General features: G+C 42.4%; 1 protein-coding gene across 1 annotated transcript; it reads left to right on the top strand.

Moving 5' to 3' along the window:
• The first annotated feature begins 8780 nt into the window (after positions 1–8780).
• Positions 8781–54352, top strand: Rad23b (RAD23 homolog B, nucleotide excision repair protein). Its single transcript, XM_004656984.3, has 10 exons — positions 8781–9214; positions 25735–25816; positions 26906–26985; positions 28962–29230; positions 33627–33682; positions 38887–39014; positions 42282–42417; positions 44114–44241; positions 45841–46014; positions 52705–54352. Exons 1-10 carry the CDS (start codon positions 9149–9151, stop codon positions 52816–52818), a joined length of 1233 nt encoding a protein of 410 aa, XP_004657041.1. The 5' UTR covers positions 8781–9148; the 3' UTR covers positions 52819–54352.
• Positions 54353–72089: the final 17737 nt, after the last annotated feature.

Consider the following 72089-nt stretch of genomic DNA (forward strand, 5'->3'; position numbering starts at 1 on the left):
CAGAGACTTGTTGCTGGTTAGAATTAGTGGACTTGGAGATTTGTCACTGGCTAGAGTTGTTGGACTTGAAGTTACAGAGTTTGATGTTTACCCTGATTGTTTTAAATCTTGCATTTGCGTATTTCTTTGCTATGTCCAATGCCAATAAATAAATAAATAAATAACTCCACCTATATTAATTAATAGCTTTCCAAAAGATTGTAACAAATGTAAACTCACCACAAACTATGAAAACATCACCCCCATCCGCTTTTGATGTTGCTGTATGTGATTAAGTCTTAATTGTGTAATGTGAAGAGATGCACTGTCAACTTGTTTCAAAGTGCTTTTTTAGACCAGTGACTAAGTTATCTTTTCATTGTTCATGGAGCTCTTTCTGTTCCAGGCACATTTGTTGGTGCTTAAAGACTGTGAGCAGGCGGAGTGCAGATCCGTGTCTTCTGACGGGGTCGAGGACACTAGACAGCAAGTACAGACGGTGAAGTTCTGCTCATGTGAAGGGGACGCAGACCCGTGACTCCAGCTACTTAAGAGACTGAAGCAGGGGATCATCAGTTCAAGGCCCAGCTGGGATACAAGGAACTCAAAGACAGCTTAGAAAGGATGGGTGGAAAGGAGCCTTCGTGATTTTTATCGTGGTGTTACTTTAGTGCCGAGACCTCTCTCTCTCAGAGTACCCATAAGCCAAGAGAGCTAAGCCACTCTGTCTAGGAGAACCCTGATGGGGAAATGTTTAGGTTTAGATGTGCAGGTGAGGTATGGTATGGAATGAGAAGACACTGCCTACAGATCTTGAGAAGTTAGCAGGGCTAACCAAAGACCTACAGGAAACCTGGAGCCAGCGGAGAGCTTAATCGCCAGGTGGGAAGAGTTCTGAGTACCTGTGGGCCTGGGTTTCTGTTGAGGTTATCCCTTAAGCTTTTAATGAGGTTCTGTTAGCAGAGTGGTTACTTTACTCATTGATGTGACCAAATTGCTCAAGGAAGGAAGGGGTTAGTTCCAGGGGCTGTGCTCCTTCATGGCCTGTAAGGCAGAGCAGCAGGAACACGAAGCTGGCTGGTCACATTGCATCCAGTTAGGAGAAGAAGGGAGGAAAGGAAATACAGGTGTAGGAGAGAAACAAAGACAGAGATAGGGGGTGTGGATCTGGGTTATAAAGCATGAAGCCCTGTTCACAATGACCCATTTCCTCTAGCAAGGAGCCATCTTCCAAAGGTTCCACAGCCTTCCACAAACAGCACCACCTCCTGGGGACCAAGCAATCAGACACAGGAGCCCACAGCGGACATTTCATATTCAAACCACAATGAAAGGAAACACATGCAAAGGGAGGACATTTATTTACATGACATGTTAATTATTAGATTTTGTTGTGGCCAGAAAATGTGGAAAGTGGGTCTTTGAATCACAGGGATGAGGAATAAGCTGGTTATATTGCAAATGACTATATGGAGAGGGGAGGTTTTAAGTAGGCAAAGGTGCTGGGATACAACTAAGTTTCAAATAACTACATCAAGCCCAAAAATCAGTGAACAAGCAGCAATCATATTAAACAAATTTATGACAACATATGTTTCCTATGGAAGGGCTTAAGTAAAATACTGCTGTTTATCTGAAAAGCATCCAGAATCAGACTTTGTATATCATTGTATTTCCAACTGTATTAGCTTTATTATCACTATGACTAATATCATAGAAAAACAACTCAAGGAAAGGAATTAGCTTAGTGATTGTTTCAGAGGGTTTGAGTCCAGGGCCACTTGCTATATGTTTCTGAGCCTGGAGAGAGGCTGTAAAGCATGGTGGCAAAAGCATGTGGTAGAGACTGTTCACGTCGTGCTCATCAAGAAAGAAGCCTGACCTGGTGGTGCACACACCTTTGATCCCAGCACGCGGGAGGCAGAGGTGGATTTCATAATCAAACGTAACATCCTCTCCCTGGCTGCCAGAGGCTCACGGCCATTTCATAATGTAAAATACATTTAATACATCTCCAAGAATTTCTTAAAGTCTTAAGTCCAACGAGCCTATTGTCTCTATTGAGACTCAAGTTAATCTTTTAGCTATGAGTCCCTATACAATAAAAACTTATAGGCTAGAGAGATGGCTTAGCAATTAAGGCACTTGCCTGCAAAGCCCAAGGACCAAGGTTTGATTCCCCAGGACCCATGTAAGCCAGATGTACAAGGTGGCTTATGCATCTGGAGTTCATTTGCAGTGGCTGGAGACCCTGGTTCACCCAGTCTCTCTCTCTATCTGCCTCTCCCTCTCTCTCTTTCCAAGAAATAAATTTTAAAAATTAAAAAAAAATTAAAAGCAGAAAATAATACAAACTTCAGGTTATATGCTTCCAAGACACAAGTACTGAGGATGTAGCTCAGTTGGTAGAGAAACCTAGCCCTGGGTTTCAGTCTCTGCATCACATACACCTGGCTTGGTGGTACCTACCTATAATCGTAGCACTTGGGAAATGGAAGCAGGAGAAGCAGACTTTCAAGATAATCCTCAACTATGTAGCAAGTTCAGGGCCAACCCGGACTACATGAGACACTGCCTCAAATAAACAAACACATGATGGTACAAAAGGGACAATGGCAGTATAGAGAGGAGGATTGGGACAAAAGCAAGACTGGCATCCAGCAGGGCAATCATGACATTCGGTAGCTTTACCTCCCTGATGTGTGGAAACACGGTGTGAGCTCCAGCAGGCTGCGGCAGCCCTACTGTTTGGCCTTTTGCAGCCCAAATGGTCTCCGTCTCATGCTCTCATGGGTTAGATCCATTCATTGCCTAAGGTACCCTCATCAGACATTCCAGGTTCCTGGGTCATCGCTGAGCTTCAGCTTCACTGTCAGCTCCACATTTCATCCTCTCAGGGGCTTCCTTCAGAAATCCCCACCCAGGGCAGGAGAGATGGCTTAGCAGTTAAGTGCTTGCCTGTGAAGCCTAAGGACCCTGGTTCGAGGCTTGATTCCCCAGGACCCACATTAGCCAGATGTATAAGGGGGCACACACATCTGGAGTTCATTTGCAGTGGCTGGAGGCCCTAGCGCATGCCCATTCTCTCTCTATCTGCCTCTTTCTCTGTCTGTCGCTCTCAAATAAATAAATAAAAATAAAAATAAATTTTTAAAAAAAGAAATCCTGACCCAGCCATACATGGCCTAGCCTTCCAGGCCTTTCTGTGAAATTTAGGCAAATGCCTCTGTGGCCTTGTAATTCTTGCATTCTTCATGCTTGCTAAACCAGCCCCAGGTGGGTGATGCCAAGGTCTCATGGATTTTTTTTTTCTTTAGTTTGAGGTAAGGTCTCACTCTAGCTCAGGCTAACCTGGCACTCATTCTGCAGTCCCAGACTGACCTCAAACTCATGGTTATTGTCGTAGTTATGCCACCCTACTGCTGGGATTAAAGGTGTGCACTACCTCACCTGGCTTGATGCTAAGGTTTCTGCCTGCATGAGCAGTAGCCAGGCCACCCTGGATGGATGCTGTAGTGGCCCCTGAGTGCTGAGATGGTTGAACAAAGGTTTTGATAAGACATTTAAAAGACAACTCTGAGGCTCAACCACAAGTACTACAAAAGAAAAAGTATTGGGCTAGAGAGACGGCTTAGTGGTTAAGGTGATTGCCTGCAAAGCCCAAAGATTCAGGTTTGATTGCCCAGTACTCACATAAAACCAGAAGCACAAGGTAGCACATGCATCTGGTGATCTTTTTGCGGTGTCTAGAGGCCCTGGCATGCCCATTCCCTAACCCCCCCATCTCTCACTCTCTATCTGCCTCTTTCTCTTTCTCAAATAAATAACATATATATAAAAGTCTTTCTCCCCATTTTTCTTAGTATCTGTGCCCAAATCTCTGCTATTTTCTTTTGAATGTGCTTGTGTGTTGTTTGTGTCCATGTGTGTGGGGATGCATGTGTATGTGTACATATATATTTATGTGTGTATATGGAGGCCTGAGGTCAACACTGGGACTCTTCCTCAATCATTCTCTACCTTATTTATTGAGTTCCAGGTGAGCCTGGGCTAGAGTTACACCCCACCTAAAAAAAATAAATAAATAAAATAAAATAAAAGAGGACTTTTATGTTCTATGGAGCGTATGACTGTAGTCTTAGCACTGAGAAGGCTGAGGCATACGGATCATAAGTTCAAGACTGGCCAGGGTTTCACAGTCTCAAGGAAAAAAAAAAAAAAAAAGCAAGAACCACACACACAAACTCAAAGAGCAAAGAGAAGCTCAAGGTGAAAAGGGGTCATTTAACTATTTGGAAAAGATAATTTTTAAAAATATTTCAGCCAGGCATGGTGGCACATGCTTTTAATCCCTGTACTCGGGAGGCAGAGGTAGGAGGATCGTCATGAGTTTGAGGCCACCCTGAGACTACATAGTGAATTCCAGGTCAGCCAGCCTGAGCTACAGTGAGATTCTACTTTAAAACAAAAATATTTTATTTATTGCCAGGGGTAGTGGTGCACACCTTTAATCCCAGCACTTGAGAGGCAGAGGTAGGAGGATCACTGTGAGTTTGAGGTCATGCTGAGACTACATGGTGAATTCTAGGCTAGAATGAAACCCTACCTCAAAAAAAAAAAAAATCATTTATTTATGTATTTATTTGCAGAAAGAGAGAGAGATGGAGGGAGAGGGAGAAAGAAACAAACACCGGGGCTGGGTTGGAGAGATGAGTCAGTGGTTAAGGTGCTTGTCTTAAACACCAGGGTCCCTTGCTACTGCAAAGGAATTCCAGATGCATATATACATGGGCCACTTTGTGCACCGGGCTTCACGTCGGTTACTGGGGAATTAAACCCAGGCCAGCAGGCTTTGTAAGCAAGCGTCTTTAAGCACTGAGCCATCTTCCCAACCCTGGAAAGACATATTCAAGCTGAAAGAACTTCAAATATGAAGTCCCAGAGGATAGAACAAGCTTAGCCTGTTTGAAGGATGAAAGGATGGTAGAAGGTAAACAGTGAATAGGAAGAAAAGAGGAGAGGTGAATGCAGAGAATTTGGCAGGAGCCAGATCATATGAGCTCTCAGAAGCTAGGACAAGTTTGAATTTTATTCTAATATGTAATTAGGAATTATGTTTCCATCTTAAATCCCCTAAGGCATATCCTATTGGCTAAAGGGTTGGTTACCAGCCGGTGCAGCTAAGAGGAATGGGGGGCCTTTAACAAGTTAACACAGTGAAAGGAAGTCACTAAGGATATGTCCTTAAAAGGGACCATGAAGTCAGCAGTTTCATTATCATGACTTCCTGATATGACATCATGTATGGCTACATACCTCAAACAATGTGACCAAGCATTCATGGGCCAAAACCTCTGGTCACCAGAGACATTTTGTTATTGCAAAGGAAGTCTAACACAGACAGTAAATGTAAATTTCACACGATCTGATTTATGGTTTAAAAAGACAACTTTGAGCCAGGCATACTAATAATCCTAGTATCTTGAAGGCTGAGGCAAGAGGGTTTCAAGTTCCACTCCAGTTTGGGTGCATAGTGAAACCTTTTTTTTAAAAAAAAAAAAAAAAAAAAAAAAAAAGGAAATATATCCATATCAACACTTTGGCTGCTAGGGAGGCTGTTGAGGAGAAAGAATGAAACTGGAGGCTGGTGAAAGATGTGATTGTAGAAGCAGAAATGGTGAAAATGGCTGAATTAATTGGGGGTACGGATGGACAATAAAATGAATAGAACTTGATAATGGTTTTTAAAAATTATTTATTTGAGAGAGACAAAGGAAGGAAGGAAGATAGAAAGCAGCAGAGAGAGCAAATGGGCAAGCCAGGGCCTCTAACCACTGCAAATGAATTCCAGACACATATGCCACAATGCGTATCTGGCTTATGTGTGTCCTGGGGAATTGAACCTGGGTCCTTAGGCTTCATAGGCAAGCACCTTAACCACTAAGCCATCTTTCCAGCCCTTGATAATGGTTTTGAAATGCTTGGGTAGGGCAAGTTGAAGGAAAAAAAGGATTTAGGAATGAAGATGAGGCTTTTTGCTTTTTTTTTTCCCCCCCGAGGCAGGTGCTCACTGTAGTCCAGGCTGACCCGGAACTCAACCTGAAGCCCCAGGCTGGTCTTACTTTCACAGTGGGTCTCCTGCCTCAGCCTCCTGAGTGCTTGGATCAAAGATGTGGGCTACCACATCTGGCTAATACTAGGTTTTGGTCTGAGTACCTAGAGAGATGCAGATGCCAGGAACTAATATGGGGAAAATGAGGACTAATTTGCCGGGAGAAAGGAAGTCTAATGGCTCTCTTTGACAATGCTATTTTTCAAAAGATTGTTATATTGCAAGTGAAATGTATAGGCAGATAGCCAACTCTACAGCTAAGGAGAGAATGCCACTGAAGTATTTCAAAACAAGGACTGAAACGAGATCACCTGGTGACTAAGAATAGATGTACAGGAAAAGAGCTTGCAGATGATTAGATAGTTAATCACTGTGCAGGGAGATATATGCTGTGCAAGGGGAAATGCCACGTCAGTGGAGAGGGAGATTGGTCAGATAAAGGTTTAGGAAGGAATTATATCCAAGCTTCTAGACTCCATGGAAATCTACGTAGGGGCATTATAGCCTTGAGAATGGTCCAGAGAGGTGATTTCTTTTTTAAAATATATTTTATTCATTTAATTGTAAGCAGAGAGAGATAGAATGAATGCACAAGAGCCTAAAGCAGCTGCAAATAAACTTCAGATGCATGCACTTTGTGCATCTAGCTGTATGTATGTACTGAGGAATCAAACCTGGGTCATTAGGCTTTGCAGGCAAGCACCTTAGCAGCTGAGCCAGAGAGGTGATTTTCAATTGTTTACACTTTAGTTTAACTATAGCTGCCTTCTACATATCACCACTTTTTAAGTCTTACCTGTAACACAGGCATTATTAAAAGACAGCAGAGCCAGGCACTTAGGGACACTGGCTTTGTAGTTCTTCTTGAGGCCAAATACTGGACCTACCATGTGCTACCTAGGTTGTTGAAGACATGTTATCTGATAACTCTGTACTTCATTTGTCCATCAGTAAAAAGGACACAGTACTGGGCTGGAGAGATGGCTTAGCGGTTGAGGCGCTTGGCTGCAAAGCCAAAGGACCCAGGTTCGACTCCCCAGGATTCACCTAAGACAGATGCAGAAGGGAGTGCACACATCTGGAGTTCGTTTGCAGTGGCTGGAGGCCCTGGGGCACCCATTCTCTCTCTCTCAAATAAATAAATAAAAATATTAAAAATAATTTTTTAAATGACACATTACTAAAGCTAATAATCACATATGGACTGCTTTGTGTTCCTGGGAGTAAGATTCACATGCACCATTCTACTTTACTCTTCCCAACCCCCAGGAAGCTGAATAACATTACTCTCTCCACCTCAGGACTGTAGAATCAGAAGCGCGTTTATCCTGTGCCTACAATGTGTTAGCCATGCTTTGTAAGTGCTGGGGATATATTGTGAACAAAACAAAACTCATGCCTTGGTACAGCTTCGGGCTGGGATTTAGAGTAAGGGGAAAGATGACACACATGATAAACAGGCACACTGACAGTAATGAAAAGGTGACGTGATGGTTTGTATTGTCACTTGACTGGACCCAGAACCACCTGTGAAACATTATGTAGATTAGGTTAACCTCCGTGCATGTCTCTCAGAGGTTATCTTGATTAGGTTCATTAGGGTAGGGAAACCCAACTTCCATATATGGGTTGGGGGTCCTGGGCTGTATCAAAGATGAGAGCCTTGTTTCCTGCTCCAGCCACGTTTTCCCCACCATGATTGATTATACAACTGACATAAACCCTTCCTCTGTTAAACTGATTTTTTTCAGGTATTTTGCCCCAACGAAAAGAAGTTGACTAATTCAGGTGATAAATGCTGCAGGAAAAAAAAAAAAAAAACAACACAAAACAAATGGAAACTGGAGAAGTTGCAATTTTAAGTACAGTAGCTAGGATAGACTTCTTCACCAAGAAGGCGACATCTGAGTAAAGGAATAGGAGGGGAGCTGAGCAACAAGTGCAGTTAGACGTCGGGCCGAGGGAGGACAACCGCGTACATTCCACCAATAATCCCAGACCCGCGGAGAGCAGGATGATTCGGTGAAAGGCGGGGGTGCACGCATCCTGTTCTAGGAACTTCGCCCTTTCTTCCTGATGCCGTGAGTCAACACCGTAGGGCAGTCTGCCTATAACTTGTCCTCCGGCCCAAATCCACATTCCTGTTTAGGCCTAAGATCGCAAGGCTAGTGAGAAAATCTAAAACTGAAGCCCAGGCAGTCCAGCGCTGGTGTCTCGGTCCCAGGATCAAAGAAGCCTTCACCAATACAAAGACACGGCCTTGCGAGCGCCGACCGTGCAGGCTTAGGAGGATCGGTGCACTGACTCCGCCGCTTCTTCTGCCCACGAGGTACCGGCTCTGAGGCTCAGCATCCACTCAGCCCGGTCTCCACGTAGCTCTACACAGGTCACGAAATGCGCAACACCAGCAACCGGGAGGAGTGTGGACGTAGGTAAAGCTGCAGCACGCGGCGGACTCTGCAGGCAGCAGACGCGACCCCGCTCGCCTGCCCCCTGGGACTGCGCCTGCGCAGCCCGACGCGCCGCCATCTCCTCCCCGCCGCCCCGCCTCCAGTTCCGGGGCGGAGTTCTCCGGTCGCGCCTGCGCAGGGCTTCGCCGCACCGTGCGCCTGCGCCGTCCTCGTCAACCCGGCCTCATCCTCCAGGGTTTTTTTTTTTTTTCCTTTTCCCCCCCTCTGGTGGGGGAGGGGGCGCGTCTCGGCGAGTCACGGTGATGGCGGCCACCATCCTGTGCTGAGGCGGTGGATCCTCTGCGGGTCTCGGAGAGACCGTCCGCACCTCGCGCCCTCTGCGGCTGGCTCGTCGGGAAGCTCGGCGGGCCGAGCTCTGCGGGAAGGCCCGCGGCGCAGCCGTGGGGTGGGGGGGGGCAGCACCCCGGACCCGGTAGCGGAGGGAGCGGCTCGGTAGGGCGAATGTGACCAGCCCCCGCCCCCATCGCCTTCCTCGTGAGAGCGCGAGCCGCGCGGGCGACCCCGGGGCGGCCCGGCCACAGACCCCGCCCAGCAGGCCAGCACTCCCGGCCCCGGCGCAGGCCCGGCCCCGAGCTGCGGCGACACCATGCAGGTCACCCTGAAGACCCTTCAGCAGCAGACCTTCAAGATCGACATCGACCCGGAGGAGACGGTAGGCGCCGCGGGAGCGCGGGCCCGCCGGGCACGGGGCGCGAGGCCCGCACCGGGCTGCGCCTCCCGAGCCGAGCCGCCCGCCGAGGGCGCGGTTGGGCCTGGGGTGGGGGGGTGCGTGCGGCGGCTCCCGCACTCCGGCCGGGTCGCCCTGCGCTGGGCGGGGGGCGCTTTGTAAGCCGGCGCCCGAGGCAGATGGCGTGGAGGCGGCCTGGGCCCGGAGCGCGTGGTCGCCGGCGCACGGGGAGGGGGAGGGGAGCGGGGAGCCGGGCCTGCGGCCGTGCGCAGGTGGGGGAGGGACGTGCTGGCTTCGCCTCTAACCCCTACGGGGACCTGGTTAGGCGCAGAGGTTTCGAGGTTGGTAATCCGAGAAGAGCCTTAAAAAAAAAAAGTATCGGGTTCCGCTTGCCGACGCGATAGGTGACTGGTGAGAGGGAATTCTTTGTCCCCTTCCCCTTCGGAATCGATGACCCTTTTATTGGTGTGCATCTCCCGGTCGGCCTCGGGCCACCGAGCCCACACCCACACGGAGATTCCACCCGGATGCCTCTTTGGTGGCGAAGACTTTTTTTTTTTTTTTTTTTTTTGCATTAGAGCCTTTGCGATCCAGATTTAACGAGTCCACCGAAGTCTGGGACTCTGCACCCTCTTCCGACTCCCTGGATAAGTAGCATTTCAAGGTGGAAAAGACGGAATATAGAAACTTTGCAGCTAAAGCTTTTAACCCTTCAAAGACCACGTGATAAGTGGGATTGCAACCTTGGGCATTTCTGATCGCAAAAAAAAAAGGACTGTATGTTGAAGTTTATACTCCTTTCCACCAAGAATCTTAAAAATGCCTTGAGTGTAAAATTCGCTCTTGTGTTCTGGAATTACGATGGTGCTGCGTGAATATTGTCATAATATTGCTCTTTAGACCAGCAACTTCACTGCATCTTTAATTCAGTGGTTCTGTTTTGGGTGGAGTTCCGGAGCCTTGCTGTTAATTAAATAGATCTGTGCTCCATTTGCTGCTTCATAAAGTTTACTTGCTATGACTTGGGCAAATTACTGTTTCGTCTTCTAAAACAGGAGTAGTAGCTGCAGAGGTGTGAAGACTAAAGTAATGAGACCTACTAGTTAATTGATACCTTTGAGTGAACATGAGTGTTAGTCTTTTCCCCCATCTCATGTAATAATCCTAAAGTCTTCTACATGTTCAATTATTTAAGAAACCAAGAATTTACAACTTTTGAGAAATTGTGACACGAAATGACTTGATGTCTAGCTATTTAATTTATAGACTTATTATGTAAATAAATTCTTAAAGATACAGAATTATATATGAGAAACTTATAAGTACCCTCAACAATTGCTAGTGGGGCTGGAGAGATGGCTTAGTGGTTAAGGCACTTGCCTGCGAAGCCTAAGAAGCCAGGTTAGATTCCCCAGGACCCATATAAGCCAGATGCACAAGGGGGTGCAATGTGTCTGGAGTTTGTTTGCAGTGGTTAGGGGCCCTGGCATGCCCATTCTCTCCCTCCCCCCCTCCCCTCTCTCTCTCTCTGCTTGCAAATAAATAAAGTAAAATAAAATAAGAGAACTGCTAGTGGCTTGGGGATTGCTAATACTAATAGAGTGAAATTCTTACTGAATTTTCTTTACTGCGGTAAACTGAAGATGAAACTTAAAGTTCAAGGTTGGGGGAGTAGAGCACAGGCTTTGAGTTGCCCCAGCATCTAAAGAAGTTACAATGCAGTTGTCTTTTAAATTTTAAGCAAAACTTCATAACATGCCTCCCTGTCTTTGGTTCTTTGGGGTGATAAATGTCGGTGCCATGGTAACTTTTGGCTTATAATATTAATTTATTCTAGAATTACTGAAACAAAGAAGTTTGTGCTCCCTGTACTTTATTCATTTAGTGAATGTCTGGCTATATTGAAGTCATGCAGTGTCTCCACGCTCCTAAGATATTCATGCCCTAGTTTGTGCAGATCTCTAGTTAATCTACACACCTTATTTTAGAACCGAAAGTATGTGAAAATGAATTCTCTCAAAAAAATTTTTTTTTATTTCCAAGGAGAAAGAGAATGAGAATATGAATGGGTGTGCCAGGGCCTCAAGCCTCTGCAAAGGAGCTCCAGATGCCTGTACCACTTTGTGCATCTGGTAGATCTTAACTACATTTACTGTTTCTAGGGTATATAGTCAGTTATTATAGAGTGACATCTTTAGCTTACTGTTAGCAAAGTGTGAAAAAAGTTCTCCAAGACATGTTTTTTTTTTTTAAATTTTTATTTATTTGAGAGCGACAGACACAGAAAGACAGATAGAGGGGAGAGGGAATGGGCGCGCCAGGGCTTCCAGCCTCTGCAAACGAACTCCAGACGCGTGCGCCCCCTTGTGCATCTGGCTAACGTGGGACCTGGGGAACTGAGCCTCGAACCTGGGTCCTTAGGCTTCACAGGCAAGCGCTTAACCACTAAGCCATCTCTCCAACCCTCCAAGACATGTTTTAGTGCCAAACTCTCCTTCCTTCCCTCCTTTCCCTCCCTCCCTCCCTCTTCCCTTCTTCCCTCTTCCCTCCTTCCCTCTTCCCTTCTTCCCTCCTTCCTTCCTTCCCTGCCTGCCTGCCTGCCTGCTTGCCTTCCTTCCTTCCTTCCTTTTTGTTGTGTACTGGGTATCCAAATCAGGGCTTCATGCATAAGAGACTGAAAACTTACACTACTGCTCTACTCTAGCCCTTACTTTATTCTGTGGTGAGATTTAATTTAATATTGATTTTTATTTTATATTAATTTAACAGGTTATTCTCCTTCATCCTCTTGCCCCAGCTCCAGTTATCCTGGAGACCCTCCTCAGTGGGGTTATGGTATTTACTGTGGGGTCATGAAGGCCTTAGTCTTTTTTTTTTTTTGGATTTTCGAGGTAGGGTCTCACTCTAGCCCGGGATGACCTGGAATTCACTATGGAATCTCAGGGTGGCCTAAAACTCACAGCAATTCTCCTACCTCTGCCTCCCAAGGCCTTAGTCTCTATGGAGTAGCGAGAGACCATGCCTCAGGATAGTCCTACCCCACTCTGGTTCTTACAGTCTTTCTGCCCTCTCTTCCACAATGTTCCCTGAACCATACCAGGCCTGTTAGCAGTCTGATTTAGTGTTGAGTTCTTAGTAGCCTCTGGATTTCTGTTCTGTTAGGTGTCATTGATTGCTGTGTTTGTCACCATCAACCTGGGGCTGGTTGTCAGGTTAGCACTAAGAGAAGTGTTCATGTTATCATTTCCCCTGCAGTTTCTCCTGGGCGGTGGGAGAGGTGGCACATTTCATGGTGGGCAGGCAGTCTGCTAACTTCTCATCTTATTGATGGCTCTTGGTTCTCCATTTTCTCTGCCATCTGTAAAATAAAGCAGACTCCAAGCAAGAGTGAGAGCAGCTTGAAAAAGGAGGGGGGATGCAAATTTGAGCTTTTCATTCTGGGTGTGCAAGCTCACTTTTATCCAGAGAGCAGTGGGGGATTCTTTTTAGAGTCTATGAGTTTTATGACAATGGGATTCTTTTTTCTTTTTCAGATTTTTATTTATTTATTACAGACAGAGAGAAAGAGAGAGAATGGGTGCACCATGGCCTCTAGCCACTGCAAATGACTCCAGACACATGCTCCACCATGTGCATCTGGCTTATGTGGGGCCTGGAGAATCAAACCTGGGTCCTTAGACTTCACAGGCATGAGCCTTAACTGCTAAGCCATCTCTCCAGCCCAACCGTGGTGGTATTCTTACTTGGTTTCCGGTACATGCTATGATTTCTCTCCCACTGAATGGGCCTTGTGTCCAGTTAGAGAGTTTTAATTTTAATTTTATTTTTTTATTTCTTGGTTTTTTTCAGGTAGGGTTTTATTCTGGTCCAGGATGACCTGGAACTCATTATGTAGTCACAGGGTGACCTTGAACTCAAGGCAGTCCTACTGCTGCCTCCCGAGTGCTGGGATTAAAGGAGTGTGCCACCATACCTGGCTTATTTTTAATTTTTTAGTTACAGTTTTAAAAAACTTACTATTTGCAAGCAGGGAGGGAGAATAGGTGCTTCAGGGCCTCTTGCCTCTGCAAAGGAACTCCAGGTGCATGTGCTACTTTGTACATCTGGCTTCGTGTGGGTTAGGGATTAGAACCTGGGCTGCCAAGTGCCTTAGCACTAAGCCATCTCTCCAGTCCTTTATTTATTGCAGTAAGGTCTTTAGCCCAGAACTTTAAAAGTTTGTGTTTTTGTTTGTGCATTTGTATAGGGGCACATATGTGTATGTGTGTGAAAGTAAGATGTCAATATCCTTTGTTTCTCTGTTACTTTCCATCTTATTTTTGAGGATGGGTCTTGCCCTGAACCAACCAAAACCTCACCGAGTTGGCTACACAAGCCAGTCATTAAGTCCTAGGGATCCTCCTGCCTCTGCCTCCCCTTTGCTGGGATTACAGGTGTGTGCCACCATGCCCAAGTTTTATGTTGACGTTAAGGATCCAAAGTCCTCATGCTTGCTTGGCAATTACTTTACCTGCTCAGCCATCTGTTTCTCCAGCCTCTTAAAAAAAAAAAAAAAAAAAAAAAACAACTCTTCATTTGTAGAAGGCAGCATTGTAATTGATGCAAAAGACAGGTGAGACTTTTGGCCCCCAAAAAGCATAGTGTTGAAATGTGCTGTGTTATTAAAACCATGCATTTATTAGTTTTCTCTTTTTTTCTTCTTTTTTTTCGAGGTAGGGTCTCACTCTGGCTTAGGTCGACCTGAAATTCACTCTGTAGTCTCAGGGTGGGCTCGAACTCTCAGTGATCCTCCTACCTCTGCCTCCCAAGTGCTGGGATTAAAGGTGTGTGCCACCACGCCCATCTTCTTTTATGTTTTTAAAAGCATTTTATTTATTTGAGAGGCAGATAGAGAATGAGTGAGCTCACCAGGGCCTCTAGCCACTGCTGCATATGTGGAATCCTTTTGAAACAATTGATTTTTGGGATTCTTTGTTTTACTGATGGGTTATTTAATTACTATTACTGTTATTTAGATGGAATGTGCCTGCTCTTATGTGAGTTTAGGCTTTTGAGTGGAATTCAGAGGGACTACTTTGGGTCTTGGTTCCTGCCTTCCGCTCTGTTTTTGAGGCAGTCTCATTTACTCAGTCACAGGGTGATACTTTCCAGCTGTCTGCGAGAACACATGCTAGTGCCACAGTGAAGAGCTTTACGTGGGATCCAAACTCATGAACCCATACTCTTACAGCAAGTACCTTATATATGCAGTCATCTCTAAGTCCTTTTAATTTTTTTCTTTTTAATATATTTTATTTGCAAGCAGAGATAGATAGGAGACACAGAAAGAATGGTGCACCAGGGCCTCTAGCCACTGCAAACAAACTCCAGATGTCTGCACCATTTTGAGCATCTGACTTTACATGTGCACTGGGGAATAGAACCCTGGTCATTAGACTTTACGGGCAAGTGCCTTAACCATTAGGCCATCTCACCAGCCCCTTATTTGTGTTTTTTTTTTAAATAGAGTCCCTGTTGCCCAGGGTGGCCTTGAACTCATGACAATCCTATTCAGTGTGCACCATTACACCTAGCTTATTATTTCTCTCTCCTGGTCCTGTTTCCCCTCCCCCTCCCCCCAGGTAGGACGGCTGACCTGGAATTCACTGTGTGGTCTCAGGCTGGCCTTGAGCTTGCAGTGATCCTCCTACCTTTCAGTACTGGGACTAAAGATGTGCACCACCACACCTGGCTTTTTCAATTTAAAAATTGCAATATAGGGGGAGGGGAGGGCATGATCATGGCTTATTGTCTGTACTTATGGAAGTTGTCATTAAAAAAAGGTTAAAAAATTGCAATATGGGGGAGCTGGGAAAATGGCTTAGAAGTTAAGGCATTTGCCTGCGACGCTTAAGGACCCTGGGTCGATTCCCCAGGACCCACGTAAGCCAGATGCACAAGGGGGTACATGTGTCTGGAGTTCATTTGCAGTGGCTGGAGGCCCTATTGTGCCCATTCTCTCTCTCTGCCTCTTCCTCTCTCTCAAATAAGTAAATTAATTAAATATTTTTAAAAATTGCAGTATTTTGTTGAGTAATAAGTGTTGATGAGGGTTCCACACTGTATTTTCTTTTAAATTCTATATATTTTCTTCCTTTTGATTAGTTTAGTAATTCAGAGTTGTTACAGTAAATAAAATATGTTTATTATTTGAGGGTAGAGAATGAGTGTGTGTGGGTATGCCACTGCAAATGAATCCCAGATGCATGGACTACTTTGTGCATCTGGCTTTTTGGTTGCTGGGGAATTGAAAGCATCTGGCAAGCTTTGCAAGCAATTGATTTTAACCACTAAGCAATCTCCCCATCCCCTAGTAAGGTAGCAACAACAAAAGAAAAAGTTAGGGCTCTGGCCTTAAGTAACCACTGTAGATTCTGTGTCTTTTAACTACTTGGCCTATTTTGGTTTTGTTTGTTTGGGGTTTCTGAGGTAGGGTCTCTCTGTAGTCCAAACTGACCTGGAATTCACTATGTAGTCTAAGGTGGCTTTAGGCTTAATGGTGACCCTCCTATTTACCTCTGCCTCCTGAGTGCTGAGATTAGAGGTGTGGGCTCTATATTAGTTTTTTTTTTTTTTTTAAGGAATTGCACAGCCATTAGGTTTTAACCTTTCCACTTGTAGACATTTCTTTCATTCGTTTCAATACAGCATGGTATTCAAATGGATGTTTGTGGAATAATCATCATTCCAGCTTGAATGTTTAGATTTGTTTTCTTTTTTCTTTTTGGAGAGACAGGGAGAATTGGCACACCAGGGCCTTAGCCGTTTCAAATGAACTCAAGGGACATGTGCCACCTTGTGCTCATGCATCACCTTATGCGTCTGACTTACATCGTTCTGGGGAGTTGAAACTGGGTCCTTAGGCTTTACAGGCAAGCGCCCTAACTGCAAAGCCATCTCTACTGCCCTGTTTTCAGTTGCATAGTGTATACATACTTTCTATATCTGTCTTTGGATAATTAGTGTGAACATGTCATTCATGTTAATTTCTGGGTGTGGAATTATTGGCTCAAAGGTAGGCAGATTGCTTTAAAAATGCCTATATCAAGGCTCACAAGTATTCAGTATTGGCTGTTCACAAATAACTTTCGTATTAACAAGAAATGCTTCTGCCTTGAGAGTCTGTGTATTTCTTAATCTTTCTTTTTTGGATACCTTGGTGTTTATCAGACTAGGATAAAAATGCCATCTATGTATGTACTAGTTTATTAAGTATAACAAATTGCCTCAAAACTTAGTAGTTCAAAACAGTAAGCATGTATGTCTTCATTACTTCAGAGGTTCAGGGATTGAGGGACATTCTATGGTGGTTCTTGCTCAGTCTCTTGGCAGTTGTATTACAGTCATTTAAAGCTTGCCTGTGGTTGGAGGATTCCCTTCAAAGACAACTCCTTCCGTAATAAGCCCTTCGCAGGCTGCTTAGATGTCTTCCTGTCATGGTGCTGGTTTCTCCCAGTGTGATCAGGGCAAGATGGCAGCACGGTGTGTATTATATGATCAACATGGGAGTCACAGTTTCACTTTGGGCTGTTCTTATTCTTTTTATTGTTACAGACTGCCTCTTAACTGTGGGAAGGTGCACACAATAGTGTTACTATCAGGAGGCAGGAGGCATCTTGGAGACTAGCTAGTACAACTCAGGGTGGTGCAGTGCAGATTAAAAGCTAATCAGGGTGTGGAGAGATGGCTCAGTGGTTCAAGTTGCTTGCTTCCAAAGCCTGATGGCCTGTACCCACGGAAAGCCAGATGCACAAAGGGGTGCATGTAAGTGCTGAACGCAGTCATATCTCAGTTTTCTGCAAGCAGTTCCAGAACCACCACCACCACTTTTCCTACTGGAAACAAAAAGTCATCCTGTGCTCAAGTCCCATATATAAAGTAACACTGGTACATATAAATATTCTCCCACCTTCTGTCTTTGGATTATTAAGAGTACAAAATAATGTAATATTTATTTTTATGTGGAGGGGGGCTTGCCAGGGTCTCTGGCCACTTACTGAAAATAAACACCAGATGATTGTGACACTTTTGGTGTTTGGTTTTAAGTGGGTATTGGGATATCTAACCCAGGCCACAGCCTTTTCAAGCAATCAGTTTAATTGCTGAGCAATCTTTCCAACTTCTCTTTGGAATCTTTGAATGTGGAACCTGTAGACATGAGTGACTGATCATTTCTTGAAATTCTTTTTTTTTTTGTTTTGTTTTGTTTTGTTTTTTTGAGGTAGGGATCTCACTCTGGTCCAGGCTAACCTGGAATTAACTCTGTCATCTCAGGGTGGCCTTGAACTCATGGCAATCCTCCTACCTCTGCCGCCCGAGTGCCTTGAACTCATGGCAATCCTCCTACCTCTGCCGCCCGAGTGCTGGAATTAAAGGCGTGTGCCACCACACCCGGCTTCTTGAAATTCTTAATGCCTGGCATATGGCAGCATCACCAGCTACCTGTTCATTCTGCCCTGTACTTCAAGGCTATGCATTAGTGCTTACAGTTCTTTTTACAGTGAAGAGAAACAGCATGGTTACAAAAGTAACAAGAAGATAGATACTGTAGAATTAAGATGCTACACATGGATAGGGAAGTGCTAGGTGACAAGGTAGTCATGTTAGGTCTGTATCCCAGCTACTCCAGAGACTGAGGCAGTGGGATCAACAAGTTCAAGACCTGCCTGGCCAACTTAATAAGACCGTATCTCAAAAAAAATTTTCAGCGGGCGGTGGTGGTGCACACCTCTAATACAGTACTCGGGAGGCAAAGGTAGGAGGATTGCCATGAGCTCAAGGCCACCCTGAGACTCCAAAGTGCATTCCAGGTCAGCCTGGACTAGAGTGAGACCCTACCTTGAAAAACCAAAAAAAAAAAATTTTTTTTTTAGAAGAGCCAGGCATATAGTTCAGAGTAGACTGAAAGCTTGCCTAGCACGAGCAAGGTCCTGAAATGTCCAGTGCTGATAGATTGAGTATACATGGTTATACATATTACTTAATGACAAAGATACATACCAGTGCCTCTAACTGTTGCAAATGAACTCCAGACACATGTACCACTTTGTGCATCTGGCTCTACATAGGTATAGGGTTGTTAGGCTTTGCAGGCAAGTACTTTAATTGGTAAGTCATCTCTCCAGCCTACCATGGTAGGCTCTTGATGCATTGAAGAGATGCAAGGGTGAAATAAGAGGCCAGTACTATACAGTTTCACAGAAAGCTACTTTTCTTTTTAAAAAAATATTTTTACTTACTTACTTTTGAGCAGAGAAAGACAGTGAGAAGAGAGACAGGCAGGGAGTGGGGGCTGGGTACGCCAGGGCCTCCAGATGCACGCACCATTTTGTGTATCTGACTCTGCATGGGTACCGAGGAACTGAGCTAGGATCCATAGGCTTTGCAAGTAGACACCTTAATTGCTGAGCCATCTCTCCAGCCCAAATACTTTGTTTTTAATAAATAAGGCATTTGCTCTAAAATAATAGCCAGGCACGTAATACAAGAGCAGCCTGGACAACACTACAAGACCTTGTTAAAGAAAGACAGGAGGAGAAGTAGAAGAGGAAGGGGACAGGGAAGAAAAAGTATTTGTTTATTTATTTGAGAGCACCGGGGCAGGGCTGGGGGAAATGGGTGGGCACACCAGGGCCTCCTGCCTCTGCAGTCTAACTCCAGATGTGTGTGCCATCTTGTGTGCATGTGCCACCTTGAGCACTTGTGTCACCTTGTGTGTCTGCCTTACACGGGATCTAGAGAATTGATAATGGGTCCTTAGGCTTTGCAGGCAAGTGCCTTATCCAGTAAGCCATCTCTCCAGTCCCCGTTTTTTTGTTTGAGGTAAAGTTTCACTGTAGCTCAGGCTGACCTGGAATTCACTATGTAGTCTCAGGGTGGCCTTGAACTCAAGGCAATCCTCCCTCTGCCTCTCAGTGCTGGGATTAAAGGTGTGTGCCACCACGCCCAGCCCATTTTTTTTTCTAGGTAGGGTCTTGCTCTAGCCCAGGTAGCCTGGAATTTACCATGTAGTCTCAGGCTGCCCTTGAACTCACTGCAAGGAGGATTAAAGTTGTGTGCCACCATGCATGGCTGAATTGTTTATTTTTAAATTTTATATTATTATTATTGTTGTTGTTTGTTTTGTTTTTCGAAGTAGGGTTTTACTCTAGTCCGGGCTGACCTGGAATTCACTATGTAGTCTCCGGGTGGCCTTGATCCTCCTACCTCTGCCTCTCAAGTGCTGAGATTAAAGGCATCATGCACCACCATGCCTGGTGCATTGTTTATTGTTGAGGGTGAACTTTTGTGGTTTCAGTCTGTTAATTGTGAGTTACTTGCCCTTGTCATTTGTTTTCTTACAGATGCAAGATCATTTTGAACCTGTCCTCTTAATTTCCTTTGCAGTTTTCTTTTCATAATTTCACAGCTTTTCTATTTCAAGTTGTATTTCTGAATTTTTTCTTTTTTGAGGTAGGGATTCACTCTAACCCAGGCTGACCTGGAATTTACCATGTAGTCTCAGGGCGTCCTTGAACTCACAGTGATCCTCCTTACTTCTGCCTCCCAAGTGTTGGGCTTAAAGGCGTGCGCCACCAAGTTGTATTTTTGGATTGTCAGTTTTCTTTGTTTTATAAGGAACAATGTTTAGCCAAACCATATAGCATTTATAACAAATCAGATAGTATTTACATGTACAGAGTTCTCTTTGTTAGACTCTTAATATTATTTATCACAGTGTTGGTTTCTTTGCAGCAATAGTTACTTAGTAGTAAATGGTTGAGGCCTTTTTAGGTTACTCTCTTTTGTTGTTCCTTTACCCTTGATTTACAGAGCTAGACAGTTGTGTGTTACTTATTTAGACTTTTTGAAATACCAAATACTCTCTGTGATCTAAAATTTTTAAATACTGTGTGTGTGCGTGTGCGTGTGCGCGTGCGTGCATACATGGACCACAGCACACATGTGGAAGTCAGATACCTAGTTAAGTCCTTGCCTTTCCACCTCTTTTGAAGCAGGGTTTCTCTTTCTGGATCTCACTCTACTCATGTTCTTTCTTGAACTCCCACAAACTTCTGGGAAATCCCTTGTCTCTGCCTCCCTTCTCCACGTAGCACCAGCATGATAGGATTACAGAACGTGAGGTGTGGGTACCAAGCTTTGTATTTAGGCTTGACAGTGACCCTTTATCCACTGAACCATCTTGCCAGCCCCAAAGTATTCTTTTCCTGTAATTTTTTTTTTTTCTATTTGTTTGCAAGTAGAAAGTGGTTGTCACACACCAGAGTCTCTTCCTGCAGCAGGTGGCTTCCAGATGTATGTGACACTGCACGTGGCTTTACATAGCCACTGGGGAGTCAAACCGGTGTCAACAGGCTTTGCAAGCAAGCCCCTTTAAAGGCTGATCGATCTCCCCAGCCCCATTGATCTTTTGTGATACCATAAAACCTGTGAGAAAATGACAAATATTCATAGTTGTCTTTTAAAAAAATGACCTTAGAATAAACTTGATGAAGTGTGAAACACCTCTGATTAAAAACAATTAAAGAAATTCAAGGAGACTAGAATATGACTTGCAGTGCTCACAAATTAAAAGAATGTTGTGAAAGTGGTTATACCTCAAAAATAAAATTCTAATGTCATGCTTCCCAAAAATGAGTTTAAAAAAATCTTAAAATTTGTAGAGAAGCACAAAGACCCAAGAGATCCAAAGCATTCTTGAACAACAAAAAAGCCAGAGGTGTCTTCATCCCTGATTTCTAGTTATACTGGAGAGTCATATAACAAAAATAGTATGGTACTGACATTAAAATATAGAGGATCCAGATATAATCCCACAAAACTATCACCACCTGAAATTTGACCAAAATGCTAAAAATACATACTGAAAAGAAGAGCCTCTACACTATATCATGCTGGAAAAACTGGACATCCACCAGTTGGAAAATGAAACCAGCTCCCTATTTCTCCCTTTTCAAGAACCAACTCCAGGTGGATCAAAGGCTTTAATAAACTGTACTCTACACCAGTTAGAGGACAAAGTAGGGAAAACACTTCAATTACATGCATAGGCAAAGACATTATGGGAAGGACTTCCGTTACTAGGAACTAATATAAACAATTGACAAAGGTGATTTAGTAAATTATAAGCAAAATCATAATTATGTAAAGAGACAACGTACAGAATTAGAAAGTCTTTGCTAACTACACATTTGATAAAGAATAGAACTTGGCTAACAGTAAATCAGCACAGTCAGTATATATGGGCTAATAAAATGAACAATTCTCCAAAGGTGTAGTATAGAGCTGGAGAGATGGCTTAGTGACTTAAGACACTTCCTGCAAAGCCAAAGGACCTTGGTTCAATTCCCCAGTACCCACGTAAGCCATATGTGCAAGGTGGCACATGCATCTGGAGTTCGTTTGCAGTGTCTGGAAGCCCTGACACGCTTGCTTCCCCACCCCCCCATAAATAAAAATAAAATATTTTTAAAAGATGCAGTATAAATGACCAGTAAATGTAAACAAATGCTTATCCTCACCATCAAAGAAATGCAAATTAAGTTAGAATAACAGTCATCAAGAAAATGTAAAAATAAGTGCTGGGGAGGATGTCCACAAAAAGGAGCCCACAGATACTGCTAGTGGGCCTGTGAATTAGACCAGTCAAGGAAGACTAGTATGGAGGTCTTCAGAAAACACAGCTAGAGTGATGGCTTAGCCTGTAAGGCACTTGTCTGCAAAGCCAGAGGACCCAGATTTGATTCTCCAGTACCTGTATAAACCAGATGCACAGGTGTTACATACATCTGGAATTCATTGGCAGTGCCTCGAGGTCCTGGTGCACCCATTCTTTCTCTTTCTCTCCTCTCCTCCCCCCCCCCAATAAATAAAAAAATACTTCAAAAAACTGAAAACAGTTACAAAACTCCATTTGCCTGAAGGAATTCAAGCCAATATGTCAGAGATACATACATATCAGTGTTTATTGTAGGACTATTCACAGTAACTAAGTTATGGAACCAGCCTAGTTATTGGGCAACAGGGGAATGGGTAAAAAAAATATGAGATATAAACCTGATAAAATCTTTTTTTCATCCATGAAGAACATTTTACTTTGAACCTATATACCTAGCACCCAGGGGCTCTAGGAGGATCACTGTAAGGCTAGCTTGGACTACACAGTGAGACCCAGTTTGTAGACAGATAAATGGATGGATGGATGATAGAGAATAGATTGAGACAGTATTAAATACTGCATGTTTTCTCTCATTTGTGGTTCCTAGATTTTACATATATACATAAAATCATTTATGTATATATAATATGAAAGCAAAAATAAAACTGTCTTAAGTGAGCAAAAAGAGACTTAACAGATGGGGATGACAAAAGGGGAAGGTAAGGGCATACAGGAAGGAAATTATACTCAAAGGAAATCATTTACATGTATGAAAATGCCATATGTAGACAGGGCATATCTGCCAGTGGGTTAAAAACAAAAATGCTGGGTGTGGTGGTGCACGTCTCTAATCTTAGCAGAATCGCTGAGGTCAGCCTGGAGTACAGTGAGACCCTACCTCCAAAAACCCCAAATTGTTCTCGTAACAAGAGGTGAATAATGGCTTTTTACCCCCCAGTCTACCTGAGAGCACCTTTAAGGCAAGTGTGAATCAGAATTAAAGAAATGGTTGGCTTTTTATTCTGTATTTCTTTCTGAACTACATCTAGTAGAGTTTTACAATGTAATGGGAAAATAGCATGTCAACTTGGATTTATATTCTGAGTTTACTGGTGCTGAGATGATTCTTTTTTAAAAGGTTTTATGCTACATTTATCTTTGAAATTTGGAACAGAAGGAAATTCCTGTGCAGAGGTTCGAGGTTCATCAGTGTAGCATTGGTACTACTGACCCATCTTAGGAAGATGAGTGTAGCATGGGTCATGTGGGTATTTGCACACAACACTCTTAAGTACCTAAACTTGGAGCTCCAGGGTGACTGGGCTTTAGCCAGCACTAGCTCAGTAGCAGTGTGGTACAAAGTGGGACATTTAACCTTTTTATTTCCATTTTCTCCTCTATAAAATGGGTGACACTTCTATTTGTCCTAGAGTTTTAAGGATTTTTGTTTTGTTTTGTTTTTTAAGGTAGGGTCTCTAGTCCAGGCTGACCTTGGATTCACTATGTAGTCTCAGGGTGGCCCCGAACTCACTGTGATCTTCCTACCTTTTCCTCCCTTGTGCTAGGATTAAAGGTGTGTACCCCCATGCCTGGCTTAAGGATTATTTTGTAGGTAAATGTATTTGAAGTTCACTGAGTTTCCTATGTTATGTTGTGTGTGCATATGTTATATGTGAGTGCGGGTGCATGTGTGTCATGGCACCTGTGTGGAGGTCAGAAGACAACTCTTCGGGTGTGTCAGTCATTACCTTTTACCTCCTTTGAAGCAGTCTAGCATGTCGCACAGCTTCCAGCAGATTATATTCCTGTCCCTCCCTTCTCACCCATAGGTGTAGCTGGCATTACAAGTGCTTGACACAGCAACCACCTGTTTTTTTTTTTTCTTTTGCCTTTAGACAAAGGTGCTGGAAGTCCAAACTTGGGTACTCAGTTTGCACACAGTCACTGTTCTCAGCCACATCTCCTCAGCCCTAGTCCTGTTTTACTTTTTTTAAACATATATGCTGTCATCTTTTTGTTTTGAGACCATGTCTTGCTATGAGGTCCAGGCTAGCCTTGTGCTTAGGATCTTTCTGCCTCAACCTCCTGATCTAGAGTGTTGGCTTTGTAGGTGTGTACCACACTTGGTTCTACAACATCACTTTTCTTGTACAAAGACACTATCTCTGTATCTATCCCCCTTTGGCCAGATAGCTTCTCACATAAAGCTCAGAATAGTCAACTTGGAAAACTTTCAGTAATGTTCTGGAAAATTGAAGAGAATAAAATTTCCTCATTGATTTTTGTCCCCTTAATTTTTTGCCATTGAAGTAATGTAGTACTAAGGCACATGTGAGAGTCAAGTCTCCTTGCATCTTCTGGGCTACCCTACCTTCTCATCAATCAAGAGGTCGATTAGCCTCATTTTCCAAATCCTTTATAATGAGCTTATTGTCACATAATTTTAGGAATGGAAGATGCTATAAAGATCACTCTTCTAGTGCTCTTTTATAGATAAGACTGGTGCTGTGAGAAGACCAGAGGCTAGCTGCTTGTTTTAAGTCATTTAAAGTAGCCCAGTGGTTCTCTGCCCTGGCTGAGCTTCAGAGCCACCTTGTAAGAGGTTTAAGGAATACTGTGCTGGAGGAGGGTGTTGTGTTTTGATTGGTCTTTATAGAAACCTCTGCATGACTATAGTGAAAACATCAGAATACTCTTTTTTGGTGTTTTTAAAAAATCTTTTAAATTTATTTGAGAAAGCAAGAGAGAGAGAGGATGGGCACACTAGCTGCTCCAGATGCATATACTACCTTGTACATCTGGCTTATGTGGGTCCTGGAGAATAGAATGTGGGTCTCTGGCTTTGCAGGCAAGCATCTTAGCCACTAAGCCATTGCTCCAGGACTTTTTTAAGGTAGGGACTTCAGCCCAGGCTGATCTGGTACTCCTGGAACTGAACTTTTGTAGTCTCAGGCTGACCTCAAACTCACAGCATTCCTCCTATCTGTGCTTCATAATTGTCAGGCAGAACACCCTTAAAATATTTTTTTTTTTTGTCATTTAATCTCCGCGTTAACTTTAACATTGATGTATTGTTATTACAGATGAAAGCATTTCTTGTAACTTTAAAGGCTTTGTTTTCTTCCTTAGAACAGTAAGCCTATAAATTGTGAAATAAAACACTTCAGTTTTGAAGTTAACCAAGTCAGTAGCAAAGGGGTTTTTTTAGTGGTGAAGATTAAACCCAGGGCCTTAAACATGTTTTAGATCTGTTTACATTTGGCAGATGGTATAAAGCATCTAATTGCACCTAATGCTGCAATTCTTTTTGTATTATTTATTTATTTATCTGAGAGAGGCCCTATGCCAGGGTCTGCCTCTAGCTACTGCAAACAAACTCCAGACACATGTGCTACCATGTGCATCTGGCTTACGTGGGGTACTGGAGAAACGAGCCTGGATCCTTAGGTTTTGCAGGCAAGCGCCGTAACCATTAAGCCATCTCTCCATTCCTGCAGTTCTTTTTTTTTTTTTTTTTTCTTGGTTTTTCGAGGTAGGGTCTCACTCTAGCCCAGGCTGACCTGGAATTCACTATGGAGTCTCAGGGTGGCCTCAAACTCATGGCAATCCTCCTACCTCTGCCTCCCGAGTGCTGGGATTAAAGGCATGCGCCACCATGCCTGGCTTTGCAGTTCTTTTTTGAGTATAGTATTGGTGAAACATGATCTTTGAGATTTTAGAAATATAAATATGTACTAAAGTTTTATCTTAAATCTTTTTTTTTCTGTTATATTATTTGTTTCATTTTATTTGTTTATTTTTCCTGTAGGTGAAAGCACTGAAAGAGAAGATTGAATCCGAAAAGGGGAAGGATGCCTTTCCAGTTGCAGGTCAAAAGTTAATTTATGCAGGTATGAACTAAATATTGAAGTGAATGTGCCATGTCTTGCCTGTAGTGCCTTCTTTTCAGTATTAGAAATGCTACCTTATAAATCATGGTATATTCAAATTAACTGCCAGAAGCTTGATTTGTATAGCCAAAAATGATGAAAGAACAGTTATTCTATTAACATTCAATCTTCTCTTTGTTCACCTTTGCCTCATCTTCGAGGAATGACACTAATTTTGTTTAGTCCCATCCGTTGGTGCACCATGTCGCCGACCTTTGTGTCATTCATCAGATGAGCATCTGATCGTTAATGTGCATGATTGATACCTTTCCTGGAAAAGTACATTTCAGTATATGGTTCTAAAATAAATTGCTTAAGGTATATAGAAAACTGTATGTCAGGAGACTAGAAGCAAATGACTAGATGAAAAGTCAACAGGATTAAAATACTCATATAAAGAGTACTTAGAAATCAGTATGTCAGAACCCAGAAGCCTAGAGAGACAGGAATAAGCTACAATTTTTGGTATCATAGCCTGTTTATTTTTGTTCCTTATTTGTTTAGTGCCATTTGATTTTGATGTACTAACATTTAAAATGGAGCACTACATTTAGGAAAAGGGAATCTAACCTTCAACATGACCATGGTGTCCTTGCCATCTTCCCTTTCTTGTGTCTCATGTCATTTTCTAGCAATACAAGTTATTTCATTCTTACAGCAGTGGAACATTACTGATTCAAGTTATTTAGTAGGCAATAGGAAGTTACTCTTCTTTCAGGGATGAATATAAATTATTTCTCTTTTAAAAAATACTTACTTGGAAGTAGGGAGAGAAAATGGGTGCTCCTTTGTGCATCTGGCTCACATGGGTACTAGGGAATCAAACCTGGGTCATTAGGCATTGAAGGCAAATGCCTTTAACCCCTGATCCATCTCTCCAGCCTCAGTTATCTCTTTCATCTCTTTTAAAATCATGTGCTTTCATTTATATTTATCTTGGCTGATTGATTTAAGGTTTTCCTTAGGGTAGCATTGATAGAATTAATGTTGGCAATGTGCTTAAGACAAAGCTTAATGTGCCTTTACCATTTTTTTCCCTGATTGTATTAGGCAAAATTCTCAATGATGATACTGCTCTCAAAGAATACAAAATTGATGAGAAAAACTTCGTGGTGGTTATGGTGACGAAAGTAAGTTTTAGCTTCATTTTTAAAAAAATCTTTCCTTAGGCGAATTAACATATTAAATGACCTCAAATCCAGTGGTAACGTTTTGGTTTTGCAAAGCAGGGTCTCTCACTCTAACTAGGCTTTCCTAGAACTCACTGTGCAATCTCGGGTTGCCCTTGAACTCATAGCAATCCTCCTACCTCTTTATCTGGGATTAAAGGCGTGCACCACCACACCCGCTAGTTTTTGTTTTTTTCTTTTTTAAGCAAAGTTGTTGTGCTAATACAAGACTCTTAGAAAAGGAAATAGTAAATAGTAGGTGTTTTGTTTTGCTCTCCTTTAAGCTTATACTTACTACTCCCACCTCTTTTCCCCACTCCCAATGCAATTTTTGTTAGGTTCAGGTCAAACAAGACACAAACCAACTCATTGCTTTATACCTTATTGACTTAATGTTGTTGGCAAATTATGTTTCATTTTTATTCCATCTTCAGGTAAGACCGTTAACTTGCATCTATAGGAGAGTTATGAGCTAGTGGATAATGAATATTGCTTGATAACGCTCAGGGAAAGAAGACAGTTTTTATATACATTTAGTTGCCAGCTGCTGTATGAAATACTTTCTTGCAATGTTTCCAGTTTAAAATGTGCTGAACATATGTATACATATACCCACGCAGGCATAGATCTCAGAAAGTTATTAACTTTTTTTTTTTTTTTTTTCCTGAGGTAGGGTCTCCTCTAGCCCAGGCTGACCTGGAAGTCACTATGTAGTTTCAGGGTGGCCTTGAACTCAATGGCAATCCTCCTACCTCTGCCTCCCAAGTGCTGGGATTAAAGGCGTGCACCACCACACCTGGCTTGTTATCAATTAAGTGCTTTTTAAGTGCTTGGACCTGTTGGATTTTGGTCAGTGTTAGAGTTGTAAATATAGCAGGGTATTTGATGTGTTCATAAACAGTTTACATCTATACTCTCATGTAAGAAAGAAACTTGGGTGATGCTTTAGGTTTCTGTTGTGTATATAGTCTGCAGGCTTTGTGTGTATGTTCATATATATGTCTGCGTCTGTATGGAGGCCAGAGGTAGACATTAGTTATCTCAATTACTCTCCACTTTTTTTTGGCGGGGGGGCGGATCACCAAGTTCTCTAGCTACTGCAGATGAACTCCAGACACATGTGCTACCGTGTGCATCTGGTTTACGTGGCTACTGGGGAATCAAATCTGATTCCTCAGGCTTTGCAGGCAAAGCCTTAACCGCTAAGCCATTTCTCCAGCCCTTGTTTGTTTTTTGAGACATAGTCTCTTAACTGAACCTGGAGCTCATTGATTTGTGTAGACAAGCTAACCATTAAGCCCTGAAGACTGTGTTGCCCCTGCCCCCTTATTACTACCATGGGCACTACCATACCCAGTACTTATGGGTACTGGAGATCGTGCAGGTCAAGCTCTTTACTGACTGAGCCATCTCCCCAGACACCTTGAAAATGCATTCTTTTAAAGTTTTGTTTGTGTGTGTATGCATTTGTATGTGGTCATGCATATGTGTATGGGCACCTCACATCCTTTTGATGGTTGAAGCAAATGCCAGATGCCTGCACCACTTTTTGACATACGGCTTACAGTATGGATGGCTTGGAAATTAGACTCAGACTGGCAGGCTGTGCTGTTGTGTGTGTGTGTGTGTGTGTGTGTGGAAAATTACATGACTTTTTGGGGGGCTACATATTTTGTTAAAGGATTGGCTTCTTTTGGGTATTAAATTAACATGAAGCTGAAATTGTTTAGTGCTAATTGCACTTGATAGTTAATAAATTTTTTAGGAACTTGGAAAAGCAACAGCGATTCATTTTGCTATTATTTATCATTTAGTCAATATTAAGATTGTTTGGGCTGCAGGTGGTATGAGCATTGTGCTTGTAGTATCCTGTACTAGTCTTAATTAGAGGTCACATAACAGTGTCTTATAATTACTTTGTTTTTAAACGTGTTTAGCCCAAAGCAGTGACACCACCAGTGCCAGCTACAACTCAGCAGTCAAATCCTCCTACCACTACCACAGTGAGTTCTTCCACAGCAACAGTGGTAGCCCAGGCCCCAACTCCTGCCCCTGCTTTGGCTCCCACGTCCACACCTGTGTCCATCGCTCCAGCCTCAACGACAGCATCTTCTGAGCCTGCACCTGCTAGTGTGACTCAGCAAGAGAAGCCTGTAGAAAAGCCTGTGGAGACACCAGTGGTTTCTAGCCCAGTATCAACTGACAGGTAAGAACTGAAGTTTAGGATATTATATCTCAAAATGGGTGCATTACTTTTATGTATTTGGATGTTTGTTGTTGTTTGTATTTTTGTTTGTTTGTTTGTTTAATTTAAGGTAGAGGCTCACTCTAGCCCAGTCTGACCTGGAATTCACTAATGTCTGAGGCTGGCTTCAAACTCACAGTGATCTTCCTGCCTCAGCCCTCCTGAGTGTTGGGATTGAAGACATGCACCACCAAGCCCAGCTTATATGTTTATATACTGAAACTATTTTGATGCATACTTTTTCTAGAATGAACTCTGACTCAGCTACATGCTTGTGTGTTGTTTGGTTTACTGTAGATGATTTAGATGCACAGTCCATTATCCAGATCTCTATACTCTTGATTTTTTTTTTCAGAGGCAGAAGTCAAAAGTAATTACTCATTTTGAGTTGAAACACCAGGAAGTACAAGTGATTAAAAAGAACAAGAATCCTAAAAGAACATGACATTTTCGACCATTGGTTTTTATGTAGTCTGCCTTTTTAGCCATTGTCAAATGTGTAACTGTAAGCGTTTATATCAGTGTTTTAGTTACAGTTATATTTTAGTTCAAAATTTGTTAGAATAAGATTTTGGGGTTTTTCTTCATCTAAAGAACACGTGCTTTAAGCATGAGGGGTTCAGACTACTTGAGTTGGGTTCTCCTGACCCAAATAAATAGCCTGGTGGCCATTCACACCTTTAACCTCAGTCTTGATTGGAGCAGAGACGTGGTGCTTCTGAATTCCTGTACTGCCTCAAAAGAATACATGGATGATCTGTAGAGGAGGACACTCTAGCTTCTCCTTAATCTCTGCATGCCTGCAAGTCTGTCTGCACACACACATGCACACGTTACACCTGCCAAACTGCACATAACATACATGAGGAAAAAAATCACTTCTTTGTTTATTACTATTTCTAAGATTCATTTTGCATGGATTACTTGTTCATCCTGTTATCACTGTTCTTTTGCTTGTATGTATATGTGTGTATAGCATGTTGTATGTATGGTATATGTGTATGTTTATGCACTTGAAATGCCCCATGTGCTTTCCTGCAGTGGTCACAAAACAACATGTGCTATCCCACTCCTTTACTCTTCTTTCTTGTTTGAGCTGGAATTTCTTATTACTCATACTAGAGCTGTTGCTTTGTGCTAGTCTGGATGATTCCTTGGACTCTGTTCCCCCTGCCTAGAATTGGAGTTTCATACAGGTACTTGCAGCCATGGCCAGCTGTTCCCATGGGATTTGGAAATTTGAACTTGGGTGGTTTTACAATCCCTCAGGTTCTTATGCTTGTGCAGGAAGTAAACTTAACTTCTGAGCCATTTTTTTCAGTCATCATTTAATTTTTAAGATTTAATTATTTTTTTCCAGTTAGGGTCTCTAGCCTGGGCTGACTCAAACTTACTCTGTAACTCCAGGCTGCCCTCCCTCTTTTGTGCTAGAATTAAAGGCATGCGGCACCAGGACCAGCTTTATTTAATTAAAAAAATATATTTATGAGGAAGCTAGGTGTGATGCACACCTTTAATCCCAGCACTTGGGAGGCAGCCTGAGACTACATAGTGAATTCCAGGTCAGCCTAGGCTAGAGTGAGACCCTACATAAAAAAACAAATATATGAGGCCTGGAGAGATGGCTTAGTGGTTAAGGTAGTTTTGCCTGTGAGGCCCAAGGACCCAGGCTCGATTATCGCCAGAATCCACATAAGCCAGTTGCTCATACTAGCATAATTGTCTATGATTATATGCAGTGTCTGGTGGCCCAGGTGTGCCCATTGTCTCTGTCTCTCACATAAATAAAATGAAATAAAAAATATTTGAAAGGGGACTGGAGAGATGGTGTTAGTGGTTAAGGCACTTGTCTGCAAATCCTAAGGATCCAAGTTTGATTCCCCAGGACCCACACAGGCCAGATGCAGAAGTTGATGCATATGTCTGGAGTAAAAGTATTTATAAACAGAGACACAGACTATGGGCACAACAGGGCCCTTTCCAATGCAAAGGGACTGCATGTGCATGTGCCACTTTGTATATATCTGGCTTTACTATGGGTCTTGGGGAATTGAACCTGGGTTGTTAAGCTTTGCAAGCAAGCACTGTAACCACTGAGCCATTTCTCTAGGTCCCTTTTGATTTCTTTTCTCACTTTCTGTCTTTTCTCTCCCTCGTTTGTATATTCTTATAGGATATTATTTCATGTTCTATTACATGTGGATTGATCACATTAGGATAGTATACATAACTATTCATCTCATTTTTTTGTGGTCTAAATATTAAAAGTCTTATAGCTATTTTGAAATTTTGCTGTGCAGTAGAGCACCAGAACTTACTCTCTTTAAAAAAATTTTTTTTTATTTTTATATATTTATTTATTTGACAGAGAAAGAGGGAGACACAGAGAGAGAGAGAATGAGCGAGCTAAGGCCTCTAGCCACTGCAAACAAACTCCAGACACGTGCACCCCCTCGTGCATCTGGCTTACATGAGTACTGGGGAATAGAACCTGGGCCCTTTGTATTTGCTGGCAAGCGCCTTGACTGCTAAGTCATCTCTCTAGCCCTCTTTATTTTTTAATTTTAATTTTTATTGATTTGGGAGAGAGAAAATAGGTGTACCACTACAAATGAATTCCAAATGCATGTGCCACCTTGTATATCTAACTTATGTGGCTTCTGAGGAATTGAACCTCTGTCCTTTGGCTTTGCAGGCAAGTGCTGTTAACTGCTAAGCCATCTCTCCAGTCTGCTCCTGGTTTTTAAAGGCTGAATAATACCTAGTTGTTACATGTATAATACATTTTAAAAATATTTGTGCATTAATGGGCTCCTGAGTTGCTCCATATCTTGGCTGTGGTGAATAATACTGCAGTGCACATGAGCACAGATTCCAATTTTTGTCATCATTTTAAATTCCACTTTTTCTTTTTATGAGAGAATGCTCACATGCACGAGAGAGAATTGGCGCCCCAGGGCCTCAAGCCAGTGCATTCGAACTACATACATACATCTTGTGCACGTGTGACCTTGAGTGCTTGGGTCTCCTTGTATGTCTAGCTTACATGAGATCTGGAGAGTAGAACATAGGTCCTTATACTTTTTACAGGCAAACGCCTTAACAGCTAAGTCATCTCTAGCCCAGTAAATTCTACTTTTTAGGTTTCTTTCTCATGTGCTCCCTCTCATTCTCCCTCCCTCTCTCTCTCTCTCTCTCTCTCTCTCTCTCTCTCTCTGTCTCTGTGTGTGTGTGTGTGTTTCCCCAGCAGGAGTTTGGTCATAATTTTCTTTTTTGGAAGGGGTTGGATTAGGCCATTGACCTTGCACATGCTACTAAAGACTCTACCACTGAACTCCTATACCTACATGAAAGTTAGTCTTTTTCAAGTGGGTTCCTTTAGGTTAGAACTTGGTAACGCCCCTTTTACATTTGCTGTAATTCCTTGACTTTATGCCTTTTTCTTTTATTGAACATATAACCCTTACTATGTACAGATCTCCAGCCTTATTTGCTTCTTATGTGTGCTACTTTATTATGAACTACTATAGCTTCATTTATAGATTATTATTTTTTTTTTACAATTGTATTATTTAATTACTTGCGAGAGAGCAAAAGGTAGACACACTAAGTAGGAGTGCACCAGGGCTTCCTGCCACTACAAATGAACTCCAGACTCGTGTGCTGCTTAGTGCATCTGGCTTTATGTGGGTACTGGGAAATCAGACTTGGGTCCTCAGGCTTTGCAGCTAAGTGCATTAACTGCTAAGCCATCACTTCAGCCCTAGATTATTATTATTGCTCGTTATCCAAGTAAGCTTTTTGTGAGAGTATTCTTTTATATCATTGAACTTGTAGAATGTCAGATTCTCAGAAAGAGTATTTATGATGAAAATTTTTCCCAAGTAGAAATTTTACAGTTAAAGCTGTGAATGTAATCTATTTAAATGCTGTAGGCAGACGTATATTTAAAGCATTTATTTGTCTGTTTAGTTTGTCTGTGTGTGCGCGCACATGCCACCCACCATGTGCATGTGGAGGTTGGGGGATGACTTTCAGGTGTCAGCCCTCCCTGCCTTCTAAATCATTTGAGGTAGGGTTTCTCCATTGTTCTCTGCTCATTCCATTTGCCAGCCTAGCTGGTCCCGGAGCTTCTGGGGAATTGTCCTGTCTCTGTCTTCCCTCTCACTATAGGTGTGATATGATTGCAGAAACCTACCACAGCTTCAGGCTTTGATGTGGGGCTAGGGGACCTGAACTCAAGCACTCACACTGCCAGGGCAAGTCTTTACAGAGTAATTGCTAGCTAATCCAAATTAAAAATTTGCATGTTCTATAAAATGTGATTTTTATTTTCCCCCTTATAAACCTTTTACAGTACATCAGGAGATTCTTCTCGGTCAAATCTTTTTGAAGATGCAACAAGTGCACTTGGTAAGTATCGTAAGTTATAACTTGTGAAAGACTGGGAAGAAGTTTGTTCTACTTATCTTGGTAATAGTAGTATGTTAATTTCATGGCCACATATAATCAATTTTAAAAATATTTATTTTTTTTGCAAGGAGAAAGAGCATGGGCACACCAGGGCCTCCTGCTTTTGCAAACACATTCCAGATGCACTTGTCACTTTGTATATCTGGCTTTATGTGGGTACTGGAGAATCAGGCCATCAGGCTGTGCAAGCAATTGCCTTTAACCACTGAATCATCTCCAGCCCAAGTTTTTTTGTTTGTTTTAATGTGTGTATATGTATGGGCACAGCAAGGTCTGTTGCCAACTGCAAGCACGTACCAGATGCTTGTGTCATTTTTTTTTAATATTTTTTAAATTTTTGTTTATTTGAGAGAGCGAAAGAATGGGTATATCAGGGCCTCCAGCCAGTGCAAATAAACTCCAGATGCATGCTCTTCCTTGTGCATTTGGCTTATGTGGGTCCTGGAGAATTGGCTTTGCAAGCAAGCACCTTAATGAGTAAGCAATCTCTCCAGCCCAGCTTTTGCCACTTTTTGCATCTAGCTTTATGTGTATGCTAGGGAAGAGAACCCTGGCTGGCAAACTTTGGAAACAAGCCATCCCAACCCATCTTCCCAGCCCCCCATAATCAAGTTTTATATGATTATTTTAGATAACCATTTAGTTGTTACTAAAGACTTGAATATTTTACATACTAAAGGAGTCATTTCAAACTCACTCTTGGAGTTAAGCACATTCCTTAAAGCAAGTAATTTTCTATATGTGAATTTTAAATACTGTTTTAACAAGGTTTTTCTATATGTGTTTGTTACAAAGTGTCTTTGAAACAGTGTGGCATTTTCCTTAGTGCGTCTCATACTTTCTTTGGAGTTTATTTTTAATCTTTATTTAATTTTCCTCTTGCTATTTTCTTCCATGTATCTAATGTACGTTGATCTTATTCCCCCTAGTTAACCTCCTTCATCTCACTGTTCCTTCCATTAACACCCTTTTCCCCCATTAATCTCCATCTTTCATGCTTTTTGGTTTTTAGCCCATTGAGTTAAGTTAGGGTTGCTTGCATGATCATGGATGGAATGTCATTCATCATAGAATGGGCAACTTACTGTCGTAGCTATGTCACTGATGAATCTGATTTCCCTCTCCCAGAAACCACTAGCTGCTATAGCTACTCTGGGGGTATGAGGTCTAAGGTATCCTCTGCCCATTGATTGTGAAGTATTGTTAGGCTCAATCCTGTGCAAGAAGCCTCATTCCCTGTTAATTCATGAGTGGCTATGCTATATTCAGAAGACAGCATTACACAGTCCTTCCCCCATGCTTCTGCTTATTAAAGATTAATAAAAATAAATAACATTAAAAATAAAGATTTTAAAATATTCTTTATGCCTCCCCCCCACCCTCCCCCTTCTAAGTATAAGGGGGCAGGTTAGATGTCTTGTTTTAAAGCTGAGCCCACAGTAGTCACATATTCTCAGTAATTTTGTCAGCTATACATCTCTGTGATTACCACTGCCCATTGTAGTAAAGCACTTGTGTGATTGAGAGTTTGAGTAGTACTAATCTACAGGAACGAATACAGATAGTTAGAAGACATTTTGACACAGTAATAGGTCCCCCTCCCCCAGGGTCTTTGCCCCTAACCCATGTACTTAATGGCCAGGTTTATAGTACAAGACAGGAAATCTTTCCTGTGGGGTAGGCCTAGAACAAACCTAATCAGAATGCAGTTGGTTACTTGCATAACATTCATGCCTGTGTTGCACCTGTGTGCATGTTGCTTGGTAGGTTACTTGCAGAATACATAGGGTGCACAGCTAGGTAGGACAGTTGACGGCTTTTCTTGCCCAGTAGCTGCCATATACCTTTGGTACAAAGTTATCTGGCAGAGTAGAAACTTCCATCTTAGTTCCATTGTAGTTTATCTCTGTCCTGCAACCAAAATGTGTGTGGGCTTTTTTTTTCCCCTCCTACTATTGCCTCCTGTACTTTCATGTCCTATGTATGTACTTCTGTGTGGTGTATATGCCCCATGCATTTTACTTCAGTGGTCAGAACAGAAAGTCAGGAGTCTAGCTTCGTCATTCTTCTGCTTGTTCTTACTTTAGCAGGGGTCTCTTAATGATCCTGAAGGTTGTCTCTACCAGCTCCCCCTCCCCCCACAAGCAGTGCTAAGATCTTCTGAGTATACTACTTACAATTGCATCTTTGAAAGACTGTTTTCTGGGGTGGCTTTGCCACCAAATAGTGTATCAGTGAGCATCCAGTAGTCATGGGACAGAAATCAACTGCTTCAAGCACTGAGAACCACCTGTAGCATAGGGACTTGACAGAAGGTATTATTGGAAGGACTAGGAGCAAGAATGGTACTGTTATGTGGTCTCAATATGAGAGCCACTTGACACTTGCCCTTAATGCTGTTGAAAGTTCTGGTTGTCGCCACTGTTACCATAATTAGAATGTCTTGATGTTGAATTGGAGTCTAGCAGATCATGGTTCTTGCTCGTGTTACTGTATGTAAGCCTCTGGTAGTGGTATTAACATGTTGATATTTTTTTAAGGAGAGGAAGACTATTTTGCTAGTGGTTTCAGAGGGCTCAGCCCATCATGACTACCAGTTGTTTATGTTGTGGCAGGACAAGAAGCAGATGAATGGGGGTGCCAGTGCTCTCTTACTTTACATCGTTATATCTCCTTGATTGTTTTATGTCAAGTCTGTGGCACAGGATCCCTTTGCTTTTGTGTGTGTGTTGGACAGCGGGGGACTGACCTGGCACTTACTGTAGTCTGGCTGGCCTCGAACTCTCAGTGATCCTCCTGTCTCTGTCTCTCAAGTGCTGAGATTAAAGGCGTGCACCACCACACCTGGTCCCTTTTTTTTTTTTAAGTCTGTAATTTACTTGGTCCCTTGATACCTTCCTGCTTTAACCCTTTCGTCTTTGGCTTTTGTGGTATCACTCTTCCTGTCCTGTGTCTTAGACCACCCTTCCCCAGCCTTATATTTTTCCTGACTCTGTAGTGTGGTAGGTTTTCTGTGCTTCCATTTGAGGCGATAGTTGAAAGTTTAATCTTCAGGGAATGTCCAATATCATGCATACTATAAGGCTTCCCCAATTTATAATTGTACCCCCAGACGTAGTTGTTTAAATTGTCAGTAGGAAAGATGGCAGCCTTCACAGACTTTTACTTTGTTCTTTTATTGGCTACTGTCACCATGTTACTGTTACCATGGGTGTTGGCCTTGACCCCACTGTTTTTCAGCCCTAAAATCTCAAAAACAATCCTTTCCCCTGCCATTCCGCCTTAGTTCAGACATTAGCTCACTTATAGTGTCGTCATCCCTGTTGGCCTTTGTAAAAGGCAAATAATTTTGGCTTGTTAGTTCAGATAATTCCAAACTCATTCCTGCCCTTCCCCCCACTTTCTTGAGATGTAGCCCAGCCTGGCCTTGATTTGTTTGATGTTTTGAAGTATGGTTTTTCGGTACCCCAGGCTGACCCAGAACTCATAACTGTAGGTCTAGGCTGGTGAACTAACAGTGATCCTTCTCCCTTTGCCTCCCAAGTGTTGGGATTAAAGGTGTGAGTTACCATGGTGACTCTCTTGTTTTGTTTCAGCCCTGGCCTTGAGTTCACAATCCTACCTCAGGTTTCTGAGTGCTGGGGTTTAGAGGTGTGTGCCATTGTACCTGGTACAAAACTCATTCTTTATATATATATTCCTTTCCTACCTCTTCACCTTCACTGTCTTGTGTCTATTCTCTAGTTTATCTGAGTCATTTGCCCTTGTTTTAAGATCTAAAGTAAGACAGACTGCTTATAAACTAAAGTTTTTTTAGCTTGGTTAATTAGAAAACACAAGAGTAAAATATTAAAGTGTTTCATGGGATGGGAAAATAAAGGTTATATATCAGTTTGTTTTCTGATACTATAATTAAATATCCATTGCTGTTTTTGTCATTTAAAAAAAAGGCTCAGCTGGGTATGGTGGTGCACGCCTGTAATCCCAGCACTTGGGAGGCAGAGGTAGGGAGAGTTCAAGGCCACGCTGAGACTACATAGTGAATTTCAGGTCAGCCTGGGCCAGAGTGAAACCTTACCTCGAAAAACCAAAAAAAAAAAAGGGCTCACTTCTGGAGGTTCAATGCCATGCCTTTACCATCTGCCTTCATGAAGACCTTGCAGTATATGTCATGGTGATGTGTTTGTGGTGAGACCAGAAAACAGAGTGAGGAATGGCTCTGTTATAACAACTTGCTCCTTAGATAACTAACAGATCCTAAAGAACTACTTAAATCTCTTCTGAGGCCAATACCCCTAGAGACCTGACCAACTCCCAGTGAAGCCAGTCTCTCAGTAGTTCACTTGCTAATTTTCAAAATATTTGTACTTAATATATCTGTTGTGGTTATAAAATATTAATTTTCTTTTGCTCCTGTAAGTTATCACAAACTTAATGATATAAAACAACTTATACTCTTATAGGTCAGAAGTCTGACATTGGTATCACTGATATCAAATAGTTGGCAGGAGATTACAAGAGTTGGTATCTTTTTTTTCCACCCCCAGCTTCTGGAATATTATAACATAGCCTTAGCTTGGTTTGTGGCTCCTTCTCCATCTTAAAGTCAGTAGAGTAGCTTTTCTAGTCCAACTTTTGTCCTCATTGTCTCTGACTCCTTCATTCTTTCTGCCTCCTACTTTTTTTTTTTTTTTTTTTGATTTTTCAAGGTAGGGTCTTGCACTAGCCCAGGCTAACCTAGAATTTACCATGTAGTCTCAGTCTAGCCTTGAACTCACAGAAATCCTCCTACTTTAGCCTCAGCTTTCTTCTTGTTTGGGAGGTGGGAGTTGTCTCCTATTTTTAAGAAACTTTGTGGGCCTACTGAGTCCACCTGAAAAGTCAGCTGATGAGCAGCTTCAGGAGTTCCCTTTTTCCCTGTGAACTAATATATTGATAGGTTTTGGGAGTGGAACATGGGCATCTGATGTGGGAGGGAAATATTGTCCTGCCAGCTATACTTATGCTGTAATTTATACTGTTTGTACAATCCTAGCATGGTAGTATATGAAAAATTATATGTATGTATATAGTCAAGAAATGTGTAGAGAATATTCATGGACCATTGCTATACTTTTCCCTTGTTCCCACACATCCCTGTTCAGTGACAGGTCAGTCTTATGAGAATATGGTGACTGAGATCATGTCAATGGGTTATGAACGAGAGCAAGTCATTGCAGCCCTGAGAGCCAGTTTCAACAATCCTGACAGAGCTGTGGAATATCTTTTAATGGTAAGAAATATATTTACTTTTGATCATTCTGTTCTTGGGGATTCAAAATCTCAAGGAATCTAAAATTTTAGAGAAAGAAAATTTCAGTGGAGGATAATATACACGAGATAATTTGCTTTTGTTTGAGAGAGGAGAGAGAAAAAATGGGCCATTGCAAATGAACTCTAGGTGGTTACTGGAGAATTGAACCTGAGTCCTTAGGCTTTGCAGCCAAGTGTCTTAACCCACTCAGCCATCTCTGCAGCCCTGATATTCTTAAAAAATATTTTGAGAGAAAGGGAATGAACACACCTGGGCCTCTTGCCAAGGCAAATGGACTTCAGGTGCCAGTACCACCTTTTTTTGTTTGTTTTTGTTTTTTGAGGTAGGGTTTCTCTCTAGCCCAGGCTTACCTGGAATTTACTATGTAGTCTCAGTGTGGCCTCAAACTCTGCAGTCTTCCTGCCTGTGCCTCCCATATGCTGAGATTAAAAGCATGTGCCACCACGTCCTACTCACAAGTGTCTGGCTTTACATGGGTACTGGGGAGTCTAGCCCAAGCCATGAGGCTTTAAAGCAAGCACCTTTAACTGCTGAAACATTTCTCCAGACCTAGGCTTTGATATTTTATTAACATGACAGTCAGGTTTATGTTTTACAATCTAGGCATAGGTTTTTTTTTTTTTTCTTATGTTTTTGTTTTTCAAGGTAGGGTCTCACTCTAGCCCTGGCTGACCTGGGATTCAGGGTCTCAGGGCAGCCTTGAACTCATGGCAGTATTCCTCCTACCTCTGTCTCCCAAGTGCCGGGGTTAAAGGTGTGTGCCATCATGCCCCGCTAGGCACAGAATCTTTTTAATAATTTTTTAGTCTTAAATTTTTTTCTGTTATTTTCTTTGGTGTTCTATATATTTTATTTAAGTTTAAATTGCTCCAAAGATTATCTTAGATACCTTCAGCCCTAATCTTGGAAGAATGAGTTGTACTGTGTGTCATAGCTTCTTTTGTTTCTGTGCTGCTTTTCTGGTCTTAGGGAGGCTTAGCTCACAGTCAGATTCCTGTGCTTTGTGCAGTACACATGGGCTTCACAGGTCCTTTGTTGGCATATCGTTTACCTTTGGAGGAGTGTCTCACTCCCTGGGTAGGGTCTCACCAGCTCAGGCTGACCTGGAATTCACTATGTAATCTCAGGGTGCCCTCTAACTCATAGCAATACTCTTACCTCTGCCTCCTGAGCTCCTGAGTGCTGGAATTAAAAGTGTGTGTCTCCATGCCCAGCCTGGAGGTTGTTTCTTTTTTTCTGTTTGTTTTTATTATTTATTTTATTTATATTATTTATGTATTTATTGTTTATTAGGGAGAGGGAAAGAGAGAATGGGCGTGCCAGGGCCTCTAGCCATTGCACATGAACTCCAGATACACGTGCCACTTTGTGCATTTGGCTGATGTGAGACCTGGAGAATTGAACCTGGGTCCTTAGTCTTCACTGGCAAGTGCCTTAACCACTAAGCCATCTCTGCAGCCCCTGGTGGAGTATTTTTTGAGACAGGGTCACACTAGGCACCCCGTGGTATCCTCAGACTTGCACTGATCCTCCTGTCTGTCCTAGTTCCGGGATGACTAGCTCTTTACCTTTTTGCAGCACTTTTCCATTAGCATTTTGGAGTGCCATCTAATACTGCCTACTTATTCGTGTATGCAATTTGTTTGGATCTGAGGCATTATTGAATTGATAATTGACAGACTTTGCCTTTCCTTCTATGGGATGACTATAACTTAGACCTAGCTTAGAATTATGCTTGTATGTGAAATTTTGAGAGTCAAAGTAGACTCACTTTCCAAATTGTTGAATTTTAAAACTGCTACAAAGAGTCAAATGCCAATACATAAACAGATGAGTAATGAGTTCATTAAACAGGTAGAAGTGTTGGTGTATTTCCTGTTTGCTGCACAGACTAAAAAGAGGCTACCTTTAACTGTTGTTAGTCTATAACTTAATAGGTCAGAAAGAAGAAATACTGTTCACTTATCTAATATATGTGTCATGTGAGGAGGTAATATTGATTAACTTTTTAGTGTAACAAACCTGTTTGAGAATTTGATGAAAGCTCTGGATCCTAAATATGTGACCAGTTTGTTAGCACTTAGTAACTTGTCACCAAGGGTGTGAATTAGACCTCTCAACAGTTGTTTCTGATGCCTGTGATCTAATGGAGACAGCCCAGTAATTGCACCATTACTGCTTATTAGTCTTCATTCTTTATCTGTTTGGTTTCTTGTTTATAGGAAATGTAAGCATCTTTTATCTCATTGTAATACTTCCTTTTCTATTCCTTTCAAAATCTAAGAATTTTGTAAAGACTTTTTCATAATGATAACTGAAATATGTACAAATCCTGTGACTCAAAATAGGGTATCCTAAAAGTAAGTGCTGTTTCAAGCTGCAGTAACTTCAAAAGATAAATACTTCAAACATAGACATCACCACCTCAAAGCTAAACTATTCAAATTTCTTTCATAATCTATTTTGTGAATTTTGAAAGTTTCATTTTTAAAATATTACTTATTTGCTAGAGGGAAAGAGTGAGAGCGTGTATAGGGTGCGTCACAGCCTCCTGCTACTGCAAACAGACTCCAGATGCATGTGCCATTTGTGCATCTGGCTTTACTTGGATAATGGGGAATTGAACCTGGGCCAGTAGGCTTTGCAAACAATCACCTTTTCCTCTGAGCCTCTCCCCAGCCTCTAAATGACTTTCTCAGAGCCGTAGATGCTCTTGCTCTGCCAGTGTTATCTGAATCATTTCAGAGCTGTTATTGTCTTAAAAGGTTAAGGCTACAAATGCAGGCCTTGTGTCCCTGAGCAATAGTTTACACATGTTTCTAAGGAGTAGGATGTCACGTGGAGAAGCATATAGTGGATATATACTTACATTTGCTTTTAGTGAGCTGTGTATTAATACTTCAGAAGTTTAAATAATTAGATGTGATTAGTGGGTCTCTTCCATCTAGAGAACATTTCTGCCATTGTCCAAAGTTCTATTGGACAAAGTGCCTTATACTGTAGCATTGAGTTCTGTACAGTGTCTGGGCCATTTTCAATATACAGAATTCCTTATATTTTTAATATTTCACTTTAAATTGAAGTAGATACATGTTTTATATTTTTTTAAAACTAGATAAGGGACATTAACTAAAATATAAATATATTTAGATATATAGCTGTGTATACACTATTCAGCTAATTTTGTGTGGTGATATGCCTCAAAGCTTGGGACTTGTATTGTAGGGTATCCCTGGAGATAGAGAAAGTCAGGCAGTGGTTGACCCTCCTCAGGCTGCCAGCACCGGGGCTCCTCAGTCTTCAGCCGTGGCTGCAGCTGCAGCAACGACAGCAGCCGCGACGACGACAACCAGTTCCGGAGGTATGTGGATCTGCGGCGTGGGGAGGAAGAAATGATCCAGGTTGCTAGTGCTGAGTAGTTTAATCTGAAGTACTTCGGTAATAAACTTCATTCCATGGCGTTTGGCTAAGTCTTCAGCCTTCTTTTACTAATGTTAGACAGGGCCCTACAAGAAATTTTACCAGAATGTGTGAGAGGTGTCTTTATATATACTACATACGTATCCTTGCTGCTGATTTGTCAGAACATACTCTGTTAACCTGATTCTATGGAAAAGATGCTTCCCAGTTTGAATTCAGTGCAGCTTTTTGAAACCACTCAAAATGGTTTGCTCACCTTATTAAGAATGTAGAGTTTTTAAACCATCAGTATCTAACTGGTTATTATACAGTCATGGTAATGAAACCCTGTGGGGTTTTAAATCATGTATGAAAGAAGGGAGCAAAGCTCCCACACTCCCATTGCCTGAAGTTTGACTACAAAACAAAGCCTAGAGTTTGTGATAGACTCAGGAATTGCATAATATCCTTTCCTCTGAAGAGAACTGATAAAGTGATCCATACTGTTAATTTTGAACAAGCCATTTTTGTGCAATTTTGTAGCTCAATAAGGCACTTATTTTTAGGGTTCTACATAGTATAGTGGAAAGAAAAGGCCACAACTGTGGTTCAGATTTGGGATGTTTTCCATTGATCACTTACTAGGTAACTAGTTTCTGAGTGTCAAATTTGCTTCATCCATAAAGCTAGTATTACAGGTATAAAAATGAATATGCTTGTTATGATTAGTTTAATTGGATTGTCTTCCCAAATAATTTAGGAAATGACGACTTCTAAGGAGTCACATTACTCAGTAGCAGTGGCAAAACCATTCTTTAATATACATGCCTTAGATTCATGTAGCATAACAGTAAGCATCAGCACCCAGAAGTCCATAGGTAAGGTATCTTCTGCCTCATGTGACATTATTTAGTACTTGTTATCTAAATGATCTTAGAAAAAAGAGTTCAGACATGTTAGGCTAGATTGTCATACAGCTTATTGCTATTTTCAGATACTGCAAACTTTTGAAAATAATGGTAATCAAAACTCTTTTCTGAATTCAATTTATCTGAAAACTCTTCCCAATTTGCAAAATTCATCATTTCTCTACTTTCATGTTCAGATTATGTTCTTAGAGGGTTTTTATGGTTGTACAATCATGCTACACAATGGCATTTCAGTCGTCAGTGTGGTCCCATAGGATTATATTGCCTTCTTAGTTTACGTCAGTAGATTCTGATATCACTCATCTCTTAAAATGTATTCCTGTCCTTACCTGGTGTATCAATGCACTGCAAAGTTTTTTTGCCACAGTATTTTAAAAATTATTTTTGCTGTTAGTCATTTTGTTATATGTTTTTCATAGGAACTTTGAGCAACTTGAATATCTTAATGTCTTATAACATGATAGAACACATGCAGGCCACAAGTTTTTTGTGCTTTTCAGTAAGAATGCCCAGGGCACTTGAAGAAAGGCCTTATTCTTAAAGTAGTCTACTTTGGTTTGTTAGGAGGAATAATTTCTGCAGTATGAGGTCTGTTCCCTAATCCGGTTTGGGTTTTTGTATTTCATTTATTTACATCTAAGAACTTAAAGTTACTTTTCACTTGCTAGCATTTTCTGTCTCAATGTATGATATAATTACTCTTTGTTATATGTGTTTACTGTATTTCAGGGCATCCCCTTGAATTTTTACGGAATCAGCCCCAGTTTCAACAGATGAGACAAATTATCCAACAGAATCCTTCACTGCTTCCAGCCTTGCTACAACAAATAGGCCGGGAGAATCCTCAGTTACTGCAGGTGACTAATCCACATACATTTGGAAAGAGGTTGGAATATATTGTCGTACCCCCCGCCCTCCACCCCAATTAAGTCTGGGAATCAAATTTGGCCAGGTGCATACTAGGTAACCTACACTTTGGGAAAGTATTTGAGCATTCTTTTCAACTTTGAGAGTGGTTGGCCCGTAATTTACTCTCACAGAGCATGCATGCTCTAGATAGATGCATTGATTAGAATATTGTTAGGATATACACGTAGGGTTGGTCAGTGAATAAATTTATGAAACTTCTGTCAGCATCTTAATATATTAGAGTTTTAGAGTGTGTTTAGCAAGTATTAACTTTGTAGCCTCACTTTTCATCGGTTATGCTATGATTGGGGCACTGCTTCTTAGAAAATATAACTGGGTTGATCAGGAGGTATTTCAGTTTTATACTGCATAGAACCTTCTCGTATAGAAGGTAAACTGTATGAAGAATAAGAGTCCAATTGTAGTATTTTAACATTGAATTTTTTGGGGGGGGGTTGAGGTAGGGTCTCACTCTGGCCCAGGCTGACCTGGAATTAACTGTTTAGTCTCAGAGTGGCCTCGAACTCACAGTGATCCTCCTACCTCTGCCTCCCGAGTGCTGGGATTAAAGGCATATGCCATCATAGCCAGCTAACATTAATCTTTTTTTTTTTTTTTAATGTTTAGAGAGATTTTATTAGACTCAGAAAAGGCAAGAGGAGAGAGTATGAAGATCTCCTGCCCATGAGAAGTCAGGAAGGGGAAAAGCCCCAACATTTATTTTTGGTGGGTGGAATTTTTATGAAAGAATTTCCATCAGATATTATTCTTTAGTAATGTAAGAAATCAGCCTAAAGTTTTTCTTTGGGTTTTTGAGACAGTGCTAGTCTGTAATTCACTGTGTGGTCCAGGCTAGTCTCTAACTCACAACACTTCTCTGCGTCAGCCTTCCAAGTCCTGGGATTTCAGGTGTGAATCACCATACCTGGTGCATTATTCACCTCCTTGCTGGGACAAAATGCCTGACAGAAACAAGCTTAAAGGAGGGAGGGCTTATTTCAGCTTACAGTTCCAGGTTGCAGTCCATCATGGTGGGGAAGGCATGGCAGCTGAGGTTTGAGACAGCTGGTCACATTGAGTCCACTATGAGGAAGCCAAGGGGATGGATGCTGGTGCTCAGCCACATCCTTTTAATACAGTCCAGGACTCTGAGTGATGAAATAGTGCTCCCCACAGTTAAGGTGGGTCTTTGACTTAGTCTAGATAATCCCTCATAGGTGATTGTAGGTTCTGTCAAGTTGACAGCAGTTAAAGGCATTTACTTTCAAAGCCTGCCTGCCTAGGTTCAATTCCCCAGCACCCATGAAAGCCAGCTGCAAAGTGGAACATGTATCTATGATCCCATTTATTTGCAGTGGCAAGAGATCCTGTTTTGGGGAGGAGCACAGCCACCCCACAGTTTTCCTCCAGCCTGCACACACATGCCATGGCACCTGTACACAATGAATGAATGAATGAAAGAAAATAAATCTTAAAAAATAAAAATTATAAATGTGTGTTTAGAATAACTGTTTTCAACGTATTGTTTGTTCTTTTGATCACAACAGCAAATCAGCCAACACCAGGAGCATTTTATTCAGATGCTAAATGAACCAGTTCAAGAAGCTGGTGGTCAGGGGGGAGGAGGAGGTGGAGGTGGCAGCGGTGGAATTGCAGAAGCTGGAAGTGGGCACATGAACTACATTCAAGTCACACCTCAGGAAAAAGAAGCAATAGAAAGGGTGAGTTTAAATACCAGTAGAATTCAGTTCTTTGTTCTGTTTCAGATGTGTGTAGTGCTGGTGGGGAGTGCTGTGGCCCAGAGCTAGAGAGCCTTCTTAACCTACTCCCTGCCCTGCGCTGTGGAGCTGGGATGAGCAACAGGGCCTTCCTGGCAAGAAACAGGTGTACAGCCAGTCCTAGACTAAGTCAAGACACATCTTGGGCATACACCAGTTCTAGGTTATGCTTCTATTTTGAATTTTTACTTTTTTTGAGGTAGGGTCTCACTCTAGCCCAGGCTGACCAGGAATTTGCTACGTAGCTCAGGGTGGCCTCGAACTTAGAGCAGTCCTACTACCTCTGCCTCCTGAGTACTGGGGGTGTGCACCACCACAGCCAGCTCCAAAAACACCCTTTTTATTGACAATTTTCACAGATATCAATAATATACCATGACCACAATCCCATCCCACCACCTTCTCTTTCCCCTCAAGTCTCCCCTCTGTTGAATCCCTTCTTTCCATTTTGATGACATCATTTCCCATCCTTGTATTATGCACATCTTGTGTAGGTAGTGTCAGCTACTGTGAGATTGTGAATATCAAGGCTAGTTTGTGTCTGGATGACAGTATTGTGAGCACTTCTCCCCTTTCTTTGGCTCTTTTTTTTGGGGGGGGGGGGTAGGGTCTTGTTCTAGCCCAGGCCAAACTGGAATTCACTATGTAAGTCATCCAACAGTAGTAATTCCTCCCAGCACTTACAACCGCCCAAACCATAGGTTTTTAATTAGGTGTTTCCATTACCAGACAGGAATTCACTTCTGTGGAGCGGGCCTCAAGAGCAATCAGAGAGCAGTTTTCTTCTCCCATAACAGAGGTACTACCACTTTACTAGTTGGTTCACTTGGCCTGGCTGCCCAGCCATGAAGCTTGTAGGGTCCATTGCTGGTTAAGACTGTTGATGACTTATTCACTCAACAGGCTGCATAGGTCTTTCCAGCATCCTAACAGCCAGTCAGCAGGGAGGAGGCTTCCATCTCAGCTCCAGCTTTTTTTCTCAGTGACTTGCAGCCCAAGCAGATTCTCCTGTAATTTAGAAATCATTGTCTCTTCTTTCTCTGTTAACTTAGAAAGAATTTTGAAGTGCTAATCAGATAAAATGCATTATAATCTCATACATTTAAAAAGTTATCTGGCTGGGCATGGTGGTGCATGCCTGTAATCCCAGCACTCTGGAGGCAGAGATAGGAAGATGACTGGGAGTTCAAGGCAGCCCTGAAACTGCGTAGTGAATTCCAAGTCAGCCTGGGTTAGATCCTACTTTAAAAAGAAAAAAAAAATCACCTGGACAATAATTGTCCTTGCTTATGATTTATAGAAGTGTTCAGCATTTGCAATTGCTTATTTCCTAAAGGATACATTATATGTTGGGATAATTTGTTTCTCCCCTGAAATTATTCAAATGATTCATGAAAGAGCAGCTACTTTACACTACCTTTTCTTTTGAGTGCACTGCTAATTGCTTTTGTTTTCTGCAGGAGGTTATTTATTTTTTCTCCTTGATTTTGCTTGTCATTTTGGTGTTTTACTTTTTGTTACTTGTAATTTTGTTATTTTGAGTCAGGGTTTCAGTCTAGGCCATACTTATTTTATTTGAGAGGTAGATAGAAAGAGGGAGATAGAGAAAGGGCACACCAGGGCCTCCAGCCACTGCAAATGAACTCCAGACACATGTGCCACCTTGTGAATCTGGCTTATGTGTGGGTTCTGGGAAATTGAACCTGGGTCCTTTGGCTTTCCAGGTAAGCAATTTATCTGCTAAGTCATCTCTCCAACCTTATTTTCCTATTCTAGAGGTGAATTTAAGGAATATGGTCCTATTTAATGTTGGTTTGGACTTTTTGAGGTGTGATTTTGCTGTGTAGCTGTTGCAATTACCTTCCTGTTGCTGGTAGAAACCACCCAACCAAAAGCAGCTGATGGGAAGAAAGTTGTTTATTTTGACTCAAGGGCAAGGTCCATGATATCAGGGAAAACTTGGTATGAGCATAGGCTGGATATCACTGGCCCACATCAAGAGCACTGGCCCACAGCAAGAGAGTGTGCCACACCTATAAGCCTGCCTCCAGCAACACACCTCCAGCAAGGTTCCATTTCCAGTTGCCATCAGCTGGGGTGCCTGAATCAAACCACCAAGTAGCATAGGTTAGCCTTAAATTCATTACATAGCCAAAGATGACCGTGATCCTTCTGCCTCTAGCGCTTGGGAAATAGAGACAGGAGTATCATGTGTTTGAGATTATTCTAGACTAGATAATAAGCCTATGTAATAGATAAATGAATGAATAATAATCTTAATCCTTACCAAGCCATGAACATGGGATGCCTTTCCATATACTACAGTGTTTATAGTACTTGTTTTCAAAGACATTCTGTAGCTGTCAGTATAAAAGTTTTATTGGGGGAGGGGTGGAGAAATGGCTCAGTAATTAGGCACTTGATCACAAAGCATACTGGTCCAGGTTTGATTCCCTAGCACCCAGGTAAACCCAAACACACAGAAGTGGCAGGTGTGTGCCCATACTCAAATAAATATTAATTATTTCAAAGAAAGGTTTGCAGGGGATTGCTGGAGAGATGGCTCAGCAGTTAAAAGGCACTTGCCTGCAAAGCCTGGTTCCCTAGTACCTATGTAAAACCAGATGCCCACAAAGTAGTGCTTGAACCTGAAGTGTGTTTGCACTGGCAGAAGGCCCTGGCATGACCATTCTGTTCTCCCTCTCTTCTCTCTCTGAGTGAAAATAATAAAATTTAAGAAAAAGTTTTACAGTAATGTTAAATTTAAGTACTTACTCTTTTTTATACAACTTAAGAATTGTTCTCTTAAATTTCCTTGGAAAGTGTATATTGCAGGTTACCTAGAAATAAGTTTGATTTTATATATTGGTCTTTTATATTTATTTATTTATTTATAGTTAAGAAGGCAGCGCTGGAGGGATGGCTTAGCGGTTAAGGCATTTTCCTGCAAAGCCAAAGGACTCAGGTTCGATTCCCCAGGACACACATTAGCCAGGTGCACAAGAGGGCACATGTGTCTGGAGTTCCTTTGCAATGGCTGGAGGCCCTGGTGTGCCCATTCTCTCTCTCTCTCTCTCTTTCTCTGTAAAATAAATAAAATATTTTAAGAAGAAAGAAAAAAGCAGATAGAAAATGGCCGCACCAGGTCCTCTAGCCACTGCAAATGAATTCCAGATGCATGCAGCTTTGTGCATCCTGTCTTATGTGGGTAATGGGGAATTACACCTTAGGCTTGTTAGGCAAAAACTGTTCTGAGCCAGGCATGGTTACACACCTTTAATCCCTACATGGCAGAGGTAGGAGGATCACTGTGAGTTGGAGGCCACCCTAAGACTACATACATACTGAATTCCAGGTTGACCCTACTTCAAAAAACAAACAAAAAAACCTGCCTGAACTCATTAGTTCTAAGAATTTTTATCTGTGTTCCTTAGGATTTCAGTATGCCAGTACACATAGTCTGTCTTTTAGGAAAGTGGAAGTTTGCTTCCTTTGTTCTTTGCTTCTTGCCAAACTGCCCTATCCAACCTCCAGTAGTTTGTTGAGTGGAAAGAGCCAACTTCCTTGTCTTGTTCTGGATTGTAGAGAGAATTATTATTTCACTAGCAAATGCCATGTTAGCCATGGATATGTCTTTTTCAGGTTAAGGAAATTCCCTTCTAATCTCAGTTTATAGGGATGCTGGTAGATTTGTCATACTTTTTCTGAATTTATTATTATTATTGTTTAGGTTTTTCAATGTATGGTCTTAGTGTAGCCCAGGCTGATCTGGAACTCACTATGTTATCTCAGGATGGCCTCAAACTCAGTGTTGGGATTAAAGAAATGCACCACCACACCTGGCTATTTTTATTCCTAAAGATAAACTTTTCCCTATCTGTGTGTTTCTGTGATAAATCCCACCAGTTATAGTCCATGGCCTGTGGTCTTGATTTAACTGCTGGTGTTTTCCTGTGGGTGTTTACACTTGTGTTCATGAGCAATGCTGATCTTTACCTTCCTTGTAGCATCTTGTCTGATTCTGCTTGCCCTGTCAAGTGAAATGACAGGTGCTCTTCTCTTTATTAATTGTTTAGAAGATGGTAAGACTTGCTATGAATTCCTTAGCTGTCTGGTAGAACTTACAGGAATAGCTTGGGTTTTCTTTGTTTATTATTTGGAAGATTATAAGACTTAGTATGAATTTTTTGACTGGTAGAATTTACCAGTAAAGGCTTGGGTTTTCTTGGGGAAGCTCTGTGTTTTACCAACTTAGTCTTAGTGAGGTTTTCATTTCTCCAAAAGTAGTTTTGTTTTGTTTTGTTTTTCAAAAAGTAGTTTTGTTCCAACATTTTATTCCTTATTTTAGGTACTTTGAGTGCTTATATAGTTTTTCCTTGTTGGCTAAGTTAAAGATTTACCAGCTTTGTTGGTGGTTCTTTTTTTAATCTTATTGCGTGTGTGTGTGTGTGTGTGTGTGTGTGTGTGTGTGTGGTTTATCTGGATGAGAAAGAGGCAGAGTATGAGCATATTCCACGGCCCACTGCCACTGCAAACAAACTTCATATGCATGCATCACTTTGTGCGTCTGGCTTTTCATGGCTATTTGGGAATTGAACCTAGGCTGTCAAGCTTTAAGGCTTTGCAAGCACCTCTAGCAGCTGAGCCATCTTTCCAGCCCCTATTGATTTTGTTTATTTCTTATTTCTCTAGTATTTATTACTTCCCTCTTGCTGCTCACTTTTGGTTTAGCTTGTACTCTGATTTACTAAGGTAGAAGATTCTATTTTGGTTGGTGCTAGGGATTGAACCTAGGGTTTGACACATGCTGTAGTATGCACGCACTCTTGTAGCACAAAGTACTGTGACATCCTTACTGTTCAGTTAATGATAACTTCTTGTGATGATGTTTTCTGTGCCATATATTTTTTGGCTGTGTTGTTACACATAATCATAATTAGGTCTTACTCTTTACAAGACATAAAATGTCCTTTGTGACCCTACTAACAATTTTATGTTAAAAATCTATTTGTTCTAATACAGTTATTTTAGCTTGTTCTTGTGCACATGCTCGTGCTCCCCCTCGCTCGCTCTCTCCATATATATATATATATATATATATATATATATATATATATTTTTATTTTTTTTAATAGTCTTACTTTCAACACCTCTGTGTCTTTGAATGTAAAGTATGTGTCTTACAGGGTCTTGTAGTAGCTGGGCTTTGCCCCTGTCATACTGGTTTGTGCATGTTTGAGTGCAGGTGCACATGTGCTGCAGCACACGTGGAAGTCAGATCCACTTTGGCTTTTGTCCCACACTTTGCATCTTCTTTGAAGCAGGGTCTCTTCACCGCTGTTCACTAGGCTAGCTGGTCTGCAAGCTTCTGGGAGATTGTTCCGTCTTTGTCTCCCATTTTGACATCGATCTGCTGGGAATACAGGCACCTACCACTGTGATCAAGATACTCAGGCTTCTGCAGCAAGCACTTTATCCACCAAGCAGCCATCTTCCCAACCCATTTGATCTGTCTACTGTCCTAGTTCTCATTTCCACAAAACTTAGGCAATAAGCTCTGTTTCTTTTTTTTTTTTTTTAAGTTTCTTCAGCTTTCACTTATGCTGTTGAGATTTTTGCCATCCCTAAGTCATTTGTGTGTGCAGATGCACATACCCCATGGGCACATGAAGAAGACAGAGGAGGATGTCAGTTCTATATCCCCGACACACACTCTTACTGAACCTAGTTGTTATTACAAGACATTTTTAAGTCGAATCTAATAGAGGATGGTTGACACTACAGAAGAGGGATGGTCATAAGTAGTATTTAGCTGACAACAGCTTGGCACCTAGGCAATTAATGTAGTTGACTTGAAAGCAGTAAGTATTGAATCTCAGGAGAATACCAGGGCTGGGAGATGGCTCAAGAGTTATAGGCACTTGCGTGCAAAGTCTCCTGGGCCAGGTACAATTCCCCAGCACCCACACAAAGCCTGGTGCAAAGTGGTGTTCAAAAATAGGGCACTCATTTACAGTGGCAAGAACCCTGGTGTATGTACATGCACAAACACTTGCGTGCATGCAAATAATAAAATATCTTAAATGTAAATAAAAATTTAGTATCATATGTATTCATTTCAAAATTTAACATGTATTTGTACCAAAAACTAATTGCCTGTAGGATAAGATAGAGAGTAATGTTTGATCCAAGTGAAAGATATGAGCTACATTAACCAAACATTCACTTCTACAAATCATTTCATGTGCAAGGTCGAATCTGTCCAGGTGTTCTTGTCCTTTTCTCTGCCTGTAACATACTGAAAGCCTCTTGAGAGGTGAATTTCTACATTTTCATATGCTTATAAACTAGAAGTTAGCCACTAATTTTTTAATGTGCATACCAGAGAGTACTTGTATAGTATTTGTTGATCTAATAGCTTAGCTGAGGGCAAAATCCTTTTATCTTAGATGGTTATCTACCCTGTCTATGCAATTTGGGCTGAATTCATGTCAAATTTTCAAGCATTTTTGTGATGCTACATTTGTAAATTGATCTGTCCAGTGGTGCTTTGCTGTAATCCACCATATCTGAAGAAACGTAATGCACCATAATTGATGGGTTGAATTTCATTTTTGCCTCCTTCTCTTCCAGTTAAAGGCACTAGGATTTCCTGAAGGACTTGTGATACAGGCATATTTTGCTTGTGAGAAGAATGAGAATTTGGCTGCCAATTTTCTGCTACAGCAAAACTTTGATGAAGATTGAAGGGACTCTTTTGTATCTCACACTTCACGCCAGTGCATTACACTAACTTTGTTCACTGGATTGTCTGGGATGACTTGGGCTCATATCCACAATATTTGGTATATGTAGTAGGTTGTTGGGGGAGGGGAGGGAGGGATCTAGGCTATTGGGCAGGGATAAATACAGTGCATGTCTGCTTCAGGTAGCAGATGCTGCAAATCCAGTGTAAAATACTATACAACCAAAAATCCGCTTTTGCAGGTTTTTATTTCTTCTGTAAACAATAGGTACCTTTTCCTAGGTTTCATTCTTTAGTGTATTAGATCCAGAAACTTAGTGTAATGCCCTGCTTTACAATTCTTTGACTTACCATTGATTTCCGGAAGATCTTTGCTACCTAGAATATACATTCTCTGTTCCATAGCAACACTGGATAATGGCTTTTTGAAATTGAAAAAAAAAATTTGGAGCAACCATAAACTGAAATGCCAAATTATTGATGGTTATTGTTGCTGCTGCACAGAAATATAAATTGATGTATAAGAAAGCCCACTTTTTCATGTTAAATATTTGGGGTGAGGGAGGGTAGAAAGGGAACTTTTTCTTAAAATGAAAGTAATTACTGCTATTTTAAAATTTCTTGATTCTTGAATGTGAGACCCTTCTAACACGATTTGAGAAGCTGTACAAGTATAAGCAGAGTTATTTTCCTGTTTACATTTTTTTGTTTGTTTTGGGGGAAATTGGTAGGTGTCTAATTACTGTTTACTTCATTGTTATCTTGCAGTAAAAGATTTAAACCAACCAGTGCATGTTTGCTTTGCTGTATCTCCTTGTGAAGTTAGCACTGTTGGGGCCAATGAAGAAATGCAGCATTCACTACCCTCCCCCCTTCTCAGCAGAATGTGTCTAATCAGCAGGTAGCGAGTTCAACTTGCTGCCTGTTTTAAAAACCCACAAAATGCTGATTCAGCCCAGAATTAATGCAAATGTTTCAAAACTGGGTTTGTGATATTTGTAGATTTTTATTAGATAAGAATGTGTCACCATTAAATTCATTAATATTACAAAGAGAAGGTGGACAGAACTAGAGTCCGACGTCTTTGACTGCACTTAAAAGACTGGAGAAGCCTTCTGGAGGGTTGGGAGCTGTGGCTGGAAAAGTGCTTTGGAAATACACAATCAAGATATCTCATGGCATATTAAATGAAAGATCTGATTAGCAGTGTTGGCTTTTATTTGGATTTCTTCATCTCAGTTTTTTCTTTGGAATCTACTTCATTGGCATTGTTACATGATCATAAAGAGGGGGCAGATATCTACTTGTGAATTTATCAAATCTATTTTGCTGACTATAAACAAGACTATTGAAAGAAGTACTATTTTTTTCCTATCATCTGCTACTGCGAAGAAGATGGATTTGCACAGCTTTCATCTGCCTAACCTCTTGCAATGTTCTCAGCACCGTCTGGTGGTGACTCTTGAGCTTTTTCATCATGCACTCGTAACCTGACTCATGAAAATAAATGAAACCATGATTTTCCTTCACAATGAATCATGTTTAATTTTCATGTGTTTATTCCATAAACATTGACAGGTGTTTTGGACATTGTATTACCTGTATCTTATTACTGGGTCACGCATAATGTCTCAGGAAACAAATGAGGTTTCACAAATTCATCTTCCAAGGCAGAACAATCAGCTGGGAAGAGGGGTGGCATTTCTGGGAGGATAAAGGAACACCCTCATTCATTTTATGACATCTGCCTTCCACCTTGTCACTCAGAGTAAAAACTGGAAAAGGTGGACTATATTAGGAGCTGCTGTTTTTCTCTGCAAAGTGCCAGCAGAAGTTGGTGGCATGGTGCTTTTGTCCTGGGACAACACAACTCCATATAGGAGTAATAATTCCCACAGGACAGCCCAGGCCACATCATAACCAGTTCTTCCTTTTTTGCATCTTGAAGAGTCAGCTGAGGCATCAAATGAAATGGGCTTCAGTGCCTTCCTGTTACTGTGATTTGCAATTAGTTTTGGTAAATCTCAATGTGACTGTTGGACTTTGGAACCTTGTATTTGAGGTATTACTGTCATATTTCTTGATATATTTTTACTGTGTAGCTGCTCTGGAAAATGTGAGGAAGCCTGAATTTATATTTGTAAAATACGTTTACCATCCTCTAGTGAAATATTTCTTTTCATTGTTTAAAAATACTGAAGTGTTCCACCAAATATTTTTCGTGTATTTAGATGGCTAGGATTCTAGAGAACTGATTATAAAATATTTTCAATATATCCAACATGGCATTTCTCATTTTTTTTAAGTTTCCCTCATACAGTCCCTTAGAAGCTGCCAGTGCCTTTGTCACTGCTCTTTCCAGTAATTAGAATGTGGCATAGAAGGCCAGCCAGTAGATTGAGTCTTGCTTCCTTAGCCAACACATGAATGCAGATGGGTAACAGGATGGGATATAAGTCAAGGTTTATAAAGGCCATAGAAACCATCGAGTTCCCTGTTTTATTTTTCCCTACATATATCCAGTTCTCAGCTATAAAACATTGGACCAAAAAACCAATGCTTTCTAAAGCAGCGGAGTGAGTACTTCCTGGCTGCATCTGTTCTTGTGTGTGCCTTAATCATGAGGTTTGGGTACATGGCCTTGCTGCTTTCCAAGCCACAGGCACATGAGCCTTTATGCCATCTCTAAGCTACAGATGGACTTCATATTTTGCAAGTTTTTTTTAAAAAACGGGAGGCTGGTCGACTGGGCACATCAGGACCCTCAGGCATTGCAAACTAACTACAGATGCATGTGGGTACTGGGGAATCAAACTGGGTCCTTAGCTTCACAGGCAAGCGCTGTAACCACTAAACCATCTCCAGCCCAATAGTTCACATGTTTCACCATTTGTTGTGTGGCTACTTGGATTCTACAGTGCACAGAGAATAATGTCTTGGCAAGCCGAAACAGTACTCCTGACCCTTCACAGAAGACATTTTGCCATCTCTGTTCCAAGTTGATGAGTGTTTCCTACTATTTTATGGAGCATGTAAGTCCTCGGTGTCAGTCTTGGGCTTCTGACTTCAGAACCCAGCTTTAATTTGGTTTCTAGGTGGCCATCGCAGTCTCTCCAAGGACAGTGTCTCCACTTGGAGGAGCAAGGCATGTTCGCTGTGCTAGTCTGCTGCCATCTAAGTGACTGCTTGGGAATCGTTCTTGTTGCTCTTGGCGAAAGATGGTGAGATCCAGCCTGAGGCTGCCTCAAGCCCCTGGCATGCTGGTGTATCTGTGCGTGTGTCTGGAAATGTGTGAACCCTGCATGGGGTCGTGTTGGGGGCTATACAAGTAACCACATTGTAGCCACAGTGGAAGGTGAGAGTGGGTTAGCCTTAGAGGAAGTAGAGCAGTCAGACTGTATCTCAGGAATGGAACCAGCCTATCCTAGGACCGTAGTTTGGGGAGAAAGGATGGAAAGGTAGCAATGAGGCAGGGAGTAAAGGTGGTTCTTGATGGAGAGAAGCAATATGACTAATACTTGGACCTGCAAAGAGAGTGAAAAATAGGAAAGAAAAAATAGAGCCTTCCCTACCAAAGTGTAAGATTTACAAAGCAATTGGCTGCAGTAGGATTTTTACCATGGAAAGAGGTACAACATTTATGTGTGATCTGTGGAGAAATACTGTGATGGGCCATTATGAGTAGTAATAGATCCTGTAAGATAAAACTGGACTTGAGCCTCTTGTCTCAAACATGTTTGCATTTTTAATGTTGTTTGATCATGGAATCTGCCAGAGCTGTCTGCCAACCTTGGGCTTGAGTAATACCTAGAAGTAGTACTCCTCACCACAGGAAGTGTTCTTCAGGGCAGCTGGGGAGCCTGGCTGGACAAACTACCATCTCCATCTATGCTCCTGCCCCGTGTGTTGGATGTTGGTCTTTTTCTTGGCACCCATGGAGAATTGGTTCCAGGACCACTCTCAGGGTACCAGAATCTGCAGATGTTCAATGTCATATGAAATGTCTTTGTATATAACCTGTGCAAGTTCTCATGTGCTTTAGAGAAAACCTAGTAAAATGTTCTACGCTTGCTTTAGGCACAACTTCTGTATTTTTCGCTCAGGGCCAGTTTCTTCAGATTGGGGGTGGAGACAGTCGGGGTTTGCTTTGCAGTCTAGCCTGGCCTTCAACTTTGTTGCTCTGCTTCAGCCTGCTGAGTACTGGGATTCAGGCTTGTGTCACCGTGGTTGGCTTAGAATATTTTTAATCTACAGTTTGTTGACACTGAGGGCAAGCTATAACATGGTTGGCATGGTGTAAGAATGAGAGTCTCCATTGTATACTTTCCTTAGCTTTCAAGATAGAGTTTTGTGTAAATTTGGGTTCTCCAGGAAAATGGGATCAATAGGATAGAGATGGATATGATAATCATAAAGGAATACTCATAATTACAGAAGCCTAAAGTCCCACAAAAAGCTTTCTGCAGTCTGGAGAGTAAGAAAGCCAGAAGTGATGTAGTTCAAGGTTGGAGATCTGAGATGGGTGGGGACCGAGAAGTGCTGATGCAAGGAAATTGGTGATCCCAGCTCCAGAAAGCAGACTGCCATTTGAGCCCCTAGCCAGCTGTGATGGTGCACACCTGCAGTTCCAGCAATGGGCAGGTGAAGACAGGAGGGCCATGGTTCCAAGGCCAGCCTGAGCTTATTAGGGTTCTCCAGAGGAACAAAACTGATGAGATAAATGTTATAAAGAGGATTTATTGGCTTATATGAAACTTGTTTTGAGTAGTCTTAACAATAACCATCTGCATGCTGGAGAGGCTGAGAACCGGATAACTTATCAGGTCGGGAAGCTGGATGTCTCAGTGGGTCAAGTCAGTCAAACAGACAAGATTCACCATCACCCTGAAGTACATGAGACCCTGTTAAAAAAAAAGAAAAAAAAAAAAACTATGTGATGCCCACCCACATTGGTGAGCAGTCTGTTTTTAATGTCAAGTACAAGTACAAAGATTCATTATTTTACACTCACACCCAAAATTAACACTTGGCCAAGTACAAGTACCCTGGATATCCCCTAGCCCAGTCAGGTTGGCACATGTAATTAACCTTCATAGGCTGGCAGTAGTCTTCCCAGCTTAATTGCCGCCTAAGAGGGATGTCTGATACAGACTCTGACTTACGTTGGTGAGTTTCCACCTCAGTATCAACGTCTAAAATTGCCTTAAAACTTTCTAAAAATGTATTTATTTGAGAGAGAGAGGTAGATAGGGAGAGTTAAGAGGGCAAGGGCCTCCAGCCACTGCAAACCAGCCCCAGACATGTGCCACCCTGTGCATCTGGCTTTATGTAGGTACTGGGGAATTAAACCCACATCCTTTTGTTTTGCAGGCAAGTGTCTTAACTGCTAAACCATTTCTCCTGCCCTATTTTTGTTTGTTTATTTGAGAGAGCATGGGCACGCTAGGGCCTCTAGCCACTGCACATGAACTCCAGATGCATGTGCCACCATGAGCATCTGGCTTATGTGGGTACTTGGGAATCAAACTTGGGTCCTTAGGCTTTGCAGTCTGTAATCCATTGATGTCCTTGTTTGATGCTGGAGTTGAGCCAGATTTTGCCGTGCCTTGGTGTGCTTTTCTTTTTTTTTTTTTAAATAAAATTTTTATTTATTTATTTATTTGAGAGAGACACAGAGAGAAAGACAGATAGAGGGAGAGAGAGAATGGGCGCGCCAGGGCCTCCAGCCTCTGCAAATGAACGCCAGACGCGTGTGCCCCCTTGTGCATCTGGCTAACGTGGGACCTGGGGAACTGAGCCTCGAACCAGGGTCCTTAGGCTTCACAGGCAAGCGCTTAACCGCTAAGCCATCTCTCCAGCCCTTGGTGTGCTTTTCTAAAGCTTCCTTCCATGTTGTGTCTTCCCCTTGCCTCTTTGTTACTAGGTCCTAATTTTCTGGCACAGTAATATGTTCCAGGCTCTTGTACTTTTTGCACCCAGGCCTGGACTCAGCCATATCTCAGGGACTCTGGTTCCCTTTCAGGAGAGTCTGTTTCTTTGTTCAAAGTGTGCTCCTTATTCCAGCAGCCTGCTTACTGTTCCCAAGCCATCTCCATGGGCACACTGAAAATGAGCACACGCTTACATTGGCATGCCATAAACATGACTGTACATACACCCAGGCATCACACAGATACTTAAAAAGGCATTGTTCACTCCGGTACCATTAATACTAATCCTTGATGGTAATTTTCAACTCTGTATATCGCCAGGCACTTTGATGTCTTTCTGCCACCCTGTTTGGCCACTGCCCTTGCTTAGCAAGTACATTTGTTTGCCTAGACATTCTATAACTCACATTGGTTCACTATGTAGTCCAAGGATGGCCTCAAACTCGTGGCAATCCTGCATCAGCATCCAGAGAACTAGGATTATAGGTATAAGTCACTACCCCTAGCCCCACGCATATTTCAGTGTCGCTTTCTACTGAGCTGCTAAGTGGAAGTGAACATGTTTAGCTAATTTCTTATGTAGCATTCATTGTGCATGGGACAAGGAAGGCCTTGCTTGTCTTGTCTGGCCCAGTGTGTACCACCCAGAAGTTACCTCTTGAGGCCCGCGGGTACTGCAGGTGCTAGGGTTAGGCAGGGAGACAAAAGCCCAGGGTGGAGAGGACAGTCCTACATGCTGGACTTGTGGTTCCCAGAGCCTCGTGCTCTGCCTCATCTCTGTCCTGGCCCGGGCTGCTTCTCTGGTTCATGCATTCAGCGAATAAGGCACAATCACTAGTCCCACACTTGACCTCCCTGACACTGCTAATTCTGTATCCAAGTACACACATGGTCCCTTTCCAGGAAGCCCTTCCACGACCCTGCTTCCTTCCAGTTTCCATTAAGGCCCTTCTGGACCCAGTCACCAGGCCGCCGCCTGCCGAAGGGGAAAGCCTGACACAGAGGCTTTGTTGCTTGGCTCATTAGCATGTGGTAATGGGCTAGGAAGACAGGGGCCTGGAGCTCACTGTATACCTTTAATCTCACGGTCCCCAGAAGCCAGGGAAGGGTAGGACCAAAGGAGATCACAAGACACAGCACTGGACAGGTACAACCAGTTATGACAACCCTTGCCATCTTTCCTGTGGCACTCACCTCTTCACCTTTCCTGCCACGCCTCGGTTCTTATGGAAGTGAGGGTTAGACAATAGCTGTACCCCCAAGAATCCCTAACCAGCCAGATGTCTCTGGGTTTGGGACATGGAGCCCATCAGGATGTGCCACCTCCGCCAAGCTGGTATTCCCCAGGCTCTGGTGTCTCCTTGGGATAGTAGGGTTTCCTGTTGGGGGAGTCCACTGATGGAGGATGGGTCCCACAAGCCAGCTGTGGGTGTCAGGCCCATTGTGAGGTCAAAGTCAGTATGGGAGTAAGAAAATGGAGCTGCTGAGTTATTTTCAAGGCACCTCTAATCTCCAGGTATGGGCCAGCTTCGCAGTCACCTCCTGGGGATCTCCAGGGTCTGGTGGCTTCCTGCTGAGCCAGCAGTGTGGCTCGGGCACTCACTGGGCACCATCAGGAGCAGACAGTTCCATGGTTTACTGATGGAGTCTCCTTCCTCTGTTGGTATTGAAGCCTATTCCCGTCAGGTCAAACTTGGCAGAAGACCTGCCTGACCTGTGTTTCCTCCCGTCTACAAAAAAAAACTCTGCTTCTCTTGCTCTTTGCATTTCTAGGCCACCAACCAGATGCCAGCCTTTCACAGTTTCCTGGTGATGGAACACAGTGTCTATAGTAGTTACTTTCTTGTGATGAAACACCTGACAAGAAACAGTTTAAGGAAGAATTTATTTTGGCTGCTGGTTCAAGATTATAGTTTAATCCCAGCACTCAGCAGAGGTAGAAGGATTGCCGTGAGTTCAAGGCCACCCTGAGACTCCATAGTGAATTCCAGGTCAGCCTGGGCTAAAGTGAGACCCTACTCGAAAAAAACAACAAAAAACAAAAACAAAAGATTATAGTCCACCATGGTGGTAAAGGTATGGTGGCAGGAGCGCGAAGCAGCTGGTCTCATCAGTCCACAGCAGTTAGGAAGCAGAGAGAGATGAATGCTGGGGCTCTGCTACATGCATCTGGCTTATGTGGGTACTGGGAAATCGAACCTGGGTCCTTAGGCTTTGCAGGCAAGTGCCTTAACTGCTAAGCCATCTCTCCAGCACCCTTTCTCCTTTTAATACAGTAAAGGCTCCTAACCCATGCAATGTGTCATTTGCAGTCAAGGCAGGTCTTCCTGCCTGAATTAACCCAATCTAGAAATTCCCTCACATACAAGCCCAGAGATTTATTTCCATGGTGATTCTAAATCCCATCAAGTAGACGAAATTAGTCATGACAATACCTCTCACAAGTGGCTTCCACTTGAACACTCCTCTGAGATGTCAGGCCCTCCCCCCACTGGGGATTTCCCACTTGGCTCCCCTCTGCCTCTCTACCTAGGCCAGCCAGACCCAGGCCCCGGCCCCGGCCTCCTGAGACCATTGAACCCATCTTTCCTGGGTCAGCCCTTCAGGCCCTTAAGAAGAGTGATGTCTCTTCATGATCAGCTCCTAACCTTTGGCCAGATCTCCGTTACAAAGCCCATACTTTCTCCTTTAGTGCTGAGTGCCAGCATAATACTTAGGAAGGTCTGAGAACGGGGGAGCTCTCACCTGCCTTGTTTAGACCGTCGTGTCTCTAGTAATGAGGAGCTTCAGTTTGAGCTTGCTAGTTGGCAGCCACGTTATAGGGAGCTTTGTTTAAGTAGTTGTATGTATATCAACACCAGAATTTTCAAGGTGTCCATGCATGTAGGGCTTGACGTGTGTCATAGAAGCAAACACGGATTTCACATGTAGTATTCTACTGCTAAAATGCTATTGTCATGAAACCCTATTTTGACCCAAGCAAAGGGAGCTGACATCTGCAATCTCAGTGCCTCACCTATGGTACATGTTTGGTTTGCAGAAGATATCGTCCATTTTGTAGATAAATTGAAGCCAGCCAGTGCAAAGTCATGATGCTACCACATGGCAGAGCCAGAAGGCAAACAGAAGTGGACCTGCTCCAAAGTCAACCTCAGTGGCACAGCCTCCCTGCAGCTCCTGTCCTTTGCATGCCCTCCCCGGTGAGCTTTGGTGGCTCTGCCCCTCTGGTGCCTGCCTAGTTACTACTAGAGCATGGTTCCTAAAATGTGGGATGAGGACCCCTTCAGGGGTGTCAGTGAGGCCCACCCAGAGCCCTTTCATCATAACACCGAGACTCAGATGACCATTCTCATGTGCGCTTACGTTAGTGTCCCCAGAGGGTAGGTGACATGAGGTCGCAGCAAACAAGCACACCAGCAGACCTGAGGCTGCAATTTGCCTTGGTGGCACTGGACAGCAGAAGGATTTGCAAAGCTCACTTACAAAGCTCTTTTTCTCTGATCATTTGAAAAGTTACTTTTCATAAGTGTGTTTTTAAAAATTCAGCCATGTGATACATTTATTTTAAATAAGTTAAATTATAAAACAAAACCCATCGGCTGAAGAGACGGCTTAGTGGTTAAGAAAAGCACTTGCCTGCGAAGCTGAAGGACTCATGCTCTGCTCTCCAGGCCTCACGTAGGCTGGACACACAGTGACACAGTGCACAAGGTGGCACACGTGCACACAAGTGCGCAAAGGACTGGAGTTCATGTGCAATGGCTGGAGGCCCTGGTGCGCCAGTATTCTCTCGCTCTCGCTCTCTCTCATGTGTATACGAATGTTTTTAAAGGCAGTCTGTTGGGCTTGCCTCGAGAAAAACGACTTTAAGGGCCAGACATGGTGGCACATGCCTATGATCTCAGAACTTGGGAGGCTAGGCAGGAGGATCATGTTTTGCAGGTCAGCCTGAGGCACATAGCAAGACCGTGCTTCTAAACAAACAAGCAAATAAAACTTTTATTTATTTATTATTTATTTTTGGTTTTTTTGAGGTAGGGTTTCACTCTAGCCCAGGCTGACCTGGAATCTACTAGGTAGTCTCACAGTGGCCTGGAACTCATGGCGATCTTCCTTCCTACCTCTGCCTCCCAAGTACTGGCATTAAAGGTTTATGCCACCATGCCCAACCAAATAAAACTTTTTGGCATCAATTTCTAATTGAGTAAGTATTGACAGGTAAAACTATCATGAACAAAAACTTTTGAATTTCTCAATAATTTTTCTTAAAAAAATATATCTAATTATTTATAGGGGGGTGTGAGAGAATGGGCACGCCAGGGCCTCCAACCATTGCAAACGAACTTCAGACACATGCACCACTCTGTGCTTCTGGCCTGTGTGGAATTTGGGAGTTGAACCTGTGTCCTTAGGTTTTGCTGGCAAACACCTTAACCACTAAGGCATCTCTCCAGCTCTAACTTTTTTGAACTTTTTATTGACTTTATAAATATAGACAATGTTACATGATTATAATCCCTTCCCATCACCCAAACTCCACCTCTGCTGAATCCCAGTTAGTTCCTTCTATTTTAAACTAGTATCTCTTCTATTTTTTTTTAAATTACTTTTATTTATTTATTTATTTATTTATTTCATGGAGAAAGACGAAGAGAGAGAGAGAGAGAATGGGTGCGCCAGGGCCTCCAACCACTGCAAACGAACTCCAGGCACATGCTCCCCCTTGTGCATCTGGCTACCATGGGTCCTAGGGAATCGAACCTGGGTCCTTTGGCTTTGCAGACAAATACCTTAACCGTTAAGCCATCCCTCCAGCCCTATCTCTTCTATTTTGATGTTATTTCCCTCCTCTTATTATGTAGGTCTTGCATAGGTAGTATAAGCCACAGTGAGATCATGAATGCCAGGGCCACTTGTGTCTGGAAGACAGCATTGTAAGCACTCCTCTCCCTTTTATTTGGCTCTTGCATTCTTTCTGCCACCTTTTCCCCAATCATCAGTGGTCCCTGAGCCTTGGAGGGTGTGGTAGAGATGTCTCACTGCTGAGCACTCCACTGTCACTGCTCAGCATGTTGTTGAGTGTTGAGTAACCTCACTGGTCAGCGCCATCTGAAATGAGAAGCTGAGTCTCTCAACAATGCTCAGAGGGAAATGAAGCCCTAAGACTAAAAGAGTTTGGGGCTGGAATGGCTGATGGTGGGGTTTCCACTTCAAATGATCTGAAAACACAGCATGGGGCGGGGGGGGGGTCAGCCTTTGTGGAGGCTACAGAAAATGAATCCCAGATCTCTCTGAACATGTGACACAAGCCACACACCTAACCATAATTAAATTCTATATTTCTTCTTTACTTGCTTTTTCTAGATAGGGTCTCACTGTAGCCCAGGCTGACCTGGAAATCACTATGCAGGCTCAGGCTTGCCTGGAACTCACAGCGATCGTCCTACCTCTGCCTCTGGAGTGATGGGATTAAAGGCGTGTGCCACCATGCCCGGCTTGAGCTTTCATTTTAATGGACACTGTCAAAGTCAAAGCAAAAGTTGCCCTATCAACCAGTAAGTAGGGACTCAGCACCCCAGAACTTGCAGGAATTGTACTTTGAAGTCTTTGAAGGCCACAGGGTTGGGAAGAAAGGAGGGTTCTCTTGTCAAAACATCAAGTGAGACTTCCGGTTAAGATGGTAGTGTAGGCACCATGCCAAAGCAGCGTAGGGGGGGAAAAGACCCAAAAAACTCAGCAAAATGCAAACTTTTACTGAAAAGTGAGGTGTATAGGAAATTGAAATGGCAATGGAGAAGTAGAAGAGATCCAGAGCATCCAGAGCCTGCACAGGCCGGCAAAAGTGGCCCCGGCAGGTCCGCCGACTATGGCAGCGGCAACACACCAGAAAGCTGCCAGGCTCGGCTCGAGCTGCAGGAAAAGCCAGGTGCGGGCGCTTCCCCTCACACCGCGCTCTCCGCAACTCAGGAAACATGAGGGGAGAGCGGCAGTGAGCAGCGGAGGTGCAGACCACGAGGTAGAAGAACATGTGGAACAGTGAGGGAACTAGAGCAGCTGCGCTCCCTCCCCTCCCCCACCGCCTGAGCCCAGCTCCAGCGAACAGAGCAGCAGTCCTGGGACCCGGCCACGCCAACTTGAGCCAACAGCAGGATCCAAGCAGGAGCAGAGTCCGGGAGCAACATCAGTGGCATCGGCAACTGTGGCCCCAGTGGCAGCAGATCCAGCAGCAGCAGCTTTAGCGGTAGCAGCAGCAGTTCCAGCAGTGGCAGCTACAGCAGCGGCAGCAGCAGTGGATCCAGCAGCAGCAGCAGCTTCAGCAGCAGCAGCAGTAGCGGTTCCAGCAGTGGGGGGTGCCAATCTGCAGGGCCACAGTTGCCAGGCTCAGTTTGCCCCACATTAAAAGCCAGTGCCCAGCTCCAGAAATCATAATAGCAGCCCAACAACACAGCCAGCAACTTGACTGAAGCCAAAACTATCCAAAAAGGTAACTGGGATTGCACCAGGGTAGGGTCTCACTTGCTCACAAGCTGACTTGGATCCCTCAACAGACAAGAAATCTTAACCTCTTTGTTGATAGAGGATATGGTTGTTATAATAACTACTCTTGCAAAAATACTCAGTGCTGTTTTTGATTGAATGTGTACAGTGTTTAGTTAAATTTCAGAATCTACCTGTATTTTATTCCACTCAACCTACTTGAATACTCCCATATCAGGAAAACTCAACCCCTAGGAACGCCTTTGTAGATACTCTGAGAGTCTTAAGAGCCACACCTAACACCTTAAGCTCCTACCCTGAAGATATTTAACATCAAATCAATTGATACTGCTAAGAATACCCAGCTAGCTAGAAAATCCAAGCATTAACTTAATCCAAGATGCAAAAATATATACATTATAACACAAGAAGCACTAAAAATCAAGACTATATAAATCCACCTAAAAGTATTAATGCATCAGAAAAAGAAGTGTCAATGCAGATACAGGAAGCCTTTAGAACCCCAGCCAGACAAAACCTGGAAAGAACCTCTTCTCACCATATTATAATCAAACTACCAAACACACAAACCAAAGAAAAAATATTGAAAGCAGTTAGAGAGAAAAATCAAGTTACCTACAAAGGCAAGCCCATCAGGATTACAGCAGATTATTCAACACAAACTTTAAAAGCCAGAAGGGATTGGAGTAATGTATTCCAAGTTCTGAAAGATAACAACTGTCAACCAAGGTTACTTTATCCTGCAAAGCTATCCATTCAAATAGACAGAGAAATAAGGACATTCCATGACAAAAGCAGGTTAAAGGAGTATTTGAAGACAAAACCAGCTCTACGGAAAATACTTGCTCCATGCTGAAGAAAAGGCAAAGCACATGGGCTGGAGAGATGGTGTAGCGGTTAAGCGCTTGCCTGTGATGCCTAAGGACCCCGGTTCGAGGCTCGGTTCCCCAGGTCCCACGGTAGCCAGATGCACAAGGGGGCGCATGCGTCTGGAGTTCGTTTGCAGAGGCTGGAAGCCCTGGTGCGCCCATTCTCTCTCTCTCCCTCTATCTGTCTTTCTCTCTGTGTCTGTCACTCTCAAATAAATAAATAAAAAATTTAAAAAAAAAAAAGGCAAAGCACACATATAAGGAACCTGGATAAAAACAAACAATATTCAAATACTAGTTAACATTAGAGAGCGAAGGTAGAACCGGAACCACAAAAAAAAAAAGGCAAACATAAATACACACCTTTCAATAATATCTCTTAATATCAATGGCCTCAATGCCCTAACAAAAGACATAGGTTTGCAGACTGGGTTAAAAAGCAGGATCCTACAATTTGTTGTCTCCAAGAAACTCACCTTTCTACAAAGGATAGACATTTATCTTAGGGTAAAAGGTTGGAAAACGGTGTTTCAAGCAAATGGGCCTAGAAAACAAGCAGGGGTTGCTATCCTAATATCTGACAAAGTAGACTTCAGTCCAAAGATAGTCAAGAAAGATAAGGAAGGTCACTTTATATTGATTAAGGGCACACTCCAACAGGAGGACATTATAATCCTAAACATATATGCACCTAAAATGGGGGCTCCCAAATTCATCAAACAAACACTATTAGAACTAAGGTCACAGATAACACCAAACACAGTGGTGGTGGTGGGTGACTTTAACACCCCACTCTCATCAATTGACAGGTCATCCCGGGAAAAAATAAACAGAGAGGAATCTGGACTAAATAAGGTCATAGAAGGAATGGACTTAACAGATATATACAGGACATTTCATCCAAAGGCTGCAGAATATACATTCTTTTCAGCAGCACATGGAACATTCTCTAAAATAGACCATATATTAGGACACAAAGCAAATCGAAACAAATTCAGGAAAATTGAAATAATTCCTTGCATTCTAACAGCCACAATGGAATTAAACTACAAATCAGTAGCAAGACAGGCTATAGAGCATACACAAAATCATGGAAACTAAACAATACACTACTAAATGATGAATGGGTCAATGAAGAAATCAAGAAGTAAATCAAAAAATTTATAGAGTCAAACGATAATGAGAACACAACATACCAAAATCACTGGGACACCATGAAGGCAGTTCTAAGAGGTAAATTTATAACCTTAAGTGCCTATATTAAGAAATTAGAAAGGTCGCAAGTAAACAACCTAATGCTTCACCTTAAAGCCTTGGAAAAAGAACAAGGCAAACCAAAAATCAGAAGATGGGAAGAAATAAAGATTAAGGCAGAAATTAATGAAATAGAAACAAACAAACAAAAAAAAAACAACCCAAAGAATTAATGAAACAAAGAGTTGGTTCTTTGAAAGGATAAACAAGATTGATAAACCCTTAGCAAATCTGACCAAAAGAAAGAGAGAAGAGACACAAATTAATAAAATCAGAGATGAAAAAGTTAACATCACAACAGATACCAGAAAAATTCAAAAAATCATTGGGACATACTATAAAAGCATACTCCACAAAGTATGAAAATCTGAAAGAAATGGATGAGTTCCTTGATTTATATGACCTACCTAAATCAAATCAAGATGAGGTTAATTACTTAAATAGACCTATAACAAGCATGGAGATCCGAACAGTTATCAATAATCTCCCAACTAAAAAAAGCCCAGGCCCAGATGGATTCACTGCTGAATTTTACCAGACCTTCAATGAAGAGCTAACACCATTGCTTCTTAAGCTTTTCCAGGAAATAGAAAAAGAAGGAATTCTACCAAACTCCTTCTATGAAGCCAGCATCACCCTGATACCAAAACCAGGCAAAGATAGAACAAAAAAAGAAAATGACAGACCAATCTCCCTCATGAACATAGATGCAAAAATTCTCAACAGAATATTGGCAAACAGAATACAAGAGTATATCAAAAAGATCATTCACCCTGACCAAGTAGGCTTTATCCCAGAGATGCAGGGATGGTTTAATATATACAAATTTATAAATGTAATACATTATATAAATGGGTTGAAGGACAAAAATCACATGATCATCTCATTAGACACAGAGAAAGCATTTGGCAAAATCTAACGTGCCTACATGATAAAAGTCCTACAGAGACTGGGAATAGAAGGAACATATCTCAATATAATAAAAGCTATTTATGACAAGCCTACAGCCAACATATTGCTAAATGGGAAAAAACTGGAAGCTTTTCCACTAAAATCATGAACAAGACAAGGGTGTCCACTGTCCCCACTTTTATTTAATATAGTTTTGGAAGTCTTAGCCATCGCAATAAGGCAAGAGACACACATTAAAGGGATATAAATTGGAAGGAAGAGATCAAGTTATCAGTATTTGCAGATGACATGATTCTATACATAAAGGACCCTAAAGATTCTACTAGCAAACTGTTAGAGCTAATCAAAACCTACAGCCATGTAGCAGGATACAAAATAAATACACAGAAATCAGTAGCCTTCATATATGCTAACAACAAACACACAGAGGATGAAATCAGAGAATCACACCCATTCACAATTGCATCAAAAAAAAAAAAAGTACCTTAGAATAAACCTAACTGAAGTAAAGAATCTCTACAATGAGAACTTTAAAACACTCAAGCGAGAAATCGCAGAAGACACTAGAAAGTGGAGAAACATCCCTTGTTCCTGGATTGGAAGAATCAATATTGTGAAAATGGCAATCTTACCTAAAGCAATCTACACATTTAATGCAATCCCTATCAAAATTCCAAAGGCTTTCTTCATGGAAATAGAAAAAACAATCCAAAAATTCATTTGGAATCACAAAAAAACCTCGAATGTCTAAAATAATACTGAGCAACAAAAAAGAGGCTGGTGGTATCACCATACCTGATTTTAACCTATACTACAGAGCCATAGTAACAAAAACAGCATGGTACTGGCACAAAAATAGACATGTAGATCAGTGGAACAGAAATGATCATAAATGTTGGCGGGGATGTGGAAAAAGAGGAACCCTTCTACACTTCTGGTGGGAATGCAATCTGATCCAGCCATTGTGGAAATCAGTGTGGAGGTTCCTAAAACAGCTAAAGATGGATCTACCATATGACCCACCTATAGCACTCCTAGGCATATATCTTAAGGACTCATCTAATTTCCTTAGAAGTACGTGCTCAACCATGTTTATTGCTGCTCAATTTATAATAGCTGGGAAATGGAACCAGCCTAGATGTCCCTCAACTGATGAGTGGATGTATTAGTCAGGGTTCTCTAGAGGAACAGAATTACTAGGATGAATTATTTTATAAAGGGAATTTATTGGATTAGCTTACAGTAGTCCAAAAGCAGTTGCAGGCCCGAGAATCACTGAACCTGGTAGCTGCTCAGTCCACGTGGCCAGATGCCTCAGCAGTCCTGACCCAGCACTGCAGATGGTGCCGGAAAGCCTGGAGGCTTCCTGAGGAGCTGCTGGGTTTCGATCCACGTGGGTCTTCAGTTGATGTTGGTCTTTAGTCCATACTGGTCTTCAATCCACGCTAGAAGGTAGGGAGCAGCTCCGGCAGCCAAGTGGAAGGAAGGAAGGAAAAAAGGGAACTCTTCTACCCAGAGCTTCCTTATATCAAGTCCCTCTCTGAGCGGGGCCGCCCACTCTGGGGGAAGGGCTCACCCTGGGGGAAAGACCTCCTCCTTTAGTTGATCCTTCCTAGAAGCAGCCTGTGGATTACTAAACAGATCAAGTTGACAACAGCTTAACTATCACAAGTCCACCCCTTGTCAACTTGGCATCAAATCACGTCTCCTTACATCATACTTAATTTCCAAATGAAAACAGTAACAAGCTCATAATTCCGCCTAACATCGCATAACTATCCCACGTACAACCGGAACCGCAAAATCTTCCCCGCAACACAAGCTTAGTCTCTAATACAATGGGTCTAATATAAATTCAACAGTTTAGCTAATGATACAATCTTAATATTGGTGTAGATACAAACACTCTGTTATCAAGGCAGGACAGAAACATGCACTCACAGTCCTCGTTTCTGTAACTGGTCACGTGGCCTTAGCTGGTATTTGTAACTGCCTTCTTCTACCACCCATTCTGTATTCCCTCCACCTTCAGCAAGCACCTCAGCAGGTCTTGGTTCTTTACCTGGAGGGGTAACCCATACCTTCATTCCTGAAGGATCTGGGCCATTTATCACACTACTTCTATTGGGTTGTTGCAGTCGTCCATTGACTTTGACAACAGGACACGGTAACACTAACAGAAGCCCTAAAGGATCTCCTGCACTCCAGGCATACTCTTCCTTACCGCCATTGTGGAGGAGCAGCCCAATTTCCCCCTGGTAATCTGGATCAATCACCCCTGCAATCACTGTAACTCCTTTCTCAGCCTGTTCACTCAAGGGCATTAGGAGCCCAAAGTGACCAGGGGGAAGTCTTAGCTTCCAGTTCAATAGAATGTTCTTTGTGTCTCCTGGCAAAAGCACTCCCCCCTCTGAGACCAAGACTTGTAGTCCAGCAGAGTATAAGGTTGCGGAAACAGGAAGCAAAAATCTAGCTAACGGGTCACTTGGGGTGATGGCAAGTGGGACCATTCCTACTTCCACCCCTTGATTCCTGGACCCGTGAATCCGGGCTATAGGAGAAACAGTACCATGTATAGGACGCTGATTCAGAGCATATACAGCCTGCTGGAGGACACTCCCCCAGCCCTCCAAGCTGTTGCCACCCAGTTGGCGCTGTAGCTGTTTCTTCAAAAGGCCGTTCCACCGTTCTATCAAGCCAGCTGCTGCAGTCCGGTTCGCATTGCTGGTAGAAATCACCCAATCAAGAGCAGCTTCTGGGAAAAAGAGATTTATTTTGGCTTACAGGCTTGAGGGGAAGATCCACGATGGCAAGGGAAAACGATGGCATGAGCAGAAGGTGGACACCACCCCCTGGCCAACATAAGATGGACCACAGCAACAGGAGGGTGTGCCAAACACTGGCATGGGGAACTGGCTATAAAGCCCATTAGCCCGCCCCCAACAATACACTCCCTCCAGGAGGCGTCAATTCCCAAATATCCATCAGCTGGGAACCTAGCATTCAGAACACCTAAGTTTATGGGGGACACCTGAATCAAACCACCACATTCCACCCCTGGCCCCCATAAACTGATATCCATACATGATGTAAAATACAATGCTTTCAGTCTGACTTTAAAAGTCCCCATAGTTTTTATCAATCTCAATGATGTTCATACATCCCCATAGTTCAAGATGTTTTAACTGAGGCATAATACCAAAATATAACCTCAAAAAACCCATAATGACACAGAATAAATATTCACACTGCAAAAGATGGCATTGGGCATAGCAAAGAAACATTCAACCAATACAAGATTTAAAACAATCAGGGCAAACATCATACTCTATAGCTTCAAGTCCAGCAACTCTAACCAGTGACAAATCTTCAAGTCCGATAATTCTAACCAGCAACAAGTCTCTGGCATTCCAATTCTGCCCCTCCAGCTAGGCTACTCACAGTCCTGGAAAACTTCATCGGGGCCGGCAGCTCCTCGGCAGCCATCTCATGGTCCCGGCATCTCCACAGGGTCTCCACTGCAAGCCATGGTTCATCCTCATGACCCCATGGGGTCTCTATGCAGGCAACCAGCAAACCTGCTTCACACTGCTCATGGCCATTTCCAAAACACAAGACCGTGTGGCAAACTCAATGACCCTCTTTCCAGCATTTCTTATACTCCACGATACCAGGTAGGGTGCCAATTTGTTAATCCAGGGGGGAATAAAGCAGACTTTGAAGAACAGGACACTCCTTGAGAACTCAGGCCCCTTCAAAAGAGTCTACATTCTTCCTGTTACCCCGGCACAGGTCAGCTAGCCCAGTCCC

Source organism: Jaculus jaculus, chromosome 1 (assembly GCF_020740685.1).
Source record: "Jaculus jaculus isolate mJacJac1 chromosome 1, mJacJac1.mat.Y.cur, whole genome shotgun sequence".
In the NCBI taxonomy this organism is placed as follows: Eukaryota; Metazoa; Chordata; class Mammalia; order Rodentia; family Dipodidae; genus Jaculus; species Jaculus jaculus.

Bases quoted from the DNA above. Each gene is read 5' to 3' on its own strand.
- Rad23b (XM_004656984.3), top strand. From the start codon at position 9,149: ATGCAGGTCACCCTGAAGACCCTTCAGCAGCAGACCTTCAAGATCGAC. The intron at 29,231-33,626 runs GTAAGAACTGAA...AACCTTTTACAG, and splicing joins AGCCCAGTATCAACTGACAG to TACATCAGGAGATTCTTCTC. The intron at 39,015-42,281 runs GTAAGAAATATA...CTTGTATTGTAG, and splicing joins CTGTGGAATATCTTTTAATG to GGTATCCCTGGAGATAGAGA.